This window comes from Mustela nivalis, assembly GCF_964662115.1.
Source record: "Mustela nivalis genome assembly, chromosome: 9".
NCBI lineage: Eukaryota > Metazoa > Chordata > Mammalia > Carnivora > Mustelidae > Mustela > Mustela nivalis.
In genome coordinates this window covers 114068526-114134252 of record NC_139028.1, presented here as the reverse complement: position 1 = coordinate 114134252, position 65727 = coordinate 114068526, and the positions used below count along the sequence as shown (strand labels likewise).

At 57.5% G+C, this 65727-nt stretch overlaps 6 protein-coding genes across 17 annotated transcripts in view; 1 reads left to right on the top strand and 5 right to left on the bottom strand.

The window, feature by feature from the left end:
- Positions 1–12368: 12368 nt before the first annotated feature.
- TMEM151A (transmembrane protein 151A) lies at positions 12369–17246 on the bottom strand. The gene is made up of 2 exons (XM_082748530.1): positions 17032–17246; positions 12369–14818 (listed from the first exon to the last, which is right to left on the bottom strand). The coding sequence occupies exons 1-2, from the start codon at positions 17104–17106 to the stop codon at positions 13487–13489; spliced, it is 1407 nt and encodes a 468-aa protein (XP_082604656.1). The 5' UTR covers positions 17107–17246; the 3' UTR covers positions 12369–13486.
- A 2288-nt stretch (positions 17247–19534) lies between these two features.
- On the top strand, positions 19535–23903 carry YIF1A (Yip1 interacting factor homolog A, membrane trafficking protein). Of its 2 annotated transcripts, none has more exons than XM_082748556.1 (8): positions 19535–19780; positions 20478–20689; positions 20854–20958; positions 21098–21176; positions 22686–22743; positions 22910–23065; positions 23507–23600; positions 23698–23903. In XM_082748556.1, the coding sequence occupies exons 1-8, from the start codon at positions 19750–19752 to the stop codon at positions 23842–23844; spliced, it is 882 nt and encodes a 293-aa protein (XP_082604682.1). In that variant the 5' UTR covers positions 19535–19749; the 3' UTR covers positions 23845–23903. The 2 variants fall into 2 exon arrangements, with proteins under 2 accessions (XP_082604682.1, XP_082604681.1); XM_082748555.1 differs by having other exon boundaries at positions 19565–19780; positions 23674–23903.
- Positions 23904–24247: 344 nt separating this feature from the next.
- CNIH2 (cornichon family AMPA receptor auxiliary protein 2) lies at positions 24248–30278 on the bottom strand. Of its 2 annotated transcripts, none has more exons than XM_082748579.1 (6): positions 29891–30278; positions 26168–26236; positions 25702–25749; positions 25345–25457; positions 25074–25217; positions 24248–24890 (listed from the first exon to the last, which is right to left on the bottom strand). In XM_082748579.1, exons 1-6 carry the CDS (start codon positions 29969–29971, stop codon positions 24863–24865), a joined length of 483 nt encoding a protein of 160 aa, XP_082604705.1. In that variant the 5' UTR covers positions 29972–30278; the 3' UTR covers positions 24248–24862. The 2 variants fall into 2 exon arrangements, with proteins under 2 accessions (XP_082604705.1, XP_082604706.1); XM_082748580.1 differs by having other exon boundaries at positions 26142–26236; positions 29895–30029.
- A 665-nt stretch (positions 30279–30943) lies between these two features.
- On the bottom strand, positions 30944–38454 carry RAB1B (RAB1B, member RAS oncogene family). 2 transcript variants are annotated; one of them, XM_082682528.1, is made up of 6 exons: positions 38253–38454; positions 36518–36590; positions 36143–36238; positions 35934–36029; positions 32526–32657; positions 30944–32430 (listed from the first exon to the last, which is right to left on the bottom strand). In XM_082682528.1, exons 1-6 carry the CDS (start codon positions 38264–38266, stop codon positions 32236–32238), a joined length of 606 nt encoding a protein of 201 aa, XP_082538654.1. In that variant the 5' UTR covers positions 38267–38454; the 3' UTR covers positions 30944–32235. The 2 variants fall into 2 exon arrangements, with proteins under 2 accessions (XP_082538654.1, XP_082538653.1); XM_082682527.1 differs by lacking the exon at positions 38253–38454 and adding an exon at positions 37496–37590.
- A 626-nt stretch (positions 38455–39080) lies between these two features.
- Positions 39081–49259, bottom strand: KLC2 (kinesin light chain 2). Of its 8 annotated transcripts, none has more exons than XM_082684247.1 (16): positions 48988–49259; positions 48049–48323; positions 45114–45344; positions 44900–44969; positions 44061–44283; positions 43280–43367; positions 43080–43181; positions 42815–42988; positions 42608–42707; positions 41914–41963; positions 41740–41807; positions 41149–41257; positions 40887–41045; positions 40686–40810; positions 40424–40481; positions 39081–40102 (listed from the first exon to the last, which is right to left on the bottom strand). In XM_082684247.1, the coding sequence occupies exons 2-16, from the start codon at positions 48274–48276 to the stop codon at positions 40019–40021; spliced, it is 1869 nt and encodes a 622-aa protein (XP_082540373.1). In that variant the 5' UTR covers positions 48277–48323; positions 48988–49259; the 3' UTR covers positions 39081–40018. The 8 variants fall into 8 exon arrangements, with proteins under 8 accessions (XP_082540373.1, XP_082540376.1, XP_082540374.1 ...); XM_082684250.1 differs by having other exon boundaries at positions 48049–48286; positions 49155–49253; XM_082684248.1 differs by having other exon boundaries at positions 49155–49251.
- A 10997-nt stretch (positions 49260–60256) lies between these two features.
- The window catches only part of PACS1 (phosphofurin acidic cluster sorting protein 1), a 142189-nt gene continuing 136718 nt past the window's right edge, over positions 60257–65727 (bottom strand). For both annotated transcript variants that reach the window (XM_082748456.1, XM_082748457.1), the window contains exons 22-24: positions 63621–63847; positions 61870–61989; positions 60257–61719 (exon numbers count right to left, since the gene is read on the bottom strand). In XM_082748456.1, the coding sequence (XP_082604582.1) occupies positions 61604–61719; positions 61870–61989; positions 63621–63847 (463 nt within the window). In that variant the 3' untranslated portion in view covers positions 60257–61603. The remainder of the gene's footprint in view (positions 61720–61869; positions 61990–63620; positions 63848–65727) is intronic.

The following is a 65727-nucleotide window of genomic DNA, read 5'->3' as shown; positions in this document are numbered from 1 at the left end:
GGAGGAGGTAGGAGTCACTGCCTAGCAGGCTGGGATGTGGAGAGCGCAGAACGTGGGGGAGACATCCCGTGTCCAGCTCCCCTGGCAGGCTTCTGAGCAAGGCTTCAGCCGCATTTTGCCCTTCTCCATGCGGGTGGTGCTGGGACAGAGAAAACCCGGGAGACCAGAGCTTGGGCAAGTTGCTCAATGCTGAGGTGTCCCATGAAACCAGAAGGGGATGGTCAAAGATCACAGCCTGCAGGAACCTGGCAAACTCTTCTCATCCTGGGCTCACTGCCTTGGGGATGGGAAGAGGTGGGACCTGCGCCGCGGCAGGGGGTGGGGGGGTGGGGGGGGGTAAGGCTCTGGTTCCCACTGCCTCTGTAATTTTTTCAGTTGCAATCTCGAAGGGGCCTCTAATTAGGACGGAGCAGAACCACCACGACCACCCAGACAGGAGAGGAGGGGTGGCCTAGAGGCCCCTTCCCTACTGGGTGCCCTATGCCATCCTCTAGCCCCAGGGCCTGGACCTCGGCCGGGCCGCAGGGGACCGGTAGAGGAGGGGTCAGAACTGGGGACGAACGGGGCGCTGTGGAGGGGGTGGAGGGAACGCTATGCACCGCCCCCGGCCCCCGCTCTCATGTTCCCCTAACTCAAACCAGACGCCCCCGCCAGATCCTGCCCAAGCGTTTAACCTCAGCGATGCCGCTGGAGAGATTCAATGCAGGAGAGTGGAGTCGCGGGGTGGCCTAGAGGCCTGAGTCTGAGAAGGAGGTGTGGGAGCAACCTGGGGCGGGAAACAAAGCCTGCCAGGATGGCACAGACTGGAGCTCCCTCCTGGGACCCTGAGCAGGGTATCCAGAGCGCCGTCAGGGCAGCAAGGAGTTAAATGCACTGCTGTCGGAGGGAGGGGATGGGCGTGGGGAAGGGGGCCCAGAGCCGGCTCTTTGTCATCCCGTAATGAGCAACAGATGCGGAGCTGCGTGCGGGCCTAAACAGACTGCCTCCCAAGGCAGAAACCCCGCCTGCGCCCAGGCTGGGCTCTGCCCAGACCCGGAGCTGTGTCTTGGGCTCCGCCCACCGACTCTCAGACCCCTCCTCATCCAGGCGCGAACGTCGCCTGCAGGCAGATGCAGACACTGTCCGACAGATCCCTCCTAGCTTCGAGCCACGCCCACCCACTACTGTCAACGTGCCCCTCGGGAGTTCTTCCGAAGCACCGCCCACCAAAGCCACCAGCCACGCCCCCTGCCAGCTCAGAGATTCTCCAAGAACTATTGCCCCTCCCCTCCTCTCTATCAGCTCCGCCCCGGCCGAGGCAGTAACAATGGCCCCGCCCACCAGGGGGTCACAAGCCCCGCCCCCTTAGGGCGGCTCGCACAGACTGGCAGTTATTGGTTCCCGCTTCCAGAAAGTACGAACACTTTCCTCTCACGCCGCGTTGTGTGCCCCGCCTAACAGAACCACAAGCTCCGCCCCTCCTCGGAGCCGGAGACTCCGCTCACGAGTGCAGGAGATCGCGCAGAAACCCTTTCTCCGTCCAGGAGAGCTGCGAACTCCGTCTTCCAGGAGCTAACGGGTTCCCCGTTAGCTCCTCTTCAGGCTCCGCCCCCAGTTACAAGTCCCGCCCATTCATAGCGGCTCAAATCGTAGGGCGGGCTCCAGGCCCGCCTCCCTTGGGAAAGAGCTCCGCCCACGTCCTGCTAACACTTTCCCTTCTCACCGAGGTGATGGCCCACCTACAGAGTCCTCGGGTCCGCCCACTGAGAATACCCACAAGCTCCACCCCTGCCTATCCCTTAAGTCCCGCCTACCCAGAGCGCCCCAGGTCGGGGGCGTGGCACAAAAGCATCCGCCCACGCAGAGAGCCTAACCTAACCTCTTCTCTCAGGCTCCACCTACTGTGAATGCATAGCCACGCCTACCTGTAGGTTCCGCCTTCTCGGCTTTCCGGGGCCCGAGACTCCCAAAGTCGCTGACCGCCTTCTGAATTTGCTCAGAATAGTGTGGATCCGAACTCCTTGTCCCTGACCAGGATGCCCCTGAACCCGGTCCTGGCACCCCGTCTCCCTCCCGTGAGTACACGGTTTCCGGTCGTCTAGATTGCAGGTTCTCTGGAGGGAGCTCTGCGAAGAGGTCGAGAGCCCGACGGGCGACGAGAAGGAATGGGCCTTTGGCGCCACCTGCCTTCGGCGCCCGGGCTTGCAGCCACCGGCCCGTCTCCCAAAGCACATTCGGGCTCAATAAATACTTGCTTAATTCATTAAATGTTTGTATTATTCCGATTTTGGCTGCTTCGGCAAATATTTGCTCGCAGGAAAAACAGCACATCCACTCGCATTGGCCCTCTGTCGTATTTGGAAGACCCCAAGGGGGCCTCTGTGAGCTGAAGCGGCCCCCCGCCAGTCTTTACAGCAGCTGGGGGGACTTTCGCTGTCCCCTACCCACGAATCCTGTTTCCCAGGGCTGAAAGCACAGACTCTTACCTGAATCCTTAAGGCTGGATCCTCCCCTCCCCCAGCTAGTTCTCCAAAGTGTGGACACCTTCTTTAGAGGGGTGCCTTTAGCAGGAGGGAGTGGGTTTGGGCTCACAGACCCTCCTGTAGAAGCTGACACTCGCAGTGTCATCACTACGTTTGAAAATATTCCCCTGCTCACTCCCACACTAGACGGGGGTTCCAGGAGCCAAGGACACTCCAGAGTTCAGTGTCAGGGGCGCAATGGAATGTTTTCAAACATTACTGGGGCAGACTGGGGAGCTAAGGTTGAAGACGGGCAGCACTAACATCTACTGAGCTCCAGTAGGTACCAGCACTGCGCTGGACACCCTTCACTTCCTGCTTTAGACATTTGGTGGTGGAGCGCCCACCCCCAACCCCCACCGCACCCTCCTCCCCTGCCCCCGCAACTCAAAGCCTGGGGAATGAGATGCTTTCCAGATGAGATTTCCAGTTCTGGCGTCCTGGGGACTATGAACAACGGGAGTAGGGTTCAGGGCTAAATCGTAATGAAAATAATCGTCTGCCTCATCCTGTTCTAAGGGCTTTGCATGTCTTTACCCACTTGAGGTCAAGAAGGACCTTGCAGTGAGGGCCACTCTCGCCATGATTTGCAGATGAGGAAGCTGAAGGCGCTTGCCTGAGTGCCTTGCGTCAACCCACCCACCCCACTTGATCAAGTTAGTAAGTGGAGGTTTGAACCCAGATGGATTCCATGATCTTCACCCCTAGAGCAGAATCAGTCCATAATAATAGCCCCGTCTCAGATTAGGAAATGCACACCTTCCAGGGAACTTGGCTTTTGTTTGTTTGTTTGTTTGTTTTGGTCAATACTTTTTTTTTTTAAGATTTTATTTATTTATTTGACAGACAGAGATCACAATTAGGCAGAGAGGCAGGCAGAGAGAGAGAGGAAGAAGCAGGCTCCCTGCTGAGCAGAGAGACCGATGCGTGGCTCGGTCCCAGGACCCTGGGATCGTGACCTGAGCTGAAGACAGAGGCTTTAACCCACTCAGCCACCCGGGCGCCCTGGTCAATACATTTTTATTTAAGGAATTTTATGTGATTCCTTCCACACCCAATCACTTTAGTTCCTCCCAACTCAGAATCATAATCTTCAAAATAATCATTTAAAAAGAACTGTTTAATCCACAGTTGTCGGTGTCAGTCCACAATCCTTTTTAAATGATTTTATTTATTTATTTATCTATTTATTTGAGAGAGAGAGCATGAGAGGGGGGAAGGTCAGAGGGAGGAGGGAGCCTGATGTGGGACTTGATCCTGGGACTTCAGGGTTATGACCTTGATGAAGTCCCAGAACCTTAAGTCAGGTTCGGTGTGGTGAGGAGGTTCGGAGCCGACGGCTAAAGAAAGAATTCTTAAGACGTCGTTGGTGCAAAAGGTGATTTATTAAAGCACGGGGACAGAACCCGTGGGCAGGAAGAGCTGCTGCCCCGGGTTGTGAAGGTGGGCATGTTATATACCCCACGGTTGGGGGGGAGGTGGTGAAGGAATGGGGGATTTCGACAGAGTTCTCACATGCTAGGGAGGGCCTACAAGGTGCCGGGGGGGGGGGGAGTCTTTGACATTATGGCTTGATTAATGTCGTCCCTAGGTCAAGCACTAACATCAAGATAATGGGGGATTCTTGGTGGGGCATTATGATCTGGCTATCATTTACATTCCTTTCTACCCCAGTCTCCTCCAGTTTATGGTGGGAGGGGGACATTAGGGCTTCAGGAACCAAGAGTTATTCGCCTCTGGAAATTTGTGCTATTGATAAGGTAACCTCCCTGTTTAGGTCTCTAGGACATCTTGTAGGGCAAGGGAGATTCCTGTTCTGCAGGATTGTGATCCCTGCAAGTTAACTATTTATTGTTTTATGGCAGTCAGGGGTGCCTGAGGAATGCTACACATATGGAGGGGAGCGGGTGAAGAGGGGGTGCAAGGCGCCAGCTTTTGCTTTGTCCTCAGCCAGCCTCCTGCTCCCTCATCAACCTGACCCAAAGACAGTGGCTTCACCAACTCAGCCACCCAGGGGCCCCAGTCCACAATCCTTCATGGTGGGCTTCTTTGATCTCCACTTGAATATGGATATACTTAAGAAATTCTGTACCTGTAATTTTTGGAATCCAATTTCTTTACTTTAGGACCACATTCGGGGGCAGAGTAGGTGGTTCTTTCTGGTTCTCTATTCCAGACACTCTCTAAACATGAATAATGTCAATCATATTCATCCCTGAACTATCACACTCTGGAATTGTACAGATTATTGGGATATGCCAATAACTAAGATTGAAGGTATTTGACTGCAGGGCACCTAGGTGGCTCTGTCCGTTAAGTGTGGAGCTCTTGGTTCCAGCTCAAGATCAGAGTCTCACATGTGGGATTGAGCCCCCAGGGGAGACCTCTGTCCCTCCTCTCTGCCTCTCCGCCTGTCCCAGCTCTGGGCTCTCCTGGAAGTCTGCTAGAAGATTCTCTCCCTTTGCCCCTCCCCCTACTCATGCATGCATGCTCTCTCTGTCTCTTAAATAAAAAATGTGTGTGTGTTTTTTTAAAGATTTTATTTATTTATTTAGCAGACAGAGATCACAAGTAGGCAGAGAGGCAGGCAGAGAGAGAGGAAGGGAAGCAGGCTCCCTGCTGAGCAGAGAGCCAGATGCGGGGCTTGATCCCAGGACCCTAAGGCAGAGGCTTTAACCCACTGAACCACCCAGGCGCCCCAAATAAAAAATATTTTTAAGAAGATAATAAAATATTTGACAGGCCTTCCGCGCAGCTTCTAGATAGATGTCTTGTAGTTCTTTCGCACAGATCTAACACATAGTTCTGTGGATAAAGGAAGCCACACATCTACATCTATTCTATGAGGCATTTCCAGCTATATAGGTCTACAGAAAAAGCCCCATGGGGTCGACCTCAACCCGGGGAGCTTGCTTTCACCGAGGAGCCTGCAAGACATACACTCCCCTTGTGCTTTGATAATGCTGGTTACACAAGGCATTACCCGTGACTTTATGAGATCCGGGTGAGGGGTCCAGATGAGGGGTCCAGTCGAGGCTCAGTTTTAGGGCATCCAGCTGTGGCCAGCCTTTAGCATGGTTTTGGTGCGTTCAAGGATTTCTCCCTGGAAAGCCCCAGTGTGGTGCTCGATCTCCTGACTCAGATCAGGACCTGACCCAAAAATCAAGAGTCCAACGTTTAACAGACTGAGCCACCCAGGCATCCCAAAGAGGTACTTATAGTTTAATACCTCAGTAGTTATTTGAAAGAATAATACACATACACTGAAAGATGGAAGAATATTTTTATTCTTAAGTAATCACAATCACTTGCTAGTGGGATATGTGTGCCTGTTGCGCACTGCACAATTTCTCAAAACTTGGAACCAGATTGGACAGCGTCACTTTCATTTCCTGTCACACACGGACTCTCCCAATAGTACTTGCTTTTGCTGGTGGCAGCTGCCAAAACCCCAGATTCACAGAGATATTATGTTATCAAAAGGAACGTGTGCAATACAGTGGCGAAACTGTGAACTGCCTCGAGCTAGCCGTCTGAGAGATGTCCAGGATTTCTCTCAAAGTTTTATAGTATTTTGTGGCCTCCTGGGAGTTTGCTGCAGTGTGGCGGGCCCTACGTCGAAGGAAGGGTCTTGTTAGACAGCTGGATCCACTTGGAGAGCAGGGAGGAAGGTTCGGGATTGGGGATGTCTACACTCCTTCCCCTCTCTCCTTTCTTTACTTCACTGCGAGGTTGACCCCATGGTGGCTGATGAGAGGGTGAAAACAGAAACTGATATGGGCCTGTGGGAGGCATGCAGAAGTCAGACTGGGAAGACGACAACACATCTAGGATGGGTGATGGAAGCCAGGGAGGCAAAGAGCATGCAAACCTGAAATTTGGGGCTGCGCTACCAGGCGGCCGAAAGGAACTATTCAGATCTTCTTTTTTTTTTTTTTTAAAGATTTTATTTATTTGTTTGACAGAGATCACAAGTAGTCAGAGAGGCAAGCAGAGAGAGCGGAGGAAGCAGGCTCCCTGCCGAGCAGAGAGCCCGATGCAGGGCTCGATCCCAGGACCCTGAGACTATGACCTGAGCCAAAGGCAAAGGCTTTAACCCACTGAGCCACCCAGGCATCCCGGAACTATTCAGATCTTGACACATGGATTGTCTTAGGGGGTGCTCAGGGAAAGGTCGGTTTTCTTGCTCTAACACAGACATCTGGTGGCAGCTTTTTCCAGAGGGTTCCCTCTAGCCTGGACCTAACACTGACCCACACTATGAAGAGTCAGACTTCCTTTGGAATACTACGTAGGGAAGAATTGTAAGGCTTGGAGGAAAAAATCTATCCCACCCATGAGCTGCCGGGTCCACAGACTGGTGCTTTGCCAGCCCCCAGCGATTCTCCACTCTCTGTGGCCCCTGAAAACAGGCTGATCAAAGGAGCCCCCAAAAGGCTGGTTGAAATGGATGCTGCACCTGGATATTTTACAATTATCTTCACACTTCAAGGTCCTTACCTTTGTTATTTTTAAAAAAAGATTTCATTTATTTGACAGAGCGTGAGAGAGTACAAGCAGGGGGAGCTGCAGAGGGCGAGGGAGAAGCAGGCTCTCTCCACGAGCAGGGAGCCCATCATGGGGCTCAATCCCAGGACCCTAGGATCACAATCTGAGTTGATTGTGATTTAACCAACTAAGGCAGGCATTTAACCAACTAAGCCACCTGGGCACCCAAGTTTACTTTTTTTTTTTTTTGAAGATTTTATTTATTTATTTATTCGTGAGAGAGCAAGAGTGAGTGCGCATGAGCGGGGGCAGGGGAAGAGGGAGAAGCATGTTGTGCTTTTATTTTTTTAAGTATTTTATTTATTTAGTTGACAGACAAAGTTCACAAGTAGGCAGAGAGGCAGGCAGAGAGAGAGTGGGGGAAGCAGGCTCCCCGCTGAGCAGAGAGCCTGATGCAGGGCTCGATCCCAGGACCCTGGGATCATGACCTGAGCCAAAGGCAGAGGCTTAAACCACTGAAACACCCAGGCGCCCTGCATATTGTGCTTTTACAACACATACATTGAAATTCTTCTACTGAGGGGTGCCTGGGTGGCTCAGTCGGTTGAGCGTCTGCCTTTGATTTAGGTCATGATCTCGGGTCCTGGGATTGAGCCCTGCATTAGGCTCCCTGCTCATCGGGAGGCCTGCTTCTCCCTCATCCTTTGGCTGCCACTCTGCCTGCTTGTGCTCGCTCGCTCTCTGTGAAATTAAAAAAAAATTCTTTGAAATTCTTCTCCTGAAAGAATTCAGTATTTTTATTTTGGTCTCTTTCATCTTACAAGTTTCAAAAATAGCAGTCAAAGAGAAGAAAAACACGCCTGTCTTTCAAAGTAGGACCCCGGGTTACTGAAAACCATTTGATCTGGGCCTCAGCTGACGTTCCGGACAGAAACTCCTCTTCGGAGCAGATGCCGGACTTACGGCCTCTGGCCCATCGTGTGCCCTTATCAAGCTGGCCAGTCTGGCTTTCTTTCTTTCTGTGGAATCTGACTTCTAGGAGCCTTCACCCAGCAGGGCAATAGCACTCTGTGCCCGCCCTGACTCAGGGATGTGTCCAGTTTCGGGCTGGACGCCTGACCCTCCTCACATGCTTTCCAGAAACACTCCGGCCACCTCAGCGATGACTTCTCTCGGGGGCTTCGGAGAAGAGATTGGCAGCGCGGGTGACATAAGAGAGAGGATAAAACTCATGGAAAAGGCAGGGGCCAGCGAGCTGGGTGAAGCTCTCTGAGGGGCAGGGGTCCTGGGCCTCAATTCATGGGGGAGACGCAAAACTTCAGGTGTGCTCTGGCTGGGAAGGCTGCTTGCGTTTCCCCAGGGGCCCTTCTTGGATGCATTCATGTCCTTGGGATTGTAAGTCTCCACCTCAAATGAGGCTGAGTAAGGCAAAGGCTCCTGTGGCTGGTCTGGGCTCTGGGCTGAGTGGGTCTATGACTCCGCCCTCAGGACACAGTAACCCTGGATGTCGGAGGTGTCGGTCATTCACTTAGCACATACCGCCTGGACGTCTATCGTGTGGCAGGCGCGGTGCCTGTAATTTTGTGCTGACTACTGGCGAAGCATGTGTCTGTCATTTGGAGTGTACTAATAATACTAGTACTGATGACGATTACAGCTAAAGGTATTGACCGTTGACTATAGTGGGGCCCTGTGTTAGGCATGGTATTATATGATCTCACTCAGTCCTTATGACAACCCTCTGAAGTCAGTAGATTCGATTATTATCCCCCATTTGAGCTGAGAAGACTGAAGCAGAAAGAGTAAGTGACTTGCCCAGGGCCACTCAGGTCATACTGGCAGACTTTGTCCAACTCAAAGGTCTACATCTGGGACCACCTGCCTCCCAGAGCTTTAGTGCTAATAGAAGAGCAAATAATGCACTTGTACACACTTACATAGAAATTAGTGCAAGGATAGCAGTGGGGTTGGTGGGGGATGGATTTAGACCATCAGGACTCACACACAAGCCAAGCCCCCAGGGGTGAGAGGAGCAAGGGAAGAGTGAGGGGAAGGAACAGAGCTCCGGGAGGTGGGACAGAATGTGCCAAGGCTTTGAGGCAGGAGGGAGCTGGCCCTGTTGTAGGATCAGGCACCAGGTCCCTGTGGCTGGGACTTTGTTAGGAAAGAGGGGCCTTGTGTCAGCTCTCCAGTGCCCGCATCTCACTGCCTCTAAGCTCAGTGTCATAAAACGACAAGGATTTCTTATTTCTCACCAATCTGGAGGTCAACAATTTGGTCTGGGAACAGCCCGGTGATTCTTCTGCTAGTTGCACCCAGGATCATTCTTGTGGCTGTCTATGGTGATCTGTGATTCAGTTGGGTCGAACATATCCAAGATGGCCCCATTACCATATCTGGAAGCTGATGGTAATAACTAGCTCTTGACTGGGGGCCCTAGTCTTCCTGCACACAACCTATCATCCACCAGGAGGCGAGGCTGACCACAGCTTGGTGGTCTCGGGGCTCCAAGACACCAAGGGTAGAAGTTGCAAGGCCTCTCAAGACCCAGCCTCTCCAGGTGCAAACATCACATCCACCATGTTCTATTGGTCAAAGCAAGTCACGAAGCCATCCCGGATTTAAAGAGTGGCTAGATAGATGCCATCTCTTGAGGGAAGGCTGTGAAGAATTTGGGGCCATATTTAAGCTACCCTGGGTCAGAGGGCCCCAGTAAATGACCGGAGCAGGTCGTTCTGTCCGCAGTTGGCCCACATCTGTCATGTCACCACCTTCTCTCAAACCAACATCATGAAAGGGTTGGTGTTCATATTGTAGACCACTCTGTAGATGTCTGTCAGTTAGGTCTGGCATTTGGCTCAGTGGCTGATTGCCTTTTTTTTTTTTTAATATTTTATTTATTTATTTGACAGACAAAGATCACAAGTAGGCAGAGATGCAGGCAGAGAGAGAGGAGGAAGCAGGCTCCCCGCTGAGCAGAGAGGACACTGGGATCATGACCTGAGCTGAAGGCAGAGCTTTAACCCACTGAGCCACCCAGGTGCCCCTGATTGCCTTTTTGAAGATAATCACCAGGGTATCTCCTATCTGGCATCCCAATTGTACAATGTGATGTTGACAAACTCCCGCTGTGATGTGGGTCTTCTATTTCCTCCCCTAGAAACTGGGTAGATTTTCTTAATAAACTTGACCAACAGAAAGGGGTAGAAGTGGCATGCGTGGCTTCTAAGACTAGATCATAATGGACAATAACAGCTTTTACCCTCATGATACACTTGTCCTTGGAACCAGCCACCATGTTACGAGGGAGCCCAAGCTACATGGGGAGAGGTCTCTTTGGGTGTCCCAGTCAACAGACCTAGTTAGGCCCTCAGCCATCAGTCAGCACCAACTGCCCAACATATGAATTAATGAGACTTCAGATGATTCTTCCCCTGGCTTTAGAACCTTCCAGCAGAGGCCCTAGATGTCCCAAAGCAGAGTTTAAACCATCCCTGTTTGCCCTGTCTGAATTCTTGACCCACAGAAACCAGGAGGGATAATAATGATTATTAATGTTTTAAGCCACTAAGTTTTGGGGTAATTTGTTATGTGGTAGTAGATAATTAACATAGGATGCCAGTAATAGAAACAAGGCAGGGGGCGGAAACAGTAGCTTAAAACAAACTGGAAGTTTATTTCTCCTTTTTATTGAGAATCTGGAAGTAGGCAACCCAAGGATGATATGGAACCTCCTATGATGTCATCAGAAGCCCAGGGTATTTTATCTTGTTGTTCTGCTAGCCTCAGCACAGGAGTACAATTCTCAAGATCACATCCTGATTCAACATTGCTGCTGGAGCTCCAACCATCACATCTGCATTCCAGGCTGAATACAGGATGAAACAAGAGGACAGAACTAGCCTTCACGGACACTATTTCTATTTCATGGAGCTGTCTTAAAAATCCTTTCCAACACCTTCTGCTTGTATCTCATATCCTAAAATTGAGTCACACTGTCACACTATATATGCAGGGGAGGCTAGAAATGTTGCCTATTAGCTGGGCTCATTGCCATCTGAAGTAAAACTGGGGTTCTGCTGTTAAGAAGAGAGCATAGTGGATCATAGCTAGCAGGGAGTTCGTGACTGTGCTGTTAGTGCAGGAATATGGAAAAAGGAGACCTTCTCCATGGGCAGAAGTTGGATCCAGTGAACCACGTCCCCCCAGCCCCCAACACACACACACACACACACACACACACACACACACACACACACTGTCCCTGCAGCCTCCTTAAATGCTTGGGTACCATAGTTTTTTCAAGTTGCTTCTGAACAAAGAGCCAACTTCACTTCCAAAGAAGCGAGGCAGCGATGTCCAGGGAAAGCTTTGGTCTAACACCTCCCTCCCCACATGGCCAGCAGGCAGCTGGACTTTGCCTAAAATTCTAAGAGGGGGTCCTGACCTCGTCACTAACCTGCACAACCACGTTTGTGGATCCAGATTGCCCCAGCTTACAGACAATTTCTGAGGTCTGGTATTGAAGGTCTTACCAGCTGTTTCACGGCTGTTGGCTTCTCCCTCCTCTTCACGCCTTGCTTCATGCCTTGCATCCAGGCCTTTGTGTGGACAGCTCTCATGGCTCAGAAACCCCTCTGCCCTGTCTCTGCTCGGGTGAATCCCACCCCTTCCCAGGACCTTTCTAGAGCCACTAGTCCTTCTGGAGCTTTTGCACAGATTAGAGAAGGGTGCCTTGGTGCAGGAGGGTGCAGCTCCAAGCCGGGGCTGGAGGAGCCACCCACAGGTTGGCTTCCACCCACACGTGCCCTTCAGCTGGGTGCCCTGGCACAGTGAACATCCTGCACAGCCGTACATGGGAAGATGCCATTGCCAAGAGTAAGCGAGGCCCTTCCTTCGCCCTTGTTCCCGGTCTTCAGATCCCATGTGCTGGCGTGGGGCTGGCTGCTTCCCACCCTGTGTCCTCCCCCCGGCTCAGCACCCCCTCCCCCGAACACCAGTAGCCATCGGGGGCACTGAACTGGCACCACAGACCATATCTCTTTCCTTCCACTCTGATCTTTTGGTCCTCAGCCTGCCTAGCCGTGGAATGAAAACCCCCTCCGGGCTGGAAGATGGACCACTTAGACGATGCGTTAAAAGTGATCCAGATACCAGTTGGCCCGTGGGAGTCAGCTGCTCAGAGCAACTCAAACCTGGGTCTTGGCCCTCAGCTGCGCAGGGTTGGGGGTTCCCTCTCAGCTTACCCTGTTCCTGGGAGCACTGGAGCCCAACCCGGCATCCCCTTCCAGAACCAAGCATTGAATCACTGACCCTGGGTGGCCCATTGCACATGTAGTGTCCTTGGACACACCCCGTAGGAATGCACGTGAGAAGACCTTCCATTTCATACCTTTTTATTTTATCTGCATTTTCTCCGCCTCCTCCCTCCCCCACTGGCCCCTGAGAGGTGGTGGAAAGCCCAGTTGGAAGGGGACTCCTCTCTCCTCCCTGGAGGAGGGCTGGTGTCCACTGGGCTGGGCCCCACCGGTGGGAGAAGCAGGGGCCCCCGTGGCAGAGCAGGTGCATCGTCCAAGAGGCTGTGGCCAAGGCCGAAGTCCCTCAGATGCCCTGTGGCCCGGGCCCCGTGGGTCATCAGGAAGGTGAAGAGCGGAGAAGTCTGGGGGCGCAATGAGAGGGCAAAGCCTGGGGGAGCGTGTGGGTGGCTGATAGAGGCAGAGGTGACCTTGGGGGGCACAAGAGCAGAGGCCAGGAGTTGTGGGATTAAGGTGGGGCCCTGAGAAGGAACCCCAGGTCACAGGGGAGCTGGATGTTGGGAGAGGGCACACCGGGGAAAAACAGGGGGCCACGGGGGACAAGGCTCTGCTCCAAGAACCTGGCTTCCAGTACAGGGGCTGTGCCGCAGGGTCTGACTGGGGACTGGCCCTGAGCAAAGACCAGGGGGCAGGCAGGGAGGGGCGTGTCAGGGGAGGAGGACGGGGACTTGGGGCCAGTAGCCACGGCCAGCTCCTCAGCTTCATGGAGGCTGGCCGGGCCAGGCATGGCCCCAAACCACCAATTTGTGCTTCTGGGTTGCTCGAGGGCTCCCAGTGTGGCCTCAGCCGTGCAGGGAAGAGCCTAGAGGCAGCCCTCGGCTGCATGCAACAGCTGTCCCCAGGACTCTTCCTCCGTCAGGCTTTCTGGAAGCATCCCCGCCACCCACTGCCCAACCTGAGAGGGGCCTAAGCTGGATCACCAGCCACTGCAGGGGGTGGAACGTCATGGCGGTGGCAGGGGCGGTGTTGGGACAGTCCATGGACTCAACTCCAGTGCTGTCCATTCACCCCCAAAATGACCCTAGGTCACTGCGCTTCAGTCTGTTTAAGGACTTTACCCACCCCACCCCCCACCTCATGTGCTGGTCTGTTTTCCCCTCCATCTCGGACAACAGCTGCTCAGGCATTGAAGGCCGTGGCAGGGTGGTGGGGAGGAGGCCGCTCCGGGAGGCCACGTGGGTCTCAGAGTGCCCCCTGCCCATCCCCCTGGCAGCCGCTGTCACCGTGGACGATGAGCACCGGGAAGTAAAGGGCGTCCTCGTAGCACGGGGGGCTTTCCAGGGGCTCTGTGTCCTCTCCACGGCGCCCCAGTGGCCCCCCGCTCAGGCTTCGGAAGACCCCTGGCGTAGCCCGACCCCCAGCTCCCAGGGACAGGCGGCTGCGGCTGAAAGGCAGGCGGGGCCCGCTGGGCCGGGCCGGGGGCAGCGAGTTGCTGCTGAGGGAGCGGCGGCAGCGCTGGCAGCCCCGGAGGTAGGCGCCCGAGCCGGCGCCCATGACCACGGCCTCCGAGTAGCTGGGCACCAGCTGCCGGTTGGAGCAGATGTGCCACTCCAGCTCGGTGAAGTCCACCGTGGCCACGCGGGAGAGCGGGGGCCCGCTGGGCACGGCGCCGGGGGGCGGCGAGCTGGCCCCGAACAGCTTCTCCACCTGGTAGTGCACGTGGGCCGTGCCGTAGGCGGCCACGACGCGCAGCGGCCAGGACAGCGTGGCCGCCGACACCAGCCAGAAGACCCAGGCGCGGGCGTACCAGGGCGGGCTGCGGGGGTCCGCGAAGACCATGAGGGACTCGCGGAAGTCCACGTCCTTCAGGTGCATGCCCTCGCGGGCCTCCAGGTAGTCGTCCAGGCCCTCGTTGGCGCTGAAGAAGCGGGCCCTCTGGGTGAGGTACGAGGCCTCGGCCTCGGCGCTGCCGAAGCTGAAGCACTTGGTGAAGCGCAGCCGCGTGGCCGCGTGCTCGGCCAGGCCCACCAGCTCCTTGGAGACGTCGCGGACGCCGTGGGCCGAGTAGTCGAACTCGCCGCGCGCCGTGCGGCTGTCCGCCCGCTCGTGGTAGACCTGCGTGGTGGTGTAGGCGTCGCCGTTCCGGTAGCGGGTGATCTGGCGCGTGCGGCGCACGTAGTGGTAGCTGGTGGCCTTCCACCAGACGCACGGCGGCGCCTGCTGCAGCCGGCGGATCAGCGCCAGCACCGTGCCCGCGTCGGTGCGCGGGGCCTGGCAGGAGCGCACGTGGCAGTGCCAGCACTCGGCCAGGTAGAGGAGGTAGAGGAGGGAGACGAAGGCCAGCGGGATGTACAGGTAGCCGTCGGAGCAGGGGCTGGCCGGGTAGGTGGGCGGGGGGACCCCGGCCCCTCGGGCCAGAGCTGCCTCAGGCCCCAGGACCAGCCTGGGCACGGTGGCCAGGCGACACCAGGCCACCACGGCGCCGCAGGCATGGATGAGCAGCGTGAGGAGCAGGCACTTCCAGTGCGACTCTCGGCACAGGGAGCTTCCCAGGGACTGTTTCAAGGGCCGCTGCTGCAGGGCGGGCAGAGAGGGGAGAGGCGCGGGTCAGGACAGGTCATCCGTCACAACTGCCCCTCTGCCTGAGCCCTGGGAAGGAGCTGGGGCAGGTTCCCCACTCCATGGAGGGGGAAACAGAGGGTCTGAGGGACAGAGCCTCTTGCCCCAAACCTCACCCTTCAGGCTCTCCTGCAGTAGGGCTGCAGGATTCAAACTGGGGCCTCTCTGCTCCGGATCCTGTCCTCTACTGCGCCCCATCATCTCTCAGTCAAGGCCACCCAGGACAAAACAGACCCATCTCTGCCAAGAGGAAGGAAGGGCCCCCTGACTGGCTATTGAGAAAATGGAGCTCTGGTCCCAGCTCTGCCCCTAATTTGCTGTGTGGTCTTGGCCATATTGCTCCCCTCTCTGGGCCTTGATTCCTGGACGTGTTGGTACAGGAGACCAGAGTGGCAGGGGGCCTGAGGATGAAGACCATGGGCTTTCGAGCCCCACGGCCCAGGACTCGGGGTGCTGGCTCTCCCACTTACTGGGCGACTTGGACAGCTCCCCCATCCTCTCTGGACCTCAGTCTCCTCATCTGTAAACTGGGGCTTTTGTGAGGTTTCAACAAGATCTTATGTGTAGCCATCTCGGCACGGGGTCTGGCCATGGCAACAAATATTATTGCTGTTGCCCTGAGACTTCCTCTCGTCCCTTGGTTCCACTTAGAGACTTGGGAGAAGCTTTTAAGTAAGCGAGAAAGAGGAAGAGCTGGGAACGGAGGAGGTGTGAGTCGGGGGAGCAGATGGAGCGGCGTCCTCCGCTCCCCATCTGTGCTGTGACGGCGGGGGCGGAACACAGCTGCTGGGCAGCAGGGGCCACTCTTGGCCCAGAGGGTTTGGCCTCCCCTCCAGCCTGGCCCCCACCTCACCTCTAGCGTCCCCACAGAGACAGAAATGGGGGAAGGAGTGGGGAAGAGATGGAGAAGGAAAAGTTAAGGGGCCACCTCTTCAACCCCAGGACCACCAGGTCTTGAGAGACCCCAGAGGAGAGGAAATGCCCCCAGCCCAGCCCAGGGCAGTGTACCCTATCCCTGGTCACCCACCACATGAAAACATCCCCACCATGACCCACAGGTCCAGTCAGAGGCACACACCCACACACCCACCCTCCAGCCCATGTTAATCACAGACCTACCTACCACTGATGTGCACACGGCCGGCTCAGCCCAGATCCCGGACCTTCATGGGTGCCCGCCCAATCATAACATGGCGCACAGGTGCCTGCACTCGCAACCCCCACCACCACGCACACGCGCACACAGACCCACCCAGCACAGGACGCACACACGCGCGCATATACCCGTTACAAATTCACTGAAACCTAGATCCACACCAGAGCCTCCCCTGAGCGCGTGCACAGCCTCCAACCCCACCCCTACTGCAACCTGAAATCACACCCTAGACTCTACAGGAGAGACCCACCCACGACAGAACACGCTCACACATCCCTACATCACCCAGGCGAAGCACCCACCAGACCATCACCTGACTTTGGCTCACCCAAGGTGTGGGGAGCATGGACTAGCATTCACACACCCACAAGCACGCTACATCCATCCAAACACATACACAGACCCACTGGCCACCTATCACCCCCACAACGGGCGCAGGGCCCCACACTTCTGCAGACCCTTTCCCTGGCTAGCTCTGGTGAGAGGCCAGTCTGGAGGGGTCCCATCCTGAAGGATGGGCCCTCGGGCCTCATCGCGGGGAGAGGGAGAAGGGGTACCAGAGGCCCCATCCTTTCCTCTTTCCCCTCCTCCCTCCGCTCCCTCCCCCCAACTCCCGGTTACTGCTGCTGCATTGCAGGCGTCGCCCGGGCACCTCGTGAGCCGCTGGGCTGGGCTGGTTGGGGGGCCTGACCCCAGGGCCTTGGGGGTGAGGGGCAGCGCTGCGGAATGAGGGCGCGCAGGGGCCAGGCGTTGACGTCACAGGAGGGCGAGGAGGGACGAAGGGGCGTCCGGGGCAGTAGTCGCCCCCTCCTCCCTTCCCAGTCACCCCCCCACCTCAACCCCCACGCCAGCCCCTCCGCTCGCCAGACGCCAGCTACCCTAATGACGTCATTGGCAACTGGGGTTTGGGGACTTCCCTCCTCACCCCCTGTCCCGGTGTTTGCCCCTTCCGTAGTCCCCCTCACCCCCGCTCTAGCCCTGGCTCCGGCCCCCCAGCACACAGCGCCGGTACCTCCTCCCGCAGCGGCTCGCCGTCCGGGATGAACGCGGGCACCTCCCCGCTGTCGCCTCCGCCGCCCTCGGGCATGGTGTCCTGGGTGCTTGCGCGGCCCGGGCCCGGGCCCGGGGCATGATAGGGGGGAGCGCAGAGGGCTGCGGCGCGGCCCCGAGGGCGTCCGCTCGGCTCGGCGGCCGCGCAGGGAGTGCGCGGAGCTCGAGCCCGAGCGCGGCGGCGGCGGTGGCGGCGGCGGCGGCGGCAGCGTTGGCGGCCGCGGTGCCCGGCGCCCCGCCCTCCGCTGACCCCGCCCCCGCGGCACCCGCGGCGCCGCCGGCAGCGCCTGGTACCACGGGCACTGCCAGCCCCCCCACCCAAGAACCCCAGGCGGGCCGACCCAAGCTTGTGTTCTCCTCCCGCCGCGCTTGCGCTTGCGACCTTGGCCGAGTCCTTGCTCTTGGCGCCTGTTTCCCCTGCTGTAAAATGAAGGGGGATGGATCCCAAAGGTGGGTAATACCTCCGGCGTCCTGTCTCTGAGGAATGGGCCTAGGCCTAAGCCCACCCAGACTCCACTCCGGAAGCCTTGATGGTAGGGAAAAAAACAGTTACAGCCCAGAAAAGTGTGATATGCCTCACTCACTGGACAGAGGTGCTGGGTGCTGCTTGAGAGCAGGCAGGACACCCAGGGTCCTAGGCTCCGTGACCTTGGGCCTGCACTCTCTACCCCAACCTCAGTTTTCTCATCTAAGAAATGGGAATAGAAAGGTGCAAACCGTTCATTGTGAGGTACAGGGGAGTGGGATCTGTCCTTGGGAGGATGCCCTCCCAAGTAGTGGTGGTCGCAGGGCTGCTCCCTGGCCCTTAGGGGCCTCAGACCTTCACACCCGCCCCTGGGTCTGGGCTACCCCCAAACCAAACAATTATTTGGTGGGATATAGGTGAGTTTTGGGTTGCTTTGTCACTTTTCCCCCCCAAAGGGCAACTCAAAAACCATTCAGTTCAACACTCCTACCCGTTTAAAGATGAGGTGATTGAAATGATAGAGTAAAGGAGTGACCCAGGGCTTCATCCGTTCATTTTTTATTTACTGGGCACAGAGGTTTGTTGGGTATCTTCTATATCCAAGTATTGTGTTTGGCACTCTGAAGACGAGGGGAGGAATGGAGAATGACACAGGTCGGGTCCTAGTGGAATTTATATCCAGGTCAGACTAGTGTACCCAGAGGGAGCCTGGAACCCAGCTTCTGGTCTCAACCCCCAGCCAGGTCAGTCCTCTGTTCCTTCTGTCTCTCTGAGAGGCACAAGTTAAACTGATTCTTAAAGAATAGGCTTTGGATAAATGGATATGAGGGGGAAGGGCATCCCAAGTAGAGGGGATTTCTGAGCAAAGACACTGCGATTAGATCACGTGGGCTGTGTTTAGAAAGCAGGGAAGTCACCTGGTGTAACTGGACACTGGGTTAGCTAGAGGCAGGTTGCAGAGGACCTGATTTTGCTCTCTAGAAAGTGGTGGCTGAAGGTGTGTGAGAGAAGACGCCCCTGAAGGCTAGCTCTGAGGAGGGTGAGAGTGGTCACAAACTGGGCAGAGAGAAAGGAACACACCCCGCCTCAGGAGGGAGGCTTGGTGTTGGGGGTGGGTAATCTCGCTTTAAGATGGACCGCAGGGCCAGCAATGACTCAGGAGTTTCAAGTGCAGCTTCAGGAGGTGGACCAGCGCACCTCCACACCCAAACTGGCTGGATCACGGGAAAATTGATGGGTCAGGCCTGGTGCAGGGTTCTGTCCCGACTATACCGCCCAATCTCTGGGACTTCAGATCTTTTGTTGGAGTTTTCAGTATGTGTAATGCGTGTGTGTGTGTGTGTGTGTGTGCGCGCGCGCGGAGGGGGGGGGGTGTCTTTCTCTCTGTCTTAAGAGGTCAGACCCTCCCAGCAGCAGGCCCCTAGGCTGTGCAGGGTAGCGGCAGTGGCCATAGGGCATTTCAGCACCGGATAACGGACAGCGCCCGCGCGGGAAGGAGGGGCGGGAGGTAGGAGGAGGAGTCAGCTTCCTGGGTTCGCTGGGCCGCGCTGTCACTGCCCCGCCCGGCCTCCAATAACACCTCGCGGGCTGCCTGGGCTCCGTGCCAGGACTTGGGGGGGTAGCGTGGAGGATGGGAGAGGAAAGCTGGCATTGAGAGGGAGGGACAGGAGACCCAAGGGGCGGGACTTGGTAGAGCCCCACGGACCCATTCCCTCCCGGGGCACGTCCCGCGAGCGAAACTCCGTTCCTAGACTCACGCCTCCGCCAGGTCTCCACCTGGTGTAGTCGTGGCACGGCGAGCGTCATGCGCCCCACTACGCAGGCGCGGAAATAATTCTCAACCCCCTCCTACCTTAACCCATCCATTGGCTGCTCTGGCCCCGAGCTAGCAAACCCACCATCCAATCCGAGAGCTCCTTGAATTGCTCCGCCTCTCTCCCTCCCGGAAGTTGACTACTGCCGAAATCCAATTCGGCGAGGTCGGGCCAGCAGCCAATTGGGAGAGGGGAGGGACGAGCTAGCGCCGCCAAGGAGCCAATGGCTGGCGACGGAGGATAACGCTGAGGACATGGCGGCTGCGGTCGGAGAGTTCGCGGACGTGTCGGTCTGCTCCGTAACCCGGGTCGGCGCCCAGGCACCAGAGCAGCTGGCTTATTAGTATTCGTACCCACGAGGCGGCGCAGCGGGCCCTTGGGGAGCGCCAGCATCGCGGCCATGGCTTATCACTCGGGCTACGGAGCCCACGGTGCGTGGGGCGCGGGGCGGGCGGGACGCGGCCCGACCGGCCGGAGGAGGGTCGGCGGCGTGGCCCGCTCACCCTGAGGGAGAGGGCCAGTCGTGACCGCTCCCCAGGGCGGCGGGTGTCTTTCGGGTTTCTGCCCTGCGGGACTCCACATCGCGTCCCGGACTTCGCCCTCTGGGTCCAATCCTGAGATCGGGCGGTGACAGCACAGCTGGGATTTCCTTGCCCGACCCAGGCACGAACGGGGTCTGCCTTCGGAACTTTCTTTACCTGTCATGGCCCTGTTGGGGCTCTCACCACAGCCCAGGGCCTTTGGGTACCAAGCTATCGCTTTTCCCACCCTTGTTCCTGCGGGGTGCCCTCGCAGTTAGTTATCTTCACCTAGGAACTTTCTCTCTCCCCCAAGGCTCAGTTCAGAGATCACTTCCCTCGAGAAGCCCGCCCCCCCAAACCTATAGGTGGGCAGCCGCTTCCAGGCGCTGCCTCAGCTCTTTCTTTGCCTACATTTAGTACCTCTGGAAAAGGAGCCCTCATCAAAGTCCTTTCTGGGTTACCTACACCTATGCAGCCCGGATTTCACTAACCGATTGCTGGGTGGCCCCAGGACCCATACAGGGCTGCCCAGCTTGGGGAAAGGGGTGGTGGTTTGGGCTCATGCTTGATATTCCTGTCACCTACTCCAGTACCTACAAACCCACAGGCTCCAAGCACAGGGCCCGGGCAGCTCCAGACCCCCCTCCCCTCTTCGATGACACAAGCGGTGCTTACTCCAGCCAGCCAGGGGAATATCCAGCCCCAGGAGCCGACGTGGCCTTCAATGTCAACCACTTGCTTGGGGACCCAATGGCCAACGTGGCTATGGCCTATGGCAGCTCCATCGCATCCCATGGGAAGGACATGGTGCACAAGGAGGTGTGGCCCGCCCCCAGGGCAAGGGTGGCAAGATTTGTGGCCAGGGATGGGGCATCACGGGATCCCGCCTAATTCTCCCAGCAGCCCTCAGGGAAGGAGCACACCGAGGAGCACCCTGAGGTTTGGTGTGCGGCTTGCCCACAGCCTCCTCTCTCCTCTCCCAGCTGCACCGTTTTGTGTCTGTGAACAAACTCAAGTATTTTTTTGCTGTGGACACAGCCTATGTGGCCAAGAAGCTGGGGCTACTGGTCTTCCCCTACACACACCAGGTGAGCTGCCTACCAGGTGAGCTGGCGGGGCCCTGCGCCTCCCTCCGCCTGTCCCAGAGTTTGGCCCCCAGATCTCAACCCCCTTCTTTCTTTTCTTTTTATTTTTTTCTCGTGCCCTGGCTGCTGCTGCCACCGCCAGAACTGGGAGGTGCAGTATAGTCGCGATGTGCCTCTGCCCCCGCGACAAGATCTCAACGCCCCTGACCTCTATATCCCCAGTGAGTCTTTCTTTGACCTGGGCTGGGGGACTGTGGGGGGGGACTTGTGCCTTGAGGCCCCAACAAGGAGAGAGACGCTCGTGCATTGATTCAGCATCTGCTCGATGCTTTTGTGTGTGGTGGTTGCTAGACACCTAGTAGACAGAGTAGCGGGACCAGTAAGGAGCTTCCCGGACGTGCCCTCAGGGCCTTCGGTGTTTTTCCTTTTGCGATCTTCTCGCCTCTTAACTGGGATCGTGTCCTTCCACAGCCTGGAGCTCAGGGCTTAGACCTGATCCTGCGGCTTCCGGGAATGGGACCTCAGGCTGGCTGCTTTTACTCTTACGTACGCAGGAATGACAACAGTCTCTACCACAAAGGACTGTTGTGGAGATTCAGGGAGGTGCTGTGCACTCAGCAGGGGGCACACTGAAAATAATAGTCAGTGTCACAGCGATTATTGGTCCCCCAAGTCCTCCAACATTGCCTTCTCAGAGGAAGTGGTCACTCCCTTCTGGGTTCCCATAACTGCCAATCCACATGGCACGGGGTCAGGCTGCCCACCTTGGACAGTGGCTGGCAGGCTGTCCCTCTGACTCCTCTGTCCTGGGGCCTGCAAGAGGCGAAGCCCAGGGTGGACACCCCGGAGGAGGGGTGAGTGGCCCCGCGCGGCCTGCAGGCGGGTTGCTGGGGCAGCCAGTCGGCTCAGTTGCTCCGGGCTGGCTGCTGGTTCTTCTGTCCTCCGGTCCACTTCCTCCCAGAGCCACGATGTAATGCAGGACTTGCCATCCCCCTTTTACGTGTGGAAGTCAGGGGGGCTCGGAGACAGCTGTCTTTGAAGCCGCATAGCTTATAGGTGGTACAGCTCGTTTCCTGACTTCACACCCTGTGCTTTCTGGTGGGCGTGTCAGTTCTGGTGCTTCGAGGGGGCAGAGGAGAGGGCCGAGGAGTTCCAGGCTGTGAAAGCCCAGCTCCCCCGGGGCTCTGAGCTTTTGTGGAAACCGCAGAGGTAAACTGGGTGGGAGCCCTCTACATTGGTGGGACGGCCAAAGCCAGCGCCAGTGGCCAGACCCAAAATTCCTGGCTGAGGGGAAGTCTTCCCCATGGCCGGACTCTGGGGAGAGCCTGGGTTGTCTCCAAGTCTGTATTTTAGTCCTGTCGTGTTGTGGGAGATCAGTGTGGCTCCTGCCTGTTGGTCTAGGATTAGTAATAGCCTTGGCCCATGATCCGGTGTGATCCAAGCAGGAAACTTGAGTTAGTGAGTTTCCTAACACAGGGACAGGGAAGGAGGTGGCTTGGTGGTCCTGAGAGAAGGGTCAGGAAGCATTTACACCGGGAGAGAGGGCTGAGCCGGGAAAGGCATCCCAGGCAGGGCAGTAGGAGTGACTGGAGGCTGGGCCCATGCATATGTGCGGGCGCGCAGGAAGGGATGTATGGGGGGAAGGTAGAGAGTGGAAATGGCCCCAAATACCTAGCCCGGGGCTCTGATTGAGGAAACCAGGCGAATGGCATCTTTCTGGCTCTCGGCAGCAATGGCCTTCATCACCTACGTGCTGTTGGCTGGGATGGCACTGGGCATTCAGCAGAGGTTAGTACCGACGCCCTCCCCATTCCCACCAGCACCCCTTCCTGCTCTCCTCACCTCCCTAGGGGACCTGTGTGGCCGGTCCCAAGCCCAGCCCATGTCCTCAGTCTCACACCTGCCACAGGATGGCTGGTTTCCAAACAGCGCTTTTCCCTGCGCACGGTCACAGGTTCTCCCCGGAGGTGCTGGGTCTGTGTGCGAGCACGGCGCTGGTGTGGGTCGTGATGGAGGTGCTTGCCCTGCTCCTGGGCATCTACCTGGCCACCGTACGCAGTGACCTGAGCACCTTCCACCTGCTAGCCTACAGCGGCTACAAATATGTGGGGTGAGTACCTACGGGCCAAGCCAGAAGCAGGCCTGGGAGAGGGGCCTGCTGCCGTGGGTCCCCAGCTGGTGCAGCTGTCGCCTTGAATTGTGTCTGCCCTCTCTGGGCCCTAGCTCTTCCGTTAGAGGAACCAGCTGCTTTTGGCATTGTACTCGGGACCTGTGTACTGTTGCTCAGGTCAGGAGTGTAGGCGAGTCACCCTGGGACCACAGGGGAGAAGGGCCTAGTGCTGGGGGCGTGAAGGGGGTCTCACGTCCACATTCTACACTGAGTCCTGGGCCTTCTAGGTTTATTTTGAGTCCAGGAGCCTCGGGGGATAGACTGGAGATAAAGGGCCCCAGTGGCGGTGGGTAGGGTCTAGGTGGGCGGTGGGGCCTGTCTGAGGCCCGGACCCTTCTCTTTCTCCTCTCCCCCTCCCCCGTCGGCCCCCCGCCTCCGCAGGATGATTCTCAGCGTGCTCACCGGGCTGCTCTTCGGCAGTGACGGCTACTACGTGGCCCTGGCCTGGACCTCGTCCGCGCTCATGTACTTCATCGTGAGTCTGGGGCTGCCCCTCGCGCTTCACCCCGGGGTCGGAGCTGGGAACGAGCCTCCCCTGCCCGGCCCAGCTTCAGCGCCCTCCTTTCTCCCAGGTGCGCTCTTTGCGAACAGCAGCCCTGGGCCCCGACAACATGGGGGGCCCAGCTCCCCGACAGCGCCTCCAGCTCTACCTGACCCTGGGAGCTGCGGCCTTCCAGCCCCTCATCATATACTGGCTGACCTTCCACCTGGTCCGGTGACCCCTGACCCCCACTGGCACTGATTTTTTTTCCATACATTGAAGATTTGGTTTCCTTGATTGTATTTGACCCTTGTTCCTGGGGACGGGGGTTGGGCGGGGGCTCGGGGCACCCAGGGGAGGGCTTCCTGGAGTTGGTGGCCTTGGTACCAATTTGAGAGGGAGGTGGAAGGGTTTCAGCAGGAATGGCTCTTTGGCTGTGGCCAGGGAAGGGAGGAGAGAAGGGAGCGGCTGCCGACCACACCGTGAAGGCCTCTGATCCATCGGAGGGGTTTCCTAGAGGGTCCCGTGGGCGGGTGGTTTGAGCTTGGCTGTACTGGGGATTCAGCTGAGGGCCGCTCCCTATAGAGTCCCTGTGCCCCATGTCCTCTTCAAGCCTTTCCGGAGCAGAACCGGGGCCCACGTGTTTGCAGTAGTTTATTCATATTTTCTCACAAATGGCCGGGGAGGGGGTGCCGGACTCCTCCAGGCAACATAGAAAATGGGTCCAAGAGACAGGACAGGCTGGGATTGGGGCAAGTGGGGATGGGGAAGGGGGAGGTCTGGAGAGAGAGCCTGGGGGAGGGGAGAGGGCAGACTAGGGGTGGGACTGCCCCCCTGCTGAGCCTGCTCATTCCCGGTGCGGGTACCCCCCCACCTGCAGGGGGAGCCTCAGGGTGGGGGTGGAGGGGGGCGGCCCAGAACTTCCAGGGTCAAGCCCTGCCCTTTGGCAGGGTCCATGTTCCCCCCCAGAAGTGGACAAGGCCGGAGGTTCCGCCCCTTCCAAGACTGACTGCCATGCCTACAGGCTGGCAGAGGAGCCCCTGCCCCATTTAGAGCTCTTCCCAGCCCTGGTCCAAGGGGAGGGGGCTCTGAAGGCGGGAGGTCCCCGCAGCAGCAGTTTGGAGGGGTGGAGAGGAGGCTGGGGGCACCAGTGCCCCCTCCCTCCCCAGGGCTGAGGCCTCTGCGGCCGAGGGGTAGGGCTGGGGGTGCACAGGCGTCCGGTCCATTCTGGGCTTGCTCCCTGGCCGGCTTCCCCCTTAGAAACTCACCAACGTATAAACCATACTGCAGGAAGAGGAGGCAGTGAGCCGAATCCCGAGGAGGCCTGGGTACTGGCCGCCCACCCCCCCATACCCCGGGCTGCCCTCAGTCCTTAGGGGGAAAGGGCGGCAACTTGGGGCCCGACCATTCCTGGAATTGGAGGCACATCCCTTCCCTGGCTTCTGACTGTGGCGGGCAGGGCCTCACCTGTACAGGTAATAGAAGAAGGAGAGCAGGTAGAAGGCGAGTTTGCACCAGGACTCCTTCTGGCAGTAGTTGAGGATGTCAGCATTCATGATGGAGACCGCATCATACATGACCTCAGAGCCGTCCGCCGGGCGGTGGAAGTACCTGGCGTGAGGGAGGGGCCTGAGCGCCCACCTCAGAGCTCCCCCCATCTCTCCCCTGCTCTTCCGCCTCCCCCCTCCCCAAGGCAGCTTCCAGAGGCGGCCCAGCCTGGGGAGGCTGAGGCCCTCACCTCCAGAGGTGGTAGAAGAGGAGCGGGATGTTGAGGCCCAGGGTCACCCACTCTGCCGCGCACAGAAACATCAGACAGAAGAGGCCGTGGATGGAGTATTCCGGGACCACCAGCTGGGGAGGGAGGGCGAGAGGTCAGCGGCCTGGTGGGAGGATGCCCCGCAGCTTCAAGGGCACAGAGGGGAGCCCGGGTTTGGGAGGTGCCCCCCACCGTAACCTCTGGGGACTAAAGAGGCCTCGAGCCTCCCACTCCCGGTGGCGGACCAGAGGGGCCCAGAGGGGCAAGGCCGCGCTCCGGGTCGCAGAGAGAAGGGCCAGCCTGGGCTAGGAGCTTCCTGCTACTGGCCCTGACACTGACCTTCCTCAGGAGGCAGCAGATGCGTTCGATGTTTTTTAAACGCTCGCGCTGTAGGGGGAGGAAAAGGTTGCCATGGGGGAGGCAGAGGAGCGGGCACTGGGGGGTGCCCCCCTGCCCTCCCTACATCCCCCGCCGACCCTCAAGTGGCCGCCAGGGGGCGCCAGAGCGGTCGCTGCGGCAGGGAAGCAGCCGCGCCGTCCCCATGGCAACCGTCGCCATGGAGGGACCTTCACCCGCGTCTCCACGGCAACGGCCCAGAGCCTGGCAACGGCCGCCCCGCCAGGAGGAACCCGAGCCCTGAGCCCGCGCCAGGTGTTTGCTGGGGGCGGGGGCAGACAGGAAGGGCCACGGCCGGCGCCCGTCCCACCACGCAACCCTTTCTTCCCGTCCCCCATCCCCCTTCTCCTGGGACAGATGGAAAGACAGATGGACGGACACACCTCGGCACAGCACATGTATCACTTACTGCCCGCGCTGGGTTCCCCTGGTCGATGGGGTTCTTGAAGTCGGTCCGCAGCTCGTCAAAGGCTATGATCTGGGGGAGGAGCGTGTGCCTGTCAGGGTTGGGGCAGCAGCTGATGGCCCCCCACCCGTCCTTCCGTGACTCAGGAATTCATGCATGGGCACTGGACCAGATGGAGCTTGATGCAAAGGTGGAGAAACTGAGGTTGAGGGAGGGGCGGGGCCTGGCCCAAGGTCACCCAACAGTGGGGAATGGCATCTTGGTGCGCTATCGCCCAAGTCAAGCCATATTCACGACGCTTCCTTCCAAAACATCCCAAGAGATGGTGTCTTTTTCTGCCCTTTGCTGGCCACCGGGGCCCCAGAGGCCTCAGGCACAGCCCTCGCCTGGGTAGGCTCCCTTGCTTGGGAGAGCTGTGAAGAATGTTCCAGAGTGATGGGACTACTGGGGTGCCTGGTCCAGCACTGGGCGTGATGGGGGGCAGAGTTCAGGCTGGGCTCTGAGTGGGTGACTGGTGAACAAGCACAGGGAGGGCAGTCCGAGCAGCAGGAACAGCAGGTACAAAGACGGAAGGTTGAAAGAACAAGGAACATTGAGGAAGCTGCCGCTTCCATGGGGTCGAGTGACGGTGTGAGGTGAGCGGGAAGAAAGAAGGAATGTGAGAGATGGGCTGGAGATGCTGTGAACCCGGACCAGATGTTTGGACTTTAACCCAAAATAAAGGGGAGCCATCGAGGGGTATAAGCCGCAGAGTAGGACGGTCAGGCCAACACTTGAGGTTGGATGGAGCGGGAAGCACACGTTGGCGAACAGTCCCGGCGAAGACCTGTATGACGTCTGCTCTACGCCAGCAGGCTTTACGTATACTACCTCACTCACTGCTTGCAACAACCTGACGGTGGAGGGCCTGGTATTATCCTAGCCGTCTTGCAGATGAGGAAACTGACACAGACAGGCTAAGTCACTTGTCCAAGGCCACACAGCAAGTCAGTGGTAAGCCAGGATTCTAACCCAGTTAGACTCCAGCATTAAAATTCTTAATGGCTTTATCCTAGGAAGGCCAGGCCAGTGAGGAAGTGGGGGAAGGGTGGCGGGTGCTGCTCATCGATGATGATCGGCATGGGGACAGCGGCAGTGAGAGTGGAGAGGTGTGGAGGGATTGCAGAGCTGTTTAGGAGCCAGACTCCAGTGGGTTGAATGGCAGGAGTCGAGGCACAGGGGCCCAAGTTGCCTTTGGGTGTTGGGGCACTTGGTAGATGGCAGTGTACTCCTTGGGATGGGGAACTCTTGGGAGGTACAGGTGTTCGGAGGGATGAGAAGACAGACCTGGGTGGGGGGCAGTGGGAGCTGACATGGAAGGAGGTCTGGAAGAAAAGTCTTCTGGGGTCCCCTCCCCTCAGCACCAGGGCCCATCACCCCCAAGTATCCCGGACCCCAGACGGCTTGGAAGGAGAGAACATGGGCTTCCTGGAGGGAGCCGGGGCCATCTGGAGCAGCACCCCCCTCCCCATGGACTCTGGGCAGCCACCTGCCTGCCAGGCACAGCAACAGGGTCCAGCAGGGAGCGGAAGGGTGCCGTCTGTCTGCCCCAGAGCTGGCACCACCAGCAGGCAGCGGGTGTCGTGCCTCCCACCCCCCAGGCTGCCTGGCTCTGACTCAGCCCCCTGGAACAAACAATCCCCCACGATGACAGCTGACACGCGTCACTCACCACCAGGGTTGCCTAGCGACTAGTGGGGACTGGGCTCAGGGTCTGGGGTGGGATCTGGGGTCCTGCCCTGGAAGGTTCTGGTTCTTACTAATTCGGATTGAGGACCACACCTCCTATGCCTATGCCCATCCCACCCCCCTTAGCAGGTCATGCTCTGGGCACTCTGATGTATATACAACAAACCCACTTTATCCACAAGGAAACAGACTCAGCATGAGTGACTTGCTAAAATCATCGAACTAAATAGCTTAGCTGAGTGAACACCGGGCTTGACGCATAATACGTGCTCAATAAATATTTGCTGGGCCCTTTTCCCCAGCCTAGGAGCCTTACAAGGGCAAAGCCTGAGTCCTACTCATCCTTGACTCTCCTTCAGCTGCCCAGACCCCGGTTCTCAGGAAGCATCGACACTGCTGTGTTGGATGGAGGAGTGCTCTGAGTAGCCCTTAAGAACAGGGACCCTCAGAGGGGCTGTGGAAGGTCTTTGGGTGGGGAGAGGCCTGAAAAGGGGCTACTTGATTTCCAGGAACTTTCTCCCAGGAACTCGTTAGGTCCGTGTTCCCAGCCTGTGACCCTCAATTTCTCCTGATTTTTGGGACCCCAGCTCTCCTGCCCCCAGGATTGTCCACAACTCTGGGATGAGACAGGAAGCTCAGAGAGATCAAGAGATCAAGACAAAGGGGGAGAAAAGAAAAAGCAACTAAGAGACCCACAGAGAGAGAGGGAGGGGGAGAGGCAAAACCAGGGAGAGGGCTGGAGACGGGAGGGGGGATGTGTTGAAGGAGCCTGCAGGGGCTCGCTCCTTATGCAGGAGGGGTGCAGCGAGAGCCCATGGAACCCTGAGGCTGAGGAGGGGGCTGGGGGATGGTGAAGGGAGAGATTGGGCAAGAGCCAGACAGGCTCACGGGGGCAGGCCGCAGGTCCCAGGAAAGAGAGAGGAAGTGGGGAGACCAGGTGATAGCAGGTGAGGTAATGAGGAGGATGGAAAGTGTGGGTTCCGGGGTGGGGGGAGACTGCAGAGGGGGAAGGGAACCCCCCTAGAGGGCTGGAAGATCAGGAAGGTGTCCTGGAGCACAGGGTGCTGAAACCGACAGAGCAGGCCGACCAGGCCCACCGAGAGGGGCAGTCCTCACTGAGGGGAGAGAGGTGGAGGGGGGGGCAAGCGTCCCAAACAGTGCGCTGGAGGCTGAGTGACAGAGTTCTTGGTGAGAGGAAGGGGGCCAGGCAGAGGGGACCACTGAGGAGACCCCGGAGAGAATGAGGGAGAGGGACTCTCAGGGGAGGCGATTAGGATGGAGGATGAGAAATGGACACAGAAAGAGCAGGTGTGAAGCCGGGCCAGAGTGAGAGACAGACCAAAGGGGATACCAGACAAAGGGGGAAGTGGGAAGGAAGAGGAGGGAAAATGGGAAGTGGGGAGGAAACCCGATGCTGCGGGGTAGCCCAGAAAGGAGGGGGCAGGGAAGCCCAAGGTGAGCTGGCGGTGGGGACGAGGTCTCTGGTCTGCTTAAGAGCCAATCGCCGCTGGGTCAGGGAGGTGAGTGAGAGGGAAGGGGTTAATGGACTCTGCGATCTGTGGGTCCTGTAAACAGATGCAGTTGCCATGGCAACCGGCTCCATCACTCCGGCTGGAAAAACCCACAGAGGGGGGGCAAGCAGACAGACAAACTGCCCGACAGACAAACGGGGGCGACTGGATTGGGGGGTGGTGGAGGAAAGGCACAAGAATCCCAGAATTCTGCCCCACACCCCAAGGCGGCGTGGGGCAGGGGCAGGGGGTCAGGGACCAACTGACATACCCACAGACAGGCGGGGGCGGCGGAGGAAGGGGGCCCCAGGAAGGAAGCCGACAACGCGAGGGGGTATTCATGGGGGCGAACAGAAGCTGACCGAAGGGGTATAGCGGAGAGGAGGCTCCAAGTTTCCGCGGACCCCGAGCCCATCTGCTCGGCCCCCTCCCGCGCCGTGTGCCCCCGCCCCCCCCCACCCCGCCCCCAGCCCCAGCCCGGCCTTACGTGCCAGATGACAAAGAAGATGAGGGAGGCGCACAGCACCAGGGTGAGCATGTAGCAGAACGCGGCGAAGGTGAACGCCATGGCCCCCGCGCCGGGCGGCGGCCCGGGGGGCGCCAGCGCGGGGCCCGGGCGCAAGGGGACGCCCCCCGGTCCGCGTTCAGGGCCGGCCGGGCATGGCCCGCAGGCCTCGGGGGACGCGGGCGGCGCGGCCGGGACCGGGGCCGCGGGGCCGTGGGGCGCGCGGGGCGCGGGCCGGTGGGCTCGGGGGGCGCGTCCGCTGCCGGCTGCCCGGGCCGCGATCGCTCATCCTGCGATCCCTCGCCCGCGGCTCCCTCGCTCTCCAGCCCGCGAAGCCGGCGGGGCGGAGCCGGGGGCGGGGCCGCCGTGCGAGCGGCCTCGGGCGGGGCTGGGTCTCTGCGCGCCCCTCCGCCTGCACCGCCCGGCCCGGGCGCCACCCCCGCCCCAACCTCGGGGACACGTCGGCATGGACGCACATCCCTGGCATGCGCCCGCCCCCGCCCCCCGCGTCACACGAATTGGGTCCACTCGGAGGAGCGCGCCGCACACACACACCCCTACCCTCACATACTGTATTTTGCACACTAGCCTCCCTGGGAGGCCAGGCTGAGGTCCGAAGTGGGAGAACTTGGGACTGTCCCGGGGCCGAGACACCTGGCTTGAACCCAGAGCAAAGACGGGCGCGGGGGCAGAAGGGGATGCGGGCCGGGCATGATGGGGCGCGTCCGCAGCGCCACCTCACAGGCCCGACAGCGTGCACCTGTGTGGCTGTCCGCGGCCGCTCACCAGGTACTCGCCCATGGCCGCCTGCCTCCCCTGCTGCTGGAACCGTGCTGGGCCCGTGGGGACACACCACAGAAGCGAAAGCAGGCAGCACTCCTGGCTTTAAGAAGTGGGTCAAGGACTTTCAACACCAACCCTAGGACACGCAGCCCAATCCAGGGACCCCTGTACCGCCAGCCAAGCCCAGGGCACCAGTCCCACTCCCCCACCCCAAGACAGCTCCCACCACAGACCACACTCAACCACCACAACTTCCTTGCAAAAACCCTCGGCTCACCCGAGGGCCAGTGGAAATTTATTTATTTTTTGTCCTTTCTTTCTTTCCCCAAGTGGCTTTTCCTTGCAAAATGCCTGACATGACACCAGAGGGGAACCTGGGAGTGGGGGCACCCCAGGGACTTAAATATAAGCTGGAGGGCAGGGCACAGGTGGGACAGGCGAGAGACAGCACAAGGGACATGGCTTCTCAGGTAGAGACCAAAGGTTTGTTTTTTCTGCAGGAAGAAGCTGTGCCAGACGGCGGCGGTGGGGGTGGGGGTGGGGGTGGGGGGAGGCTAGGATCTGGGGTGGGAGGGGGTGAGGGGAGAGCCCCGGACCCTGGGTCTGCACTGACATTCCCCGGAGGAGAAGCAGTGACAGGGTATGAGGACCTGCCCTCACAGGCTCCAAAGAACAGAAGGGGGAGAATAAGCCAGATGTGCTGCCTCAGAGAAAGGGAAGAGGTGCTGGCAGAGTAAGGGTTAAGGCTGGTGCCCAGCCTCTGGCACGGTGGGCCTTCCGCCTCTGCCTGCCATGGGGACAAAGGGGCTCGGTGGGCAGGCAGCACATGGCCCGGCTCTGGCAGGGCAGGCGGTGGCAGGAGCAGGACCCCTCTGGGCTCAAAACACAGGCCCAGCATGGCTGTCCGCCCACCTGCTCTAGATGTGCTCCGACCCCACGGCGGCCGGTCGGCTGGAGCTGGGAGTATGGAAGGGGCGGGGAAGAGGCACAGGGAGGAGAGGAAAGGGTGGGCTGCTGGGCCCCGACGGCCCCCATGCCCTTCCTGAGGTCCAGCCCAGGGCCCTGGATCCTGGGTCCTGGATCCCCTGGTCCCATTCCTGGTCCCTGGCGCTCTCACTGCAGCCAGGGACTGTACAGGCCAGGGAGGCTCCCAGCTCTTGGGGAAAGGGAGTGGGGACAGAAGGAAAAAGGGTAAAGGAAAGAAACCCACTGCAGCGTACAGGGGTCGGGGGCAAGGGAGGGAACAGAGGAGCCCTCATCCCGAAGAAAGGTGTGTGGTGGGGTAGCTTTTGAAGTTACCTAGAGGCAGCAGCAGAGCAAGCCCACATCCCCACCCCAGCCAAAGGTCCTGGGTATCCTCCTTGGGGGCTTTGACAAAACCAGGGCTCAGGGCAGCAGGCAGATGGGCCAGAGGGAGATGGGGAGCCCAGGACACCCCAAAGCCACAGACTCAAATGCCCCAGGAGAGGGAGGCCACCTCCTATCCCCTCCAGGGGCATCATCTGGAGAAGGTGCCCCCTCCTGTCCCACCCCACGTGCCCCTCCTAGCAACAGCCGCCACCAGCCGGCTTCACAGGGGTGCTGTCGATCTTGAGGTTGGGCCGCTCACCCCCCGAAGCTGCCCCAGGCCCCATCCGCTTTTTGATCTCAGCAGCCATGGTCATGAATGCCTGCTCGACATTGGTAGCGTTCTTGGCACTTGTCTCCAGGAAGGGGATGCCCAGAGAATCCGCAAACTCCTGACAAGGAGAGGAGAGAGAAGAAGGGGGGAGGGACGAGTGAGGGGCAGCAGACCCCAGCCCGCCCTGGGTGGCCCGACGCAGGCCCCGCCCACCTTGGCCGTGGTGTTGTCCACCACTTTCTTGGTGGTGAGGTCGCTCTTGTTGCCCACCAGGAGCTTGTTGACGTTCTCGCTGGCATAGCGGTCGATCTCCTGCAGCCACTGCTTCACGTTGGCATAGGATTCCTAGAGGAGCCAGAATCAAAATACAGTTATTTTGCTCCCTACGCCCACCCCTGCTCAAGGCCGGCAGAGCAGGGGCTTCTGAAGGGGGTTTCCCTGGGCTCCCAAGAGAGACAGAGCCCCAGAGCTCAGGGACCCAAAGGAAGCTGTCCCCTCTCCTCTAGGCTTAGATCTCCTCCCTGACCTGCTCCCTCTGAGACCCCCAAAGCCAAACCTGGCACAGCACCAGCTGTCTGCCAACAGCTGTGACACCTAACAGACTGGGCCTAAGGGCCAGCCAGCTCTGCTTCCTGCAGCCGGTCTCCCCGAGACACAAAAGGCCAAAAATACGTGGGGGAGCAAGTGACAACAGGAGAGACACCAGAGAGGACAGACACAGAGAAGGAGGGGAACAGGTTCATAAGAATCACAAAATTCCCCACAGTGGCCTTAAAATCCCTGTAAGGTGTGAAGGCTTTCAGCCCAGTGGTAGGTGGAGGGTCCTCGCAGAGGAGACCCTGGCCCATGAGGGACAGGTGCATCCTGGGAACAGAGCCAGATGTTCATCCTGCTTCCGGCACTAACAGCCTCCTTGCTCAGACGGCTCTCCTGACAGCTGGCCGCTCCCCACCCCCTACCCCGGCTCAGAGACAAAAACAGAACTTTTAGGAACGTGGTTGAGCTAGAGCCACACTTTCCCTTCTCAGGAGTCAAAAGCGTGGTTGATACCCACTGGGTTCAAATGTATACGTGCTGCCACGTCCCAGGCCGGGCCCTGTGGACAATGAAGGGACAAATACCTGGATCCTGCCCCGATGCACTCAGCGGACAGTGGAGGACTAGACAGGGACACACACACACAATGGCAAGACAGGGTGATGAGTGCTGCCCGAGCTCCAGGACCAGCTCCTTCTGGAGAGACTACGGCTGACCTGTGTCCGAAGGGACGAACTGGCCTTGTGTGGAAGCAAGCGGAAGGGTGACAAAGTGAAGGCGAGGAGAGGACATATACCAGGTCGCGCTTTGGGACTGTACGGCACCTCTGGGGAGCAAGGAGAAGCTGAAGGCTGCTGAGACACAGGTTCGGGCCCAGAAGGAGGGGAAAGGAGGCAGGCCCGAGAATGAAAGGTCTCAGCCGGGCTAAATCTGGACAACCAGGAGCCCCCAAAGGTTTTCTTAGGAAGGGAGCCGGAGAAGGACACCTGAGTCCTGGGAAGATAGTCGGGACAGGAGCGTAGAGGCCAGATCAGCCTGGCAAGAAGATGGCGAGCACCCGGGAGGTGTCTGGAGCGATCCAGGGAAGGGATGTGCCGCGGGCCAGGGGTGCTGTCGCGGGCCAGGCAGCGACGGAGGCGAGCACGGGATTTAGAGTCCGGCCACGCTGGAGGCGCCCCAGCTCCGCCACTCGCTATGAGACCCTACACTGGTCACCTGACCCCTCCGAGCTCCAGCTTCCTCATTTTGAGAAAACAGTAGCTCTCCCTGGGGCTGTTGTGCGCCTGAGATAATGAATGCGGGCCTGTCTTGTAACAAGTGCTTAATTAGCAGGAGCTGCTGTCATCCTCATCACGGCTATTGTTACACTGGAAAGGCCTTGAACGAGAAGGTGGAGGGAGAGAACAGAGGGAAGGGAGGAAAGGGAAGAGTTTTCTGGTCAGGCCAACAGGAACCCTGGCACGAAGATGGCGAGGCGGGGGCCAGTTTAGCGCGAGAGGGTGAGGCCAGTGTGAGACATGCTGAGTTCTGAAGATGATGTGGAGCTCAGGAGGTTGTCCAGGGGCAGGGAAGGGTAAGCTCAGAAGCCAAGAACCTTGGGTTCAAACACTGACTTTGCCTCTCCTAGCAAACGAGCTAGCTGTGAGACCACGAGCAAGTTACCCAACACCTCCCCCAGCGTATTTCACCTGGAAAAAAGGGACCCCAGCGCTTAGTTCGCTGGGTGATACGATGAAGGTCAGGACTACTGCACAAAGTGCCAGCAAAGTAGAACACAGAGAAGATGCACAGTGAGAGCTGTTCATACAGGAATGACAGAACAGAAGACAGAAGTCAAACCACAAAGTGGCCAGACCCACGCAGGAAAAGTCAGGAAGCGTAAGATTGGGGGTGGGAGGGGTCCAGAGGGCAGGGACTGTGGCGCTGGTAGTACAGGGCAAACTGGTCCAAAGTCCCTGAAAAGAGAAGCTAAAGTAGCAAGAGGCAGGAGAGCTGGAGACAGCAAACTTTGCAAGGAGAGGGAGGAGGAGGAAGGTAGAAGCCATGAGAGGTCGATCAGGGCCAGAACCGCAATGAGGTCACGGGACTTGGCAGCTAGAGGCCCCTGACGACCTCTGAGTAGCGCACAGTCCACCCACAGCTTGTTGTCCAGAAAGCATCGTGAGTTCCTGGTGAGCCCAAGGGCCCAGCTGCCCATCGGAGCAGGACTCCTCCAGGCCCAGAGCTGATGTAAACGTTTCCCTGTCCCCAGGGCCTGCTCCCCACTAACCAATAAGGTTTAGTAGGAAGAATAAAGCAAGTAGAATCAGAAGACCGAGGTTTCCTTTTTCTGCCACTTAACTAGCTACACGGCCCCAAGCAAGTCTCCTCACCACTCTGACCCATTTCCTCACCTGTAAAATGGGAACCTGCTGCAGACTTCTTCAGAGTGTTAAGAGGCCGTGGCAAGTTGTATAAAGCGTAAAGAACGGTAGGACTGTCTCAGCCTGTTAACACCACCACCACTGCCGCAGCAGACCCAGGGCTCCTACCCTCTGCTCATGATGCGCCCAGAGTGCTAGGCTCCCTCGCCCGTCTAAAGCCCTGCACTGGATTCTCCAAGTGTCTTCACACAGGAAGCCAGGGGCCCAGCACAGCAACCAACCAGCTGACTAAACCCCTTCGAAACACAGGTGCCTAGAAACTCTAGAATAAGGCGGCAAGTTCAGCCAGGAGGTGTGAGGCCTGTTTCTGCCAACGCCCCTCTCCGGGGCCTGAGCAGAACGCACTTCTGCCGCGGTTTCGCTCCCTGTGAAGTGAGTCCAAGCACAGTCTCCCTTCCAGGCAGCATCCGGAAGGGAGGAGGGAAGAGTACAAGGAAACAAGAACCAAAGACCTGGAGCGCCCGGCTGGCTCAGTCAGTACAGCGTGTGATTCTTGATTTCAGGGATCGTGAGTTCAAGCCCCACGCTGGGTGTGCAGGTTACTTAAAAAAAATAAAATCCTAAAAAAACAAAACACAAATAAAACCCAAAACCCGGAACAAAACAAGAACCAAGACCTAAAGCCGAGGAGGCAAAACTGGAGATGTGACCCGAGGAGTACCTGGTCGGTGACATCGTACACCACAATGATGCCGTGAGCCCCCCGGTAGTAGCTGGAAGTGATGGTCCGGAACCGCTCCTGACCAGCCGTGTCCCACTACAAGACAGCAAGGAGAGAAGAGCAGGTCAGCGCCAGGCTACTTCCCTGGAGCCGCCACCCCTCCCGAGGCGGCTGCCTCTGTACCAGGGACTGGGAAGAGCGACACTCACGATCTGAAGTTTGATGGTTTTGCCATCCAGCTCGATGGTTCGGATCTTGAAGTCCACCCCGATGGTGCTGATGTAGCTCTCCGTGTATGTGTCATCCTGGAAAAGGATCAACAAAATGGCCTAGGTGAACAGGCCCATTTAGAAAATCTCCCTCCAGCCCCCTGCCCTGGCCAAGCTTATAACTGCTAAGCCCCCACTTTCAGCACCCCAACCTGCCAGCCCTGAGTCTTTGTTCAGTCAGAGATGTTACTAGAAGCTCCTGCGACTTCCTCCTTGGTTCCAAGGTCTTGCAACCACTGCGCTCTGGGTTGCCCCCTCTCCCTCCTGCCGCCAGCCAGGACCCCCGGTGGATGGTACGGGAGGCTTCTTACTCACAGCAAACCGCAGAAGCAGGCATGACTTGCCCACGCCCGAATCACCAATCAAAAGCAGCTTAAACAGGTAGTCACTAGAGAGAAAGGACGGGAAGGCATGAAGGCAGGCAGGGAGCCCACCCGTCATGCCATCCTACAGTCACAACTACGGCTTTCTCCCACGCTGTGAGGCTTGCCTTGGTTCGGAGTATCTAGGTGCTCACAATATCCTCCCACAAGTCCTGGGAAGAATAGGGCTGACCACCCCCCATACTACAGCTGGCCCAAAGGACTGAGTCTGAATTTCCACTTTACAGAGAAGGAAACTGAGGCACAGAGAGGGAGGCACATAACCTACCAAGGATCACCATCATTAGGAGAAAAAGCTGGGTGTCCTACCCTGACACCTGCCAGACTGTGGTCTCTGGGCCAGTAGGGGCTAGTTAGGAAACCCCCGTCACTGCCCTGGGGCCGATCTGGCTTGACAGGTGAGGTCCCAGAAATGGAAGCTAGGGCCTGGCCTAGAACGTGTTAAGTGAGTATCTACGTAAAGAGCCTGGTAGGAAGCCTCTAAGAGGTGGCCAACGAGTAGCAACGACCGCAGTTAAAATGCACTGAGTTCCTACTTTGCACCTGGCCCTATGTTAAACACTGCAATGCATCATCTCACTTAAGCCCCTCACATCAGCCCTCTGCAGTGGACGGTGTTATTCCCAACTAATGAGGAAACCAGAGGTCAGAAGAGGGAAGTGACTTGCCCTAAGTTACACAGCTGTTAACTTTAAGACTGGAAACCAGGTTCAGACTCCAGAGTCTCTGTGAGAGCCTGCTGGTTCCCTTCTGGGTCCCTTATAATCCAGCTCAGAGCTTCTCCCTTCCCCAAGGAAATCTGAGGCCTGGATCTGGAGGAGAAATAGGAAGTGGCAGAAGAGGAAGACGACAACTGACACTGGGGGAAAACTGTCAGGAGAAGTCCGGGGCAGACATGTGGGCCACCTACCCGCAGGGGGAGTGACCAAGAAGTGAGGAGAGTCTGAGGTACAGAGAATCCCACTGGAAGGGGAGAAACAAATGCCACATTCATCTAAACTTCATCGGCAGCGTGACGGCGAAGGGAAGGGGTGTGACGGTGGCGCAGGGGGCCTGCACAAAGGTGAGGAGAAGGCGGGAAGGGACTGGCCTCCAGGAGAGCCAGGGCAGCAAGACCCAGCAAAGGCCGAAGCGGCAGCCCTTGAGGGGAGGACCTCCGGGACAGCGACCCAGAGCACTCCCTCGGGGCCTCCCGCGACTGCCCAGCCCCGGGAACCGGATTCCGGGAGAACGGGAAAAACAGAAAAGATTTACTGTCAGACCTAAAGGGCCCGAGTCTGGACAGGCTCCAAAACGCCGGGACCGTCGTCAGCACCCAGACCGCCACTGCAAGCAGCAGGTGGGGAAACTGAGGCCTGGAGAGACCGAGGCTGCGGGGTCACCTGACCAATAGGCCTGTTAGGGATCGGTGCTTCGGGCTGAAGTAGTGCCCCTTGGGGTCGCAGTGTCTGGGTCCCGGGTGCAAGAACTCGGGGTGCCGAGCCGGGGTCCTGGGGCCCCCCGGGGGGAGGGGCAGGACCCGGATGTGGGGGGGGGGGTCAGCGGAAGAGGGACCCGGATGTGGGGGCACCGCTCCGTCCTGACCCAGGCCGGACAACCCCGGTAAGCGTACAGCCCCGTACTCGGGATCGAGGCTGCGCCGGACGGCGCGGGCGGGGCTCACTCACTATTCGGGGTTCATGGCGGCGGCGGTGGCCCGCTCGGTCGCTCCCAGTCAGCTCTGCTCCGCCTCCCGTTCCAAGATGGTGGCCGCTCCGCCCCAGAGGCCCCGCCCGCGTTGCGCAGGCGCAAACATTCCCGACTGGGGCCTTGCCGCGTTGCTTCTCGGAACTTGTAGTCTCTTCACTTTGCCCGACCACACCCCTCACCCCCACGCCTGCTGTTGCGCAGGCGTAAACCCGAGGCCGCGTCTCCCAGCCCACGCCCCATCATCGCCGCGCATTGCCTTCTGGGGCTTGTAGTTCGCTCCCTATAGCCGTACCTCGGCTTGAGGACACCTGACGCGTCCCGACCTCAGTGAAAGGTCAGTTTAGGGCTGGGGTCGACACGTTTCATGTTTGTCTGGCAGAGGCAGTCATCCCTACCCTCGCAGTTCCCGGAGTTTTTAGCACCAGAAGTTCACTTATTTGGGGTTCTTGGTGTGCTGGCACTCCTAACTCAGACGCAGCCCCCGGAGGGTGTCGTCACCCACATTTCATAGATGGAAAAGGTCTAGTCTCGGTAACTTGCTCAAGATAAAACAGCTCAGTAAGGGGCAGAGTTCAAAGCCCGCGGTCTCCGGAACTTAAGTGATGAAGGTTGTTAGAAAAAACTCAACCTGTGAGGCCCCCAAACAAATCCGGGAAAGGAGCAAACTACCTGGGCTTCAGCAGTGCCGAACCGGACGTGAGCGACACACACACGCTCGTTGGCTCTCGCTCGCAGCCTCTCCCGACCTCACCCCCAATCTAGAGACGCTAGGGGCCCTTGGCCTCCGCCCCCAAAACAAGCCCGGCTCAGATTCAAACAGTCTTTATTTCTACAGCAACATTTGAAAATAGAGAGAGACCGCCTCACCCCCGCAACTGGGGCAGCCCCTCCTGCCACAGGGGCCGTCACTGCCCCTAGCAAGAAGCCGCAGGCGAGGGGAGAGGCGTGGCAGGATGGCTCGACGGGCGGTGCCCGGGGCGGGGTCAGGCCGTGCCTGGGCGGGGCCGGGCGGGAGGGGCAGTGCATAAGGCCGGGACGCTGGGCGGGACCCGGCGGGGAGAGGACGGGCAAGGGTAGGGCTCTCCGTCCTGGGGCATGGGGCGATGATGGGGCGATGATGGGGCTCAACGCGCCCCTCAGAGGCCAGGAGGAGCGCGAGAAGGCCCAGGGAACCCTTTGGGGAGGCGCCGCCCCCCGAGATGTAGAGCCTGGAAGATACCACCGCGCGGAATGGGGGTGATTAAGGCCTGGGCGGTACCACTAGAGAAGGGCACGGTGAGGGCATAACCGGGCAGTACCGTGGACTGAGGGGAGGGGCGCGGCCAATAACTTATTTCTCTATATACAGAAGCAACGGCCGGGGGGTTGGGGACAGAAGGGCAGGAGTGCTGAAGGGACCGCAGGTGCTTAGTGTTCTTGGCTCGGTGGGGCCTGGGGAGGGCGGGCCACTGAGTCTCTATCTTGGAGGCTCTGGCCAGCCTCTCACCTGGCCCTGAACCTAAAGAGGGGGCCCTGCTGGATGGAATAAATAAGAGCCGGAGCTGGAGCGGGCAGGCCCAGCCTCCAGGGCTCAGGCTGAGATGACAAGGGAGAGGTTACCCTGAGATTGAACAGAAAAGACGGGGGTCCTTGGGAGAGACAGGTGGGGCAAGCAGCAGGCCCATGCGAAGGGCTGGGGGTGGGGGCAGTGCCGGGTGGGGGCAGTGCCGGGTGGAGGCTCTGGCAACTGGCTGCCCTTTCAGGATTAACCCACGAGGGAGCTTCGTCGGGAGAGGTCCATGGAGCTGGAGCTGAGGGTGCGGCTGTCCGAGAAGCCGGTAGCTCCAGGCTGTGGGCAGAGCGGGCAGGCAGCTCAGTGTCATGCTGCTGCCCAGATGGGGCCCAATCAGCCAGAGTCCCTGGCCCTCCCGCCCACCTCCACAGTCACTGTGTGGCCCCGGCCACTTGCACGTCCACCCCCGGCAGGAGCTGGGTTTCTCTCATTTGTCTTCCCAGGGTCCAGCCCAAAGCCAGGCCCGGCACAGAGCTGGAAAGGTTTCGAAATGGGCAGACGTGGCCGACAAGCTCGGCCAGTACACAGGACATGCAGTTTCTGGGCCCTGGGGCCTGGGCCTCACTGCCCAGTATCCCCACACCCACCCAGCCATACCTGGACGGGCTCCTCCACACTCTTGTTGAGGAAGTTGAGGGAACTGGCCCGCTTCATCCTGAGGAGAAGAACGCGTGGATTTGCCAAGGGTGGAACGGGGTGAGGGAGGAGGGAAGGGGTTGGGCGGGGGCCGGAGATGGAGGCTCACGGGAGGGGAGCAGATCTGGTGGGTGGTGGAGCTTTCGGGAGATGAGGGAGTTCACCTGGGTCAGGAGCTCATCTGGGGTGGGTGGGCTACCGGGTGGCTTCTTGGGAGGCTCACCTGGGGTTAGGAGGCTCCTGGGGGCCACCACCCTGCAACTTCTTCACCAGCATCTCACTGCTGCGCCGCAGGGCATCTCGGAGCTTCCCAAAGGAGCCGCTGCGCCGCAGGGAGCCACTACCGTCCTGCGGGGTGGACCAGTCTTTCTCTCTGCCACACTGATGACCCCTCCTCCTGGCCCGGCCCAGCCCCCAGACTCACCCCGCTCCACTCAGCTGCAGGCCCTGCCTCCTCAAAGTCAGACTCAGGCCGCGCCCCGGCCCCCCCTGCCACATCTCGGCTGCCCCGGCGGTCTCCGCGTCCGCCGCTGCCATCTTTCAGCAGTTCCACCACCTTGGTCTGGCTTGCGGGGTCCAGGCCCTGAGGGAGGAGCAGGGCGTATCAGCTGGAGCCCTGAATCCTGACGGGAACACACACGGCCACCCAGGTCCCTGCCCACACCCCCCCATGCCCGTTGGCCCACCTGCTTGCGGCTGCGGCTGGCACAGTCCTCCAGTGTATGTGCAGCTTCTAGCTTGCCCTGGCGCCGGTACAGGGCCCCCAAGCTGCGCAGGGTGGTGTTGACTGTGGGGCTGTGGATGGGACAGCAGGGTGGTGTCCAACTCCGTGTTCCCCGGGCAACCAGGCCCATCCTAGCCTCCGGCCCACATGGGGCCCTGAGGAACCATCCCGCTGACCAGAATCTCTCCCCTCTTGTGTCCAGCCCTGTGCTAGGCCTACTTAGACTCTCCTGTCTTGGAATCACCCCAGGTGTCTAGGGTTGGGGACCTGGCCCCAGAGCCCTAAGTGGGATGTTGCCACCAGGACTAAAAGCTGGGAGACCCAAGGGCAAGATAATCGGGCTGTCCCAGTGCACAAAGCCTTTTTGGGACAGGTAGCCTATGACTCAGTTCTCGAAAGACAAATTGACACAGAGGGGTGTGTGTGTGTGTGTGTGTGTGTGCGCGCACGTGCACGTGTGAGCATTACGCAGCGTAGAGCTTGGACCGGGCCCCGACCCAGGATGCTGTTTCCCGCCGCCTGTTCAGTTCCAGCAGCGCCCTGCCGTCCTCACCTGTCCACTTTACAGGCCTTGTACCAGCTGCCATACTCCCCGTAGGGGGCGCTGTCCCGGCGCTTGTCCTGGAGGAAGGAATGGTCAGGGGAGGTGGCAGAAGTCCCTCCCCTCTACATATCCCTCAGCTCACCCTGCCTCCCCAGACCACCCCAGCCCTGCCCACGGAGCTACCTTGCTCTCCTCCCGTTCTTCTGCGTGCATCCAGATGGGCTTGTTGTCCCCTGGGGGGAGAAAGGGGGCCGTCACCAGCCTCCCATATAGGCTTCTCCTGGTTGAAACATAGGACTGGGGTCTGGGGAGGGGGTCGGGGGTACCCAAGAAGGATCAGGATTGGGCTTCGTTCAATGAATGAAGGTATGAATGAATGAATGAGTGAACAAAAACCAGACTCGAAACAATACTGACCCTCTTCTGGAACACGGAGATGACATGGTACGGGCCTGTGTTTGAGGGGCTTGGGATAGAGGCCTGGGGGGAGCGGGTCCTTAAACGCCTCAAGTCCACGGCCTGGGGCACATGCTGGGCCTGAAGGACAGGCCAGGCTGGTGACCCCAGAGCAGGAAATGACTGACCACTGGGGGCTGGAAGGTGGCTTCCCAGCCGGGAAAACATTCGGGGTAGGCCCTCACAGTGAGCAGGAATCCCCAGCGGAGGAAGGGGAAGACTCTGCTAAGGGCACACGCAGCGCCAGCAGGACCCGGGAGGCTGTGTGAGTTAGGCGCATGTGTTCACGCGTGCGTACACACGGCTGGGAACCAGCCAGACCCCACAAGGGCCCGCCAAGCTCAAGTATTTGCCCTGGATGCTGATGGCCGGCCAGGCTTGCGCTGTGTGAGCCGGGGGCACGTGGTGGTCTGAGCCTCACCATTGACAGAGCCAAACTCTTTCTCGTGGGCGCGGGTGAGGATCTCCTTGTACAGGGTCTCTGCGTCCTGGTACTTGCCCTGCTTCAGGTAGCAGGAGGCCTGGAGGGAAGGGCCCAGAGAGCGAGCGGGGATATGAGGAGCTGAGCCTTCTCCTTCCTTCCCCTTCACTCCTGCCCTCGCCCCGCCCCACTCCCGGCTCAGGGTACCAGGTTGTTCTTGGTCTTGGCCACGTTGGGGTCATCAGGCCCAAGGCGGGTGGCGTAGATCTCCAGGGCCCTGCGGTAGTAGTGCTCCACCTCCTCGGCTTTGCCCTGGTTCTGGCACAGTAGGGCCAGGTTGCTCAGCTGCTTGGCCACGTCTGGATGAAACTTGCCCAGGACCTGGGAGCAGGAGCCAGTGGCTGGGCTCAGGGCTGCCCTCAGCCCCTGCCTGCTAGGCCCTGCTGGCCTGCCCAGCCCTGCCTGCTCCCACCTTCTCTCGGATTTCCAGCGCCCGCTTGCACAGGGGCTCGGCCTCTTTGTACTTGCCCCGCTTGCCATACAAAACTGCCAGGTTGTTTAATGTTGCGGCCACCTGTCGGGGAGCGGGGGCAGAATCGACACTCAGTGACCCAGGGCCCTGCCCAGGGCAGGGCAGGGGCCAGCCCCCACCTCGCACCCACTCTCACTCACAGCCGGATGGTCTTTGCCCAGTGTCTTCTCACGGATGGCCAGGGCATCGTTGAGCAGGTGGGCAGCCTCTTTGTACTTGTTCTGGTCCCTGAGTGCAGGTAGAAGCACAGTGAGGGGTGTCCTCCAGCCCAAGGCCCTCCCCCTGTTGGTCCCAGATCCCCATGGTCACTCCTCTGGTATTTACTGATGAGTGGATATGATTATGACGCAGGGGTTGGGGAGACCTGGTCAGCCTCTGCCCTCCAGGGGCTTGGGGGGACTTTGAACAGTTTACTCACAACTCACCAGGGCATCAAGTACTGGGATAGGATGTGCCAGACTCCCCAGGATCCTACCCCAACTTCCTCACGCCCAGTGCACCTTGCTATCTACTCCCCAGGGCCTTTGCTCATACTGTTCTTTCCAGCGAGGAAAACTTTTCCAACCCTCTCATGTTCTGGGCACTCCTCTTTCACCAAAGACCCTTTTTTTTTTTTTTAAATTTTCTCCCCAAAGACCTGGGCTGCCTCCTTTGTGTCCTTAGAGTCCTCAGGACTCTAGCTATGTCCCCATCCCTAGCTATGCCCAAGCCTTTATCCTCCAATAAGCCCAGACTCAGGGAGGCCCTGCCTAGGGCATAAGCTCTCTGGGCATAAGCTCCTCATCTGCGGCCGGGCTGCCTGGTAGAGCCGAGCTGCCCAGTCCCGGCCCACAGCAGGGACCGGGGGTTTGTGACCCAGGGCTGGAGCCCTCAGGCAGCGTGCAGACTCTCACAGATGCTTGTGACCAGAGGCGCCCTCACCGATAGACCAAAGCCAGGATGTTCAGCATGGTGGCGACGTCAGGGTGGTCATGGCCTGAGGTCTTCTCCAGGTCCTCGAGCGCCTGCTTGCAGAGTGGCACAGCCACCTCGTAGCGGCCCTGGGAGGCGTACTGAATCACCAGGTTGTGTAGCGTGCGGAGCCGTGCTGGGATTTCATAGCCCCCGTGCTGGGCAGCCACATCCCCTCCTCCAGGGCTGGGGGCTGCAAGGCCAAGAGCAGACCAGATGTACCCACTGCCCCCCAGGGCGGGGCTGGCACATGCAAGCCATGCCTTTGACCTACCCTACAAGTCACTAGCTATTCTGCCTCAGTTTCCCCATCTGTAGAGTGGGTAGAGTCCTAGCCCCAATCCCTCAAGCTGTGTGTTGTAGAGCAAGCCGCCTAACCCCCGAGCCGCAGCTGCCCATCTGCAGGAGGGAGACTTGGACATGGGGGCTCGACGCCATTAGCAAGCCGAACACGGGCCTTGGGCTCAGCCCTGTGCATGCGTCCTCCTCAACCCTCAGAGGAGGCTGAGAGGGAGAGAAACCAGTGGTCCCAGGACGACTTGTGGCAGAGCACGACCTGAGCCCAGGCCAGGCTGCTCCAAAGCTCTCTACTGCGATACCTGTTCCTCAGAGCTTAGGGGGAGAGAAGCAACACGTGAGACCTGCCTGACGACTCCAGCATGCTGGGCTGTGATGGTCAGAAACGCGGCGGGAAAGAACACGGTGGACTTTCGGTCACCGTTTCTGGTGACCGCTGGGTCCCAAGGACAAGGAGTTCCCACAGCCCCACCCCCCCGTCCCCTTCCCCAGAACCAGCCGCCCCTCTGCACCTGGGCTCTGCTCCTCCTCGTTGGGGAACAGGTCATCCAGTGAGTCTTTGGGGACATCCCCCTTCTCCTCCTGAGGACAGAATGAGCGTCAGGGAAGGAGGGGCATGGCGGCCCAAGTGTCAGTGGCTGGGTCAGAGCCCAGTGGACTCCGTGTCCCTCCCTGCTCCCAGGTCCCCCGCCCGATGGCCCTGCAGCGGCCGTGGTGGGGGCTCACACTGGGGGACGTGTCCTCATCCAGCTTGCGGATCTGGCTCATGAACAGCAGGTGCTGCTTCTCCTCCTCGAGCTGGGCCACGGCCTGCTCGCTGCGCTGCAGCTTCTGCTGGGTTCCGGCCAGCTCCTCTCGCAGCCACTGGTTCTCCTGCACTAGACGCCGCACCTGAGCCCGCAGCTTCTGCTTTTCTGACTCCACGGCCCCCAGGTGGCTCGACAGCGCCAGGATCACCTGTGGTGCCAGCCAGTCAGGATGAGGGCTAGTCTCGTCCACCCCCAGCCTGGGCCTCCTGCCTACAGGGCTGAGGGCCACCAAGTTCTCCTTTTGTCAAGGGAGTTTCCCCCCAAGGCCCCAAATAGACCCTAGTCCAGGACCTGAACCCAGGAGGTTTGGGACCACCCCCCCACCCCCACCCCAAGCTTCTTCCTGCTGGGGTCAGGCCCTGGGTTCCCAGGCTGGCTCTGCTGGACTCGGAGAAAGTACATCCCCTCCCCTGGGCCTCTAGCTAGTCCTCTGCATTAAAAACTCCTAGGTCCCAAAAAAAAAAAAAAAAAAAAAAAAACTCCTAGGTCCCACCTCACTGACTTGATCACGAAGAGGGCTGGCTGGGGTTCTGCGCTTTCCCTGAGCGAGCCATTCTCTTCCTTTGTCTCTCCTGGGGGTTGTACCCAAGCTCTGCTGCCACAGCCACTATCCCAGTGCCCCCTACCCCAGCGCTAGCAATTTCCTAAGAACCCTGAGAAGTGGCTGAAGGGACACGGAAAGACCCCATCCTGATTTCTGCCAAGGTAAGCCCCTGGTCTTATGCAGCTCCTAGAAAGGAGAGGTGTATGTGTCCCAAGCCCCCTGGGAACCAGAGGGGAAGGGGGCCCAGAGGCCTCAGCTTCAGCCCCTACCCGTCTTTCCAACCTCTAGGACTCTTTTCCTGAGCCCTTAAGTTCTTCCTGCCTTGGAGCCTCGCACAGGCTCTACTCTTTCTCCACCCTTCACAGCCAGGGTCATTCCCGCAGCCCCAGGAAAGAAGGGCACTTTCCCTCCATGCCATCCTCTTGCCCATCTGTGTCGGCGTCTGCGCACACTAGGAGGGGGACCTCTCTGTGTTTCTCTCCGTACCCGGCAGCCAACCGGCCAAGGAGGGAATGACCAGCACACCGCACTGCCACAGGGCCAGGCCGTCTGGGACCCCGCACTTTCTAGCTGACTAGCAAATGCATAAGTGACAGGTGTTTTCACAACCGCTAGCTTTTTAAAAAATTCCCTAAACAGCCTGGAAGTATACACAGCAGATGGCATGAGCCCTATTTTAAAGACAAGGAAACCAAGATGATGCCACCTGCCTAGGATATCTGGAGCCAGACGGCATCTCAGCCAACACTGCCCTGGAGAAAGTGTGTACTCCTTGTCCACCCCTCGTCCGCCTCCTGAATTATCTCCATCACCATATCGTCCTGGCAGCCCCAGTGTCAAGAGGACCAAAACAGAACCCCTGATCATGTGGGCTTTCTTGCCCCCTTCACTTGCTGCAACCACACTCTGGGTTACACTGCCCTCCTCTCTCTCTCCCTCTCCCTTACTTCACCTCCAGGTCCTGCTGGACCCACCTCCAGAACACCCAGAACACCCAGTCCTTTCTCTCCTCCCTCGCAGCCACCTCTGTAGTCCAGGCTACCATTCCTCATTTGAATTCCGGCAGTGGCTTGCTAGCTACCTGCCACCTGCTTCCGCCCTTGATGTGCTCCATATGGTTCATTCTCCACCCCTCAGCCGAAGGGAGTTTTTATTTTAAGACTCTTTTATTAAGGGGCGTCTGGGTGGCTCAGTGGGTTAAAGCCTCTGCTTTCGGCTCAGGTCGTGATCCCAGGGTCCTGGGATTGAGCCCCGCATCGGCCTCTCTGCTCAGCAGGGAGCCTGCTTCCCCCTCTCCCTCTGCCTGCCTTTCTGCCTACTTGTGATCTCTGACTGTCAAATAAATAAATAAAATCTTTAAAAAAAAAAAAAAGACTCTTTTATTAAAATTAATTTCTACACCCAACAAGGGACTTGAACTCACAATCTCAGAATCAAGAGTCGCATGTTCTACTGAATCAGCCAGGCACTCCCAAAGGAAGCTTTTAAAATCTAAGGCGGACTGTATCTTTTGACTACTGAAGCCCTCCAAAGGCTTCCTACTTTTCTGAGAATACGACCCAAGCTACTAAGCTGCAGCATGATCTTGTCCACAGGCCTCTCCTGTCCCTCTCCTTCCCCAGGAAGCTCTGGTTAGACAGGTCTTCTCTCTTTTCTCCCACCACAAGATCTCTCCTATCTCAGGACCTTTGCACATGTAACCTCTTGCCTCCCTCCCTTTTCTGAAGGCCAGTTCATTTCTTCCTTCGGGTCCTGGCTTAAATGTCACTTCCTTAGAAGTCTTCCCTGACCCATAAACAAGACCTCTGGCTTTAAGCTATCTCAAGATCTTGTTCTCTATGTAGAACTTAATCACAACATGTAGCAAATGTACGTGTGTTTCTGACTCTCTCCCCAGTAGATTAGGGCAGAGATCTTGTCTCTTGTTGGACCTGTGTCTCTGGCACATAACAGACTGCCTGGCACATAATGGGCACTTGATAATTTACCTGTAAAGGAATGAATAAGAAAATGAAGGGGGGGCGGTTCTTAAGGATCTCCTTTTTGTTCTCCTATGCTTTTGGCCTCCGCTACCCATCAGAGAAGTCAGGAACAGGGTTCTGCGTGGGGACTAAAGGATGATCAGGCTCTTCTGAGGCAAGGCACAGCTGGGGTTTTCAAAGCCAGTTCATTTTTCACCAGATATTTACCGTGGGCTCCAGAGGCCACAGGGTTCCCTGTTCTGGTTCTGTTCCTACACTGCCAGGATTCCTCTGGAAGGCTCCATCCCTCCCATAACCTCCCACCTCAGCATCCCACACCAGCCTACCTGGGCCTCCCCCAGACCCAGCTCGATGGCTTCCAGGGAGCGACGCAGGAGGACACATCGCTCCTGTGAGCCCGGCTCCGCCTCGCCAGCTTCATGAGCTACCAAGGGAGCGAGAAGGGCACGATGCTCCCCGCGTAGGGTCTCCAGGCCTTGGATGACGGCCTTGGTGCCCAGCACAATCTCATCCTGGCTCAGCTTCTCCTCCCGCGGAAGCACCATCGTAGCCATGGCGTGCCGCCTGTGAAGGCGAGGGGGCGGGCAGGCGAGTGCCGGGCCTGGGGCCACACCGCCGTCCGCCCCGAATTAGGTAAACACCTCCAGTCCCAGGACGCCTGGGTCCCCAGGGTGCCCGGGTCCCCCAGCCGGCAACCCGTACCGTGCCCGCGCTCGGCCTACAGGGGGCGCGCCCAGCTCGTCTCGGCCAGGGAGACGCAATGCGGTGAGGCCGGTGAGGCTGGACCCGGATTCGGCCCAGACCACCGGCTCAGGCCGGCTGGGGACTTCCCCGGGGACTCCCCTAGCCAGGACAGGGAGCGCTGGAGAACGGTCCTACAGGGATCGTGGAGGCTCACTCCAGTGCAGGAGACCCCGGCGCCTCTAGGGGATGCAGACCCAACCCCTCGGGCAGCCCCTTCCCCAAAAGGCAGCCGAGTCACAGAGCCCCTCCTCTAGGGAAGGCCGCCCCTTGGGAGACCCTTCCCCTAGAGGGCCTTTAGATATCGGCTTCTTCGTCTCCCCCCACCCCGAGGCCGCGCCCACAATGACCGCTCCCCATACGCCGGCGCGACGTCCCGCAGACCCCCCTCCCCTGAAAAGGCCGAGCTCCCGCCCCCGGCCACCCAGGACCGCGCCCCCTCCCAGCAGGCCGGCCTCGTTCTCCCACAGCCTGCGCCCACGACGACCCCTCCCCTAGGCGGACCCAGAGGCCCGTCTCCCGACCTGATCAGCCCGCGCGGACCTACGCCTTCGGCTCGGGCCGGGCTCCTGCTCAGGTTCCGGCTCCCGCCCCGCTTCACCCGGACCCGCAGCCGTGAGCGGGTCCCGCCGCCTCCATCCCGCCGGCCTTCCCAGCAGTCCCCGCGCCGCCTTAAAGGTGAAGCCTCTACCTCGGCGGCGTCGGAGGGGGCGAAACGCGCTCTTCTCTTCCCGCAGGCTGCCTTAAAGGAGCGCGCAGGCCGGAGTCTCTCAGGGCTGGGAGGGGGGACTGGGGCGGGGCCTAGCGATGTGGGGGGCGGGGTCATTGCGGGGGCGGGGCGGGGGCTCCCGGAGGCACCGGTTCCCAAAGGCCACCACCCCTACCCCCGCGGCCTCGGATTCCTCGACTGTACACCGCCCCCAGGCCGCAGGGGTGTGCAAAGGCTCGGGAGATCCTAACCCTGCACGCACCCAGTGCCACGGCCAAAGAGGACAGCGGTAGAAACCGAGGCGCAAGAAGAAGGCCTGGCCTCCTGGCCTCCTCCGAATACAGAACCAGACTTTTGACATTTATTGACGTTTATCGAGGTAGTTGCCACTTCCTGAGCGCTTATTGTATGTCGGACGCTTTGATGCTTTAAGTGCATGTACTCATTTAATGCCCACAAAGACCCAATGAACCGAGCACTGCTGTTACCCGCGTGTTCCAGGTCTGATCCCAGGCCCCTTTGTCTCTACAGACTAGTTATGCCCCTCGCCCAACTTTCAGAACTGTTTATGTCCCTGTGGGATTCGTAGTAGTTTAGGGCTGCTTCCTAGAGGAAGGGCTTCTTGGCCCTAAGGGAGAAAAAGTTGACGAACGGCAGCTGGGCATCTGTGGAAACAGAGAGTCTTATCCCTGTGGGTGAATGGCCACAAGTGATGTCTGTTGACCACCTGCCCAAGACAAATTGATTCTGGCCTCAGAGTAAATGTCACCTCCTCAGAGAGCCTTCTCTGATCCCTGACTTCTCTCTCTCTCTCTTTTTTTTTTTTTTTTAAAGATTGTATTTATTTATTTGAGAGAGAGACAGCGAGAGAGAGCATGAGTGAGGAGAAGGGCAGAGAGAGAAGCAGACTCCCCGTGGAGCTGGGAGCCGGATGTGGGACTCAATCCCGGGACTCCGAGATCATGACCTGAGCCGAAAGCAGTTGTCCAACCAACTGAGCCACCCAGGCGTCCCGCTTGCCTGGCCCTGCTGGAATGATCCCTGACTTCTCATAGAGCCACCTCCTACACCTGCTTCTCTCTGTAGAACTTAGTTCTTCTAATATTTTTCTTGTTGGTTTTCTGTCTCCTCCCTAGAATGCAGCCCAAGACCTGCTTGTCATGTTCACTTCCGCAGTAGCCCCTGGCCAGCCACACAAAAACAATTAGTAAATGTTGGTTTAAAAAAAAGTGTGGGGGCGCCTGGGTGGCTCAGTCGTTAATCGTTAAGCATCTGCCTTCAGCTCAGGTCATGATCCCAGAGTCCTGGGATCCAGCCCCCAATCCGGCTCCCTGCTCAGCGGGCAGCCTTCTTCTCCCTCTCCCACTCCCCTGCTTGTGTTCCCTCCTTGCTGTGTCTCTCTCTCTGTCAAATAAATAAATAAAATCTTTAAAAAAGAAAAAAAAATGTGGGAGGGGGCACCTGTTGGCCTTGCCAAATCCCTTCCAGGCCCAGGTTTTGGTCTGATGCTCTGCAGCTCTGGATTGGTGGCTACTCTGGCACTGCCCCCACTGCCCCTAGGTTGATATCACTAGTGGGCGACAGCAGGGTAACCCCTTGAGGTACAAACCCTGCATAACAAAGCCTGGCCCTGGTCCCAGAGATCTGGGATGTTCCTTATGAGTCAAGGTGTATTCAGACCCAGAGTCCCCCAGGTTCAGTGTCCCGGTGGATGCCAGAATCCCTTTGGCATCATCTCTGCCAGGGAGAAGTCCTACATTCCTAGGTCAAGAATGTCCTTTGACAGGGAGCTCACCACATTCTGCTGTGAGACTGATCTAAAGGTTAGGAAGTTCTCCTTAGCTCGGAAATTACCTTCCAAACTCAAGTTCCATCTTCAGGAAGAACAGCTTCTTCTCTTTTCCTAGTGGAGATATTTGCAGACCTCTGTGGTCCCCCACCCAGGCTTCTCCTTGCCTGTCCTGACAAACCTGTCCCTTTACCTTCCTTGCTCCAGTTTCCTGACCCTTCTCCACTCCAGTTTCTTTTTTCGGGGGGTATTTTAGGTTCAATCCGAGACTCCTCAGAATGTGGTGCTCAGTCAGTCCAGGGCTCAGGGATCCAGCCAGGGAGTAAACTTCACGGATCGCAGAGGGATAGTCCGCACGTAAGGACAATGCCACCTGCCCACTGTGAAGTTGCAGGCCAGGCTAAGTTTGAGAGCCACCACACTGGGTCTGCTCAGGGTAAGCTTGTCGGCTAAAACCCTAGACTTGTGTGCCTCCCAGTTCCGTCCTGCCAGGTTCTTCCAAGTTCTGAGCTCCTGCCCATTATTGTTTTCCCCCAGTGATTTTTAAAGGTAGCTAGAATAGTTCTACAATGCAAAATTCAAAAGGCACCTGCAAGTTACAATGCCCTATACTTCTTTCTTTCTGATGGCTGTCCTCAGCCCTCAGCTCTTCTCCCCAGGATCTCCTACTGTTACCAGTTTCCTGTGTTCATCCATTAGATTGTGTCCCTTAGTGTTGAACTTGGGTTTGTCCTTGTCAGTCTTCCTCCAGGCCCCAGCAGGTTGGAGTCTTTAGTGTTTGGGGGTCTGTCTTCCTTTAGCCCTCCTATAGGCCTTTTCTCCCAGAAGAGGGCTGGCTGCAGTGTGATAATCGGTGTGATAATTTCATGATATGAAAACCTCATATCGTGACTGCATTCCCAACTTGACGGCAAGTTCCTGGAGAGGAAACGGGAATCTGGAGCTCAGGGCCCCTTTGTCGTTCTTATCGAGGCTCGACTTGGGAATGTCTTGTGAAAGAGGCTTCATTGGAAGGTTCTTCTAGAGGTTGGGATTCGCTGGTGCCACGTGGGTCCTGGGTATCTCTTATTATTTTAAGCCTTCAGTAGTGCCCCGTGCTGTGCGTCCTGGGTCGAGAGCCACCGCTTAAATGTTTTTGTTCTACAAGTAAGGAAACTGAAGCCGGGAGAGGGGAAGGCAGCTGCACGTGCAGAGAGAGCATGCTGTAGTCGGGGAGCTCAGGCTCCCAGTGACCACCATGTCCTTCTCTCATCTATAGAACAGCTTATTTTGCTGCATTGTGTGGGGGAGACAGACCACATAGAGTAGCGGTCAAGAGAACTGAGGTCCGATTGCTTGTATACACCCTCAACACAGCCTCACGCAGGTCCACCTGGAAGCCCTGAACTGCCACATGCACGTGGAGGTGTGCCCGTGTTTACAGGCCCACGTAGGACCATATGACACATACCCAAGCACAAACACACAGCCACAACCGCTGCCTTTTCCCCTTGTGCTCTCTCTCAGTCTAATAGCGCACATTCCTTTTGTCATCTTTTTCCAGGTAAATGGAAAGAGCATTTTTCAGTCTCCCTTTATGACTTCTGCTGGATTCCTGCTCTGGCTTTTCTGCTCTCCACAGGGTTCTGGGCTTTCTTTGTGATTCTCTTTGGCCATCCTGCCCTGCTCCTCCCTGTGTGCTGAGTAGGGGTGGGGTGGGGGTCTGCCCTGCTGGGTTCTCAGGCTCTTATCTTGCTTTAAAGCGCTTAATCTTGCATGTGTCCAACCTTTTCAGCCACTTGGCTTCTAATCTTGTCCCTGAGGGTTCTACTGTGCATCTCCCAGGAGAAGAGACTGTTACTTCATCCCGCTCTGTTCTGCATTCCCCCTGCAGCTGCTGGTCTCCTGCCAGTCTGCTGATGGGTGCTCTGTTAGCGGAGAAAAAGGGAGGAGTCTATGCCCAGTGGTGATTCAGCTCCTTATGCCATTTTCTGCAGAGCTTATCAGTTTGCCTCCGCCTGTCCCATGCTTGGGGAGGTTGTTTTGCTACTTTTAATGTTTTCTCCCTTAAAATCACTCCTCCTGCTCCCACCCCTTCCCCTTGGATCCTCAGAAGCACCCATTCCATTGAAATCTGCTTTCTTAAATTTTTCTTTTTCCTTTGGCTAGCGTCACTACTTTTCTTGGAAGTGTTTGGGGGCACTTTTGCCAAGCATATCTTCCACCTGGAAATGTCAGCAGGTTCATGACATGCTCAAGATTGGAGGCTCCTTCAAGATCGTGTCTCCTTTACGTGATGAGCAGCTCACTGCTTCCTGAGGAACTCGTTCTACTGTGAACACCCCTGGTTGTCCATTCTTTCTGCCCCTGAGTCAAGAGTCCGGACTGCTTAGAGCTCCCCCAAGAGGCTCCTGATTGCTATCCTGGTAGCCACATGGCAAACCGGTACCCTCTCTTCCTTTTGACCTCCCAGCCAGACTAGAGGTGTCCTCACCCTGCTCAGTGAGAGGGCACACGGGCTTTGGGGTCATCCTCAGCTAGGTTCAATGCTATATTTCTCCATCTGCTATCCATCTATTTATCCATCTCCTATCTGCTATAGGGCTTTGCACATGCTCTGTAACTTCACCTGTTTCCTCATTTGTAAAATAAAGCCCCTCATACTTACCTCTTTGGATCCTTGCAGAAATAGAATAAAACAGCAGAGTTAAGATCTTAACATTAGGCCTTGTACATAACAGACACTGTTACTAGTAGTTATTTAGGATTACTATCACCACCAGCCTTACTGTTGGATCGACCCGGTGCTAGTGGACGGAGAGTGGGGAGAAAGCATACGAAATATTGGGCGGTCTCTTAAGGTGTTGGAAGGAGAACACATTCGGGATGGAAGCGAGCAGTAAAAGAGGCAGCAAATGGAAAGCCGTGTCTGGATACAAGTGCTAAGCTGTCTGGTGCTGGCAGTAGATGCCCTACACGGTCAGGATGGAGAGAGCTCCGCCCAGCCAGGGGTGTTCTCGCCTTCTCTGTCCAGTGAGTTCCCCTGTGTGTTCAGGACGCCCCAATCTCCGTCTAACCCCGATCACTGCCCTGAGCTCCGTCCAGGCCTATTTTTCAACTCCAATTGGACACTAACCTCTGAGCAGCACAGAGCATCGTTGCCCTGAACTCACCATCTCCTGCCCAAATCTCTTCCAGGAATGTCCCACCCTCTGCTGGCTCACCTAGAGCAGCCAGCCAGCCCCTCTCCTTGGCTCTATCTCTTTTGGCCCAATTTCCTCCCCAACCACCTACCCCTACTGATTTTACCTCTTAAATTGAATGAAAATTTCCATTCTCCTGCAGCTCTCCTCCCTTTACCATCGTCTAGGTCTCGGTCACATCTTTCCTCAATTGCTGCAACACCCTTCCAGCTCTTCTGGTCTTCAGTCTTGTTTCCTCCAATCTGTGTCACAAGGTGATCTTGCTAAATTCCCTCCTCTCACTACCCTGGCTCTCCACTGATCTCAGGAAAAAGTGCACAGTCCTCACCCAGGCAGACAGTGAGGATAACCACAGCTATAGGGCTCCGTAGAGCCCTGGCTGTCTTTCTCTTCTGCCCTGTCGTGCCCCATGCCCACTGCTTTGCAGTCCTGTTAACCACCCAAGGGTCTCGGAACAAGGCAGACTCTCTCTTATCTCCCGTTTTTGCTACTGCCTGTGTCCGGAACATCCACTGCGTCAGGCATCTTTAAGATGCTGCTCAGGTGTTGTCTCCTTTGTGACATCTTCCCCAGGCTGGATTAGATGTCCTTCTGGCATATTCCTGTGCAACATGTCGTGCTTTGTGGCAATTGTCTGTCTGCCTCCCTTGCTCACCTCGGAGTTCCTATATAGGTAAGAACCCAACCATGTTTTCATCATGTACCATGATAGGACATTAATACGTGTAGGATGTACAGATGGTTGGGAATTTGGGATCTGAGTGGGGCCTTGAGAAATGGTCTGGAGTGAGATGACCTGGGTTAGAAATCTGGTTCCTTCTCAACAGGTCTATGTGCATTGGACAAGTGGCAACCCTGCACTCATCCTTTTAGCTAGCTTTTTAGTATTTGCCATGTGCCAGAGTGATGGGTGCTGGAGATGTAGGCTGAGTCCCTGTTCACCTGGAGCTCTCATTCTGATGTGGTACAAAGACATTTATTGCCAGGGACGTTGAATGCTGTGACTACAGAAAGGGCTCAGGTAGAGGCTAACTTAACAGCGGCGCTTTGGGCAGGGCAGTTGGGAAAGCCTCGGTGATGTGTAGGCTGCATCCTAAAGGCAAAGAGAGTAGCTCTGTGGGGGCGGACAGACCATTTAAGGTGGGAAGAACCGTGTGTTTGAGCCCCGAGCAGGGAAGAAGAGTGTGATCACTGCAGGATCAGGTGTGGCTCAAGGGCGAAGATCGTAGGGCTGGAGAAAGCAGCTAAAAGGGAAGTGAGGGGTAGTGGGGCCAAATGTGTAGGCCTGATGGGTCACGAGGTGGGTGACTGGAGGTAGCTGCTGAAGGGCCCTAGCAAGGCAGGGAGGTACTCTGGCTTACGTTTGGGAACAGTGTCTGAGAGGCGGAATGAACAGGAGTCATTGTGGTGACACAGAACAACTCGGTGGCTTCTGCCTTGTATAGGATGGACGCTGTGTCATTATCAAAACTGGGGCGGATGGAGGGAAATCAAGAGTTCTGTTTGAGCCACACTGGGTTTGGGAGGTCCGTGAGTATTCAAGTCATGTAAATGCTTAGAAATGAGAGTTTATTGGCAGCTGGGTGTCTCAGTCGGTTAACCGTCTGCCTTGGGCTCAGGTCACGATCCCAGGGTCCTGGGATCTAGTCCTGCATCAGGCTCCCTGCTCAGTGGGGAGTCTGCTTCTTTGCCTGCTGCTCCCCGTGCTTGTGCTCTCAATCCCTCTCTGAGAAATAAATAAATAAAATCTTAAAAAAAAGAAATGAGAGTTTAGATTTGGGATGGGGGTGGGGGTGGGGCTGGGAGCGGGCAGCTCTCTGAATTGGGGCTTTCTCCTTGGTAAAAAGGAAGTATCAGCTGAACTGATTTCCTGGGGCAGCTTGAAGGAGTCTGGGGCAGAAGCCGCACGAAGCATTCTTGCAGCAGCCTGGCCAGAAGAAAATGCTCGCAGGCGGTGTTGAGAGGGTCATCCATGCCATAAGTCTCTGGACACAGCAGTGGGTGGTGAGGGATGGAGTTTAAAAACATGGATTTAGAAGTCTGCTGTCTAGAAGAAATCTGCTCTCCAGAACCCAAATAATGCATGCAGAGGAAAATCTGTATTTTATCTAGGCTGTGCTTAGTGGCTTCCAGCCCAGGAGCACAGTAGGGAAGGGGGTGTGAGCTTACTAGCCAACACCACCTCAGTCAGATGATCAAGACTGACATATCATGTTGAAGGCGGGTCCCCTTGATGTGATGTGCTGGCAAATTGCTGTCAAGGGGCAGTCTACAAAATATGTGACCAGTACACCTCAAAGCTGTCAAGGTTATCAAAAATAGAGAAAGTTTAAGAAAATGCCATAGCTTGGGGCGCCTGGGTGGCTCAGTGGGTTAAAGCCTCTGCCTTCAGCTCAGGTCATGACCTCAGGGTCCTGGGATCAAGCCCCACATCAGATTCTCTGCTTAGCATGGAGCCTGCTTCCTTCTCTCTGCCTGCCTCTCTGCCTACTTGTGATCTCTGTCAAATAAATAAATAAATTCTTAAAAAAAAACAAAAAAAGAAAGAAAGAAAATGTCATAGCTCCAAATATTAAATGTAGTGTGGTATCCTGGAATGCATAAAAGGACTTTAGGGGTGCTGGGTGGCTCAGTCTGTTAAACGTTAAACATTAAAAATATCTGTCTTCACTGAGGTCATGATCCTGGGGTTCTGGAATCCAGCCCCACATCTGGCACCCTGCTCAGTGGGGAGCCTGATTCTCTCTCTTCCTCTGCAGCTCCCCCGGCTCGTGCTCTCTCACTTCCTCTCTCAAAAAACAAACAAAACAAACAAACAAACAAAAAAAAAACAACTTTAAAAAACCCTGACTTTAGGGAAAAACTAAAACTAAGGAACTGGAGTTAAACATGGACTTTAGTTTATAATAATGTATCAGTGTTGGTCCGTTAGTTGCAAGAAATGCGCCATACTAATGTAACGTGTTAGCCACAGGAGAAAGCTGGCGCGGGGGTGTTGTACAGCAACTCTTTGTTCCATCTTTGCAACTTTTCTGTAAATCTAAAACTATTCTAAAATCCGTGTTTGTTTAAATTAACAATAAAACAATCTGGCCTTGGTATACGAGTTAGACAGAAGTTCTTCCACCTTCTGCACCAAAATGCTACTCTTGGCCTTAGAGAATGTTTCTGGCAGCCCCATGGACAGTTCTGCTCTGGGGCAACCTTGACTCTCCTTGACTGGGTAAAGCGGTCTCAATGTGTAAATCTGAGTTGCTCCATGTTTGGAATTCTGGAGATCATTGCTACACAACCCTTTCCCTCTTCTTAGGAGTCTATCTTCTTACTCCAGGGCCTGTGGGAAGTCAGGTATCTTGCGGGCTGAGGCACTGAAGTGTCTGAGCAGTGCATGGGGACTGGGGACTCCACTGCCGCAGCACAAGGCCTCTTCACTCATTCTGTTGACAGTCACTGTGGACCTAGGACGAGCCAAGAAGGATCCTGGGTACCAAAGTTAGAGCAGGTTAAAAAAATAACTCCCATTTCCTTGGAGCTTACATTCCAGTGAGGAGAGAGAGACAAATGGATAATTAAGTGCTAAGGAATGAGAAGTGCTAATAAGGAAAACTAAAGAAGGGGGAGAGAAAAGGAAGGTGCTATGTGAGACAGGTAGAGCAGGGAAGGCTTCTCTGTCACCTTTAAGCCAAGACTTCAATGGGGGAGCAAACCATAAGGACCTAGAGGCCGGGGGCAGGATGGGCAGGGGGAACAGCTTATGCAAAGACCCTGAGGCAGAGCATGCCTGTGTCTGAGGAATGCAGAGGGGGTCAGTGGGGAAGGGGCAGAATGAGAGGAGAGATCAATCAGCCCTCAGGAGGTCGGATCACGTAGGCCTTGTGAGTTATGGTGAGGGCTTTGAATTATATTCCTAGTGGGATGGAAGCCATTGGACAGTTCAAATTGGTAATTTAACACGATATGATTAACATTTTAAAAAGCTCTCTCTGGCTATTGTGTGGAGAACAGACTATAGGAAGAGTAGGTGGAAGCACAGATAATTAGGAGGCTATGAACACATCCAGAGACGGATAACAGCAGCAGCGAAAGCGGTGCAGCACTGCTGGGTTCCCAGTCTGTCTTGGGAAAGTTGGTAGGATTAGCCGGTGGACTGGATGTTGGGGACGAGGGACAGATGAGTCAGTGGCGGTTCCAAAGGTTTTGGCCTCAGCTCCTGAAGAGTGGGGCGGCGGGGTGGGCGGGGGGGGGGGGCGGGGAGTCCGTGCACAGAGCAGTAATTCACACTGCAGGGCTGAGAGTGGGGGGAGAGGAGGCCGGTGTGCGAGCCCCACACTGCCCAGTGTTCCACGGCTGGGAAGCTGGAGAGACAGTAAGGGAGGCCAAGAAAGGGCAGTCAGAGGAGTGGAAGGAGAGCAGAGAGCTGTCCACAGGCCAAGTGCGGGGGTCAGGAAAGAAAACTGACCCGTGGATGTGGCACCTGAGGTCACGGGTGACCTCGGTAAGGGAACTTCTGATGGGCTGTTGAGGATAAAAGCCTGAAGGAGTAGAAGCAGAGGCAGGATGCAGGAACAGCTTCAAAAGACTTTCACTTTCCAGGGAGCAGAGACGCGGCAGTCAGAGGTAATCTAGAAGCAGGGAAGTTGTTTTTGACAGGAGAGCTGTTACTTAGTGTGGGCATGCGGATGGCAGGCGGACAGGAAAGAGCCAAAGATCCGGTAGAGATGGAGGCAGGAGAAAGGGGGCAACCGCAAGAGTGAAGCCCCCAGAGGCCGGAGGAGGGGCGGCCCTGGATGTGGAGTCGGACCCCGCAGGCCGGGAGCGCGGGTCTCTCTCTCCCCCTCATCTTCCCATCATCTGCTCCGTCTTCTCAGTTCTGAGCTGGACCCGAGTCTGCTTGTGCCCCCCACCCCCCCAGCTGGGGACTTCCGCCGCTCCGGGTCTCCCCTCCCCGCCGCACTGCCTGCACCCTCTCCCTTGGCCTCCGGCCCCCAGCCTCTCATGGAGCTTCCAGTCTGTCCTGAGGCAACACTCACATCCTCTCTAGCTCCTCTTAAACACAATTTGACTTCTGGCGTTTCCTCTCACCACCCAGATTGTACACCTTGTTCGGTAACTAACGTGCAGATTGCATTTCTGGGACACTGTCACAGACCTCGCTGGACTTTCCCCCTTGGGAGATGGGCATTATCTCCACATTCCAGGCTCAGAGAGCTTGGTGCGGGGCTACACTGCCGAGTCCCAGAGCCTCCCTCCCTTAGGTCACTGGACCACAGGGCTCGGGGAGCCAGTACGGCCTGTCCTGCTTGGTCATCCACTCCTCTGTGGCTGTGTCCTGCCAAGCCCTTCGGTCTCCTTCCCCACGCAAGCCCTAACCTCTGGGCACTTCTTCACCAGAGGAAGGCTGGTGTGCAGGCCTCCATCTGGAAGTGTGTGAAGAACCAGGCATCCGGGGAGCAGGGGCTATGGCTGTTTTCCATCTCTGAGTTAAGGGCAGGTAGGAAAGCCAACTCAATGACAAACCCCAGCTCCACCCCTCCACCTGGGCCTCAGACTTCACCAGCTTCCAGAAACTATGGCAGGACATCAGCCTAGCAGAGGGAAAGAAGCCAAGTTCTAATCTTTAATCAGAAGAGCAGAAACTGGGGCACCTGGGTGGCTCAGTGGGTTAAAGCCCCTGCCTTTGGCTCAGGTCATGATCCCAGGGTCCTGGGATCAAGCCCCACATCGGCTCTCTGCTCGGCAGGGAGCCTGGTTCCTGCCTCTCTACCTACTTGTGATCTCTGCCTGTCAAATGAATAAATAAAATCTTAAAAAAAAAAGAAGAGCAGAAATTGCCCTTGACATGTCATTGTCTTGGGAGGTGGGATTTGGGAATAGTGAGTCCTACAGAAAAAGAAGAGATTGGTGTGAGCAGAGCGTTACTTCTGTTTCTAACCTCTGCGTGCCTCATACTGGGCAAGGCACCTTCATGCCTATTTCTCTAATTAAGGAAATGAGAATACTTCTTGCCAGCCATTTGAAAGGAGTTGATTTTGAAAGGAGTAGAATGTGTTGTGGAGGGGAGGGGTCGTACAGATCCTGAGTCACAGTGAGAGGCATAGAAGCCCAAGCCTTGCTAGTTGGTAAGAAATCACCAGTTTATTGAATGAAAAACCCAACCAACATCCACTCAGTCCCTCAAGCCCCGCCCCTCTCCGGCCCCCGAGAGAGCAGCTCAGCCCAGGAGACGCTCTGGACGCAGGGCTGAGCAGGGGTAAGGGCTGGAGGAGTTTGGGGAGGTATGGAGAATGAGAAAAACACTTTTCAAAATGAAGTTCTGTGCAAAAACTTCTAGAAGGGGTGAGAGAGGGCAACGGTAAAGCTCCGAAGGTGCGCGGTGTGGGGGGGCACGGAGGGCTACGGCTGGGATGGCGGCCCTGTGTGCTCAGCTTCTCCTGAGAATGCTGATGGCCAAGGCTGAGGGGTTGGCTCAGACCCCCATGGCGAGAGGGCAGGATTGGAGCCCACTGGAGAAACACCCGCTGGGAAGGCGGGCTCTCTGCCTAGGCGTGAGGAGGGGATGGACACAATAGGGAGTGCGACACAAATGGACACGGAAGGCACAGGGAGATGCAGGGTCACAGACAATATGCCGGTGGGGGGGTCTCTCTCCCTTCTGTCCCAGTCTGGAGTTCAGGAAGAGGCAGCACTGTGCTGGCGGGGGAAGGGGAGAGGCAGAGGGAGGAGAGTCACCAACAGGGGGAAGCCACAAGGACAGGGGTTGGTGCCCAAGCAAGTCACATGGAACCACCAAGAGACTGGCTGTGCAGAGAACCAAAGAAACATTCAAGGGTGCTTGTGACATGTAGGGGGGAACTTGGGGGTAAGTGAGGTGGTCGTGCATGGGGGAGACTGGGAAGGCCCCTCCACCCCAGAGAAACATGGCATCACCATAAAAAAGCTGTCCTGGTGGTGAGGGAGGGTGGGGCTGCCCCTGTGACTGTGGAGGGGAGGGGGGGGTCCTTGGGTTCAGGGTACCCCTCTGACCCCCAGTGGGAGAACCCACAGCATGGGAAGTGGCCGTGGGCTCCACTTGAGGGGGACAGGCAGGGCAGCTGGCAGAGATGGGGAGGCCTGCACTCCCTGCTGGGGGCCAGGATCCCAGGCTTCCTATTTCCAGGAAGGAACTGGAGCCATGTGAGGAGATTAGAAGTCAGTGAAGGAATGCCCAGGCCTCAATTCCAGGGATGGGCGCCAGAAGGCAAAATCGACATGCCTTGGCCTGGAGCAGGAAGGAGAGGACTGAGCAGGAGGGAGGGGGGCAGTGTCCCCACTGGCAGTGTCCTTCAGGACTGGGCAAAAAAGACGCAGACTCCCGGGCCAGGAAAGGGGATGCTGGGCCGGGGCCTGCTGGCCTCCCCCTGCCCGCAGGCGGTGAGGCTGGTGGCAGTGCCAGGAGGGAGAGTGGCCAGGAGAGAATGCCCTCAGGTGGCCTTGCTGCCACTGAACAGTCCCACTGGAAAGTGCTTGACATGGGTGGGCCACTGGGCCGCCAGCTGGAAGAACTTGATGTCACTCCACTCGACTCCGTCGATGGACACTGGGGTGACAGGGGAAGGAGGGGTTGACCAGGGCTGCTAAGGCCACCTCCCCAGGGTCCCTTGGGGAGGGCCATCGCCTCCCTCCCCCCAGAGTCCCCGGCCCCTCTTCTTCCCACGCCGCCCGGCACCTTCCGCCCATTTCTCCGTACCTCTCAGCATGGTCTGCTGCTGCTTAGCGGAGCAGATGAGGCGGCTGATGCCCTCGATGACCTGGCTCTTGGAATCTACCTCCTTTTCTCGAGGTTTCTTGCTCAGGAAGATGGTGGGAACTGGAAGGCAAGCAAAACCACTTCCATCACAGCCCTTGGAAAAGCAGCCACCCCTCTCCTCTCTCTCATCCCCACCAGCCCCTCTTCCTGTGGGAAGGGGAGGTGATTTGCAGCCAGCCATCCCTTCTCCCCCCTCCCTAGCTCGGGGGATGCAGGAAGTGCAAACCAGATCTTTGTTCCGCTCCCTCCCAGCACAAGCCTCTCCCTGAACCTTGGTATCTTTAACTGTGTAACGAGGACCTGGAGCTAGTTAGTTTCTGAGGTCCCTTCTGGCTTGAATGTTCTAGGTAGCCTGTGGGGCAAGGTGCCCGTGTCCTTGGGCTCTCCCTCCTACACGCTCACATGCACATAGGGCCGAGTCTGCTGTGGCTAGGAGGGCCTCATGGCAGGGTCTGCAATGGCTCTGGCCCAGGGCTTTCAGGGCATCGAGGGGCGCATCGCGGCAGGCTTGCCCGGGCTGCGTCTCTGAGCTGCCTCTGTTGTTTGGCTTTAGGTCTGCTGCAGCCCCTGCTTGCCCCTGTGCGGAGCACTATGAAGAAGAGGCATGAACAGAAAGAGGCCTAGCTGCTTTGGGAGTGCTGAGGAGGGAGGGTCCGGCAGTTAAAGGAACCTGACAGCTGGCTGGCGGTGGGCTGTGAGGGCCCGAGTCCCCCGGCAGGCTTGCCCGCTACGGCCGGCGCACAGCAGAGCACACAGCAGCAAGCTCTGCCTGGCACTGGCCCGGCCGGGGGCGTTCCTGCCTTACTCTCTCAGAGCAGAGGGCCTGGGGACACCCCCCAACTCTGCCTCTAGTGCCTGAAACCGCCCCTCTTATCCAAAATGGGCTGTACTACTCGTAATTCTTTTTTAAAAATATTTTATTTATTTGAAAGAGAGCATGAGTGGAGAGAGGGAGAAGGAGACTCCCTGCTGAGCAGGGAGACCAACATGGGACCCGATCCGAGGACCCTGAGATCATGACCTGATCTGAAGGCAGACACTTTTTCTTTTTTTAAAGATTTTATTTATTTATTTGACAGAGAGAGAGATCACAAGTAGGCAGAGAGACAGGAAGAGAGAGAGAGGAAGGGAAGCAGACTCCCTGCTGAGCAGAGAGCCTGATGCGGGGCTCGATATCATGACCTGAGCTGAAGGCAGAGGCTTTAACCCACTGAGCCACGCAGCGCCCCCCGAAGGCAGACACTTAACTGACTGAGCCACGCAGGTGCCTTTAACTCCTCTTAACTCTTAAACAACTATGCTCTTTTGCTCATGTGGGCTTGAGCAACTTCTAGGATTGGGTGCAAATGCCTGCTTCATGGGGACGCAGTGATGGCCTCCTCTGTCACGTGGTCCACCCTAGAGGGCAGTGGCTGGAAAGGCTCCGTTCGTTATGGCAGCGCTAACTGCCCCAGCCCCTACGGCGCTGCTGTTCAGCAGGCAGGGACTGATTACTCACTGGGGACATTCATTTCCTTGATTACAGAAGGCCTGGCCTCATCTCGCAAGGTGAGCTAAGAGCCTTGCAGGACCCTGGGCTGGACCACACGATAGATGGGCTGCTCTGCCCTCATCCAGAGGGCTCCCCGACCCTGAGAGGAGTCAGTGAACCCTGGTGGCCCCGATCGTCCCTGGCCTCAGATGTCACCTACCTTTCTTGTTCTTCTCTTTGGTGACTACAGTCATTGCCATGGTACCGGAAAGCTGGGCCTCCCCACCATGGGGCAGGCGGGACACCTGCACTGAGCGGAAGACGCTCTTGAGGGTGTTCTTGGAGCTGGCATCCCTCTTGTCACCTTCCCTCCTCCGCTCGCCAGGGTGGCCCAGCCAGTAGTCCACCTGGAGGCCAATCACGTCCCCATATGGGCTGTTGGGGCTCCTGAGGAAGGGGAACAGTAACGGAGAGTAGGCTCTGCCCTCAGTTCCCAACTACACGGCCGGCCTCAGGGGTCAGCAGAGGACTGCCAGGCTCTGGGCGGGGTGAGGGGAGGTGGCGGGCTAGTGGTCCTGGGTTCCCCCCGGTCCCACAGAATTGGTTTCTGTGGGAAGGGAGTGATGGAATGATCGGAAGACAAAGTCAGGAGAGGGTGAAGACCTGAGGCACTGTGAGGGAACCAAACACAAAGTCACAGGGGTGGAGAGGAGCGGAGAGGAAGGAGGCTTGCCGCAGGAGGTGTGCACACATACTTACACACGCTCCTGCACGCACTCGTGCACACACATGCATGGACACACCCGGCAAGCAGAGCCCAGGCGAGACCCAACCGAGGGCCAGAGAGACAAAGTGTGCAGAGGCACAAGCACCTTGGCCGGCTCCGCCACAGCCCCAGGAGGCCGAGCCGGTGGCTGCCGACCCGCAGCTTTCTCTTATTTATGGCACTTCTAGCTCAGGGGTAATTTTAGCTCCATGAGGAGAAAAGGCTGATGTTTTCTAGAAAGGAGGTGTCAGACACAATAGGTACACAGGCTACAAAAGTCATCTGACATTTCTCTTTCTGCCTGGTTCTAGCTGTTCCACTAGAAACCAGCTTTAATGGGATGGGAAAGGAGGTCGAGGTTAAGGGCTGGTCTGCAGGGCGGTAGCGTGGCCGAGCGGTCTAAGGCGCTGGATTAAGGGCTGGTCTGCAGACCCTTCGGGAAGCCTGGAACCATGAAGCATTACTGGCCATGTGCGATTTCCTCCTTTCCTGAACTGTCCCTCCCACAGATCAGCAGAGACCACGAAGGGAAGTGGGAAGGGAAGGAGGGGAGGAGGGTGAGGGAGGGCACGGGCTGGGATCCTAGGCGCAACCGACGATTCTCGACATCTGAGAACATTCACACTCTTCAGGGACCACGACCCTGTCACTGGTGTTTCTGGACAAAACACTAGCCAGTGCCTACCCTCTCTGCTGCTGAGGACCCTCCCCAGAAGAAACAGGAAGAGGCCAGGCAGAGAAAAGGGGAAGAAGGAGGAAGAAGGTGCAGGGGCCCATCTGTGTTCCTGCCCCACGCCGGCCCTTTTCTCACCTCATGGCCTGTTCCCCTCGGGCCCCTTCTGGGACGGCTCTGCTCCACCCTCCCCTTCAGCGCCTCCTGCTCAGGCCTGGCAGGACAGCTGCCTCCTGAGAGGCCACCCTGAGCACCTGGTCTAAACTCTGGATACTGAAGACCCTAAAGAAATTCTTTCCCCTTGCAGAACCATCCTCTACTGGTTTTTCATAGTGCTCACTGCAACCTACAGTTTGAATTTTTTACGGCTCTGGCATTGCCAGGGCCCAGCAGCCTAAGCTCTAAGACTAGGACTAGCCTTTCCTATTTGCTGCTATAGCTCCAGTGCCCCAAATGACACTGGACAGACAGACAGACTGCTTGCCTGAAAAAAGGCAGCAGCTCCCGCATGCCAGGTACCAACAACACAAGCTCTTCCTGAAGCCTCACGAAACTCTGACATGGCCATTTCACTCCACTCCCGGAGTCCGAAACGAAGCTTAGTAACTAAACTTTAGAAACTTTAGTTTGGCTCCTAAACCTTTTCAGAGGCCCATTTGTGTACTTGCTTGTAAAATCCATTTTTAGCAAGAACCCTGCTAAGACAGTTAGCAAGAGCCCCACCCTCCATCTGATCCCCTGCGGGCGCCTGGTCAGGCTCCTCACCCCTGCCGCCCCCCAGGAGATGTCTGACACCATGACTTGTCTCAGCAAGAGTCCTGTCAGGACTGTTCAGAAGCCCCCTGTACCCCTGGCTTTTCCTCTTAGTAATTTTCCACCCATGCTCAC

What these genes read in the sequence shown, in the direction of transcription:
- TMEM151A (XM_082748530.1), bottom strand. Translation starts at nt 17,106, where the DNA reads ATGCCCGAGGGCGGCGGAGGCGACAGCGGGGAGGTGCCCGCGTTCATC. An exon ending in GCGAGCCGCTGCGGGAGGAG is followed by an intron (nt 14,819 to 17,031) that starts GTACCGGCGCTG and finishes CCCGCCCTGCAG; the next exon opens with CAGCGGCCCTTGAAACAGTC.
- YIF1A (XM_082748555.1), top strand. Translation starts at nt 19,750, where the DNA reads ATGGCTTATCACTCGGGCTACGGAGCCCACG. An exon ending in CCCTGACCTCTATATCCCCA is followed by an intron (nt 21,177 to 22,685) that starts GTGAGTCTTTCT and finishes GGCTCTCGGCAG; the next exon opens with CAATGGCCTTCATCACCTAC. An exon ending in GCACTGGGCATTCAGCAGAG is followed by an intron (nt 22,744 to 22,909) that starts GTTAGTACCGAC and finishes GCACGGTCACAG; the next exon opens with GTTCTCCCCGGAGGTGCTGG.
- CNIH2 (XM_082748579.1), bottom strand. Translation starts at nt 29,971, where the DNA reads ATGGCGTTCACCTTCGCCGCGTTCTGCTACATGCTCACCCTGGTGCTG. An exon ending in TCTTCTTTGTCATCTGGCAC is followed by an intron (nt 26,237 to 29,890) that starts GTAAGGCCGGGC and finishes CTCCTCCCCCAG; the next exon opens with ATCATAGCCTTTGACGAGCT. An exon ending in CTCTTCTACCACCTCTGGAG is followed by an intron (nt 25,218 to 25,344) that starts GTGAGGGCCTCA and finishes CCCTCACGCCAG; the next exon opens with GTACTTCCACCGCCCGGCGG.
- RAB1B (XM_082682527.1), bottom strand. Translation starts at nt 37,575, where the DNA reads ATGTGGCATTTGTTTCTCCCCTTCCAGTGGGATTCTCTGTACCTCAGA. An exon ending in AAACCATCAAACTTCAGATC is followed by an intron (nt 36,030 to 36,142) that starts GTGAGTGTCGCT and finishes GCTGTCTTGTAG; the next exon opens with TGGGACACGGCTGGTCAGGA. An exon ending in TGTACGATGTCACCGACCAG is followed by an intron (nt 32,658 to 35,933) that starts GTACTCCTCGGG and finishes TGGCTCCTCTAG; the next exon opens with GAATCCTATGCCAACGTGAA.
- KLC2 (XM_082684247.1), bottom strand. Translation starts at nt 48,276, where the DNA reads ATGGCTACGATGGTGCTTCCGCGGGAGGAGAAGCTGAGCCAGGATGAG. An exon ending in CCAAGACCAAGAACAACCTG is followed by an intron (nt 42,708 to 42,814) that starts GTACCCTGAGCC and finishes CCTTCCCTCCAG; the next exon opens with GCCTCCTGCTACCTGAAGCA. An exon ending in AGAGTTTGGCTCTGTCAATG is followed by an intron (nt 41,964 to 42,607) that starts GTGAGGCTCAGA and finishes TTCTCCCCCCAG; the next exon opens with GGGACAACAAGCCCATCTGG.